Genomic DNA, 72,089 nt, shown 5'->3' on the forward strand with positions numbered 1-72,089 from the left:
TGTTGGCTAGGCTTACTTAGGCCCTTGGGCCAATAGCCTAGTACCTACCTATGAACCTATATATCATTTGAAATAATGGCAATATTATGACCTGATTTCTGAGGCCTCATGTGATATATCACGAAAACCTGGCATGTTAACAGGTGTATGTACAATTACTATATCCACTGTAAGCTTGGGAAGTTGTTTAAGTAACCAGCTTTGTTTTAAAATACATGTACTGCAGGTTACGCAGTCTGCACATCCAATTAGGACATTACTTAGTGGCACCTTTCCACAGGCCAACCCAGTAATGTATCAGACAAACACAGGAGTTATGAGGAACAGACCAAACATATGAGCCACACATGTTGACATTCAGCAAAACCCTGTAAAGTTGAGGGGTAAATACTGTAGGAGTTGTCACAGTATTACACAGGTGAACAGCAATAATTTATATGGGTGCAGTGTGTGCTAGGTGAAGGGCCATCACCTACTAACACCACTCACATATCCCAGAGGTGTATATTAGTAGTAACGGTGATTAGAAAGTGCTGCACTGCATGATGCTGAGGGTCTGTCCAGAGTGTGTATGTTATTGTCTGACTGTGTGTCATGAATGCCCCCAGTCGGCTAATGTGAGGTCTGTGTAATGCCTTTGAGGCAGTGTGTGTGTGTGTGTGTGTGTGTGTGTGTGTGTGTGTGTGTGTGTGTGTGTGTGTGTGTGTGTGTGTGTGTCTGCACACCAGCAAACCTTATGGTGCCTCTAGTGATTTACATATGTTGTTTTTCCCTCACAGGTGGACATGGTGGCTGCAGTCCCTCCTGCTCTGATACTGATGTCAGTGTCTCTTCAGAATCTGACTATGATGATACTCATATTGAGGCACAGGTGGGGTTGTCAGGGGCAGATACTGTGCCATCGGTTGGCATTCCACTATAGTCAACCCCATCCTTGCACACAGTCACAATGCCAACACATACCCTGTCACCAGTGGCCACAGATAATGGACAGTTGATGGGTGGTGGCATGGAACAGGCTACTGTGGTGACTATGGCAAGTGAGGGTGCAGGCACTAGCTATAGTCAGAGTGCTGGCAAGGTCCCACACAGGCAGATGGGCAGGGGTGCTTGGAGGAGGATTGCAGCCTGTCATGACCCTGTTGCAAGTGCCATGGCAGCAGTCACCAGACACATGTTTCAGGCTGTCATGGTGTCACAGGCACGTAATGACCATAATACCAGACATATATGCAGGGTCATGGATGAGCATGTCCCTGGTGTCCATGGCAATATGAACTCACTGCAGCCATCTGTGAGCATACTGGGGTCATGGATAGATGATGGGGGCAGGCGGTGGCAATCCTCGACCATGGAATATCTGTGTTTGAGCATTTGGCGGACACTGACCAGCATGCATGTGGCTGCAGGGCAGCACCACGATCAGCTGAGGGTCTATGTGTCCATGCACCATCACATTCCCATGCTGTCAGTACCACCAGCACTACTGAAGGGGGTGTGCTGTGATCCTGGCCGGCCCCAACAGGGACATGGATTTAGCAGGCAGCAGTCACCAGTGGCGCATAGTACTGCATCTGAACTCGGCCCTGGTGGTGCCAGTGATACCCTCGGCAGGCCCAGTTCCCATGTCCATGGCCAGTGATGGTGAACTGTACACTCTGCCATGTACTGCCTACAGCTGTCCAAAATACCCCATTGTAGGGCACCCAGATGGAGTGACTGTGTGCATACAAACACACACATCACCATCAGAAAAATCACCTCCACACACACACCACCTCCTCACTGCTTATTTAATGAACACCCCCCACCCAAACACACACACATGATGTAAACTGTGTGGGCCAGCCTAGGCTTCTAGCAAACCCACACAACATCCTGTGAATATGATGATACCTGTGCCACATCCATGCCATCCATACCATTGATGCAGGGACATGTTTATATGGGTCTGATGCACAGGGTGACTTTAGTAGAGTATAGCTATTTCATGCTGTGTAAGGTGCTGTCATGTGGCACTTGTAATGGGTACACATCAGGGTGTATGTGTACCTTTTCAGCCATGATGCATTATTGGTGTTAGTAACACTAAACAAATGTGTTCTCACATGCTGTACTCTGTTTGTGTTCCAGGTGTCTGTGTGTCAGCAGGATGTGGCCCTGCAGACATCACCAACAAGAGGTATGGCAGTGTAGTAACACACTGACCATGTCATTGTCAGGGTACAGCTGTATCTGCACACATTTCCCAGGTCTGTGTAACAGTTCTTGCATGTGCCTCACAGCTTATAGGGCTGAGGGTTGTATCTTAGTCAATGGTGGTTGACATCAGCTCTAGTATAGTGGACAATGGTAAGTGTGGTGGGTGGAACACACCTCAGATTGCTAATGCCCTCAACCCCGGAGGATATTGTAGTGACCAAACACACAGAAATACTGTTCACACGCACACATGCACACACACACACACACACACACACACACACACACACACACACACACACACACACACACACACACACACACACACACACACACACACACACATACACACACATGCACGCACAGGATCACAGTTACCAGTGTTGTGTTTGAAACCCCTACCCTTCAAATTGTAGTACCACACTATTATGCGGTTAATGCAAATGCAGGTGGCACAGGGCTACTAGTGTGATGAGTGTTACAAGGTACTTGTAAGGTGAATAACATCATGTGGCCTTGTGGGATAGGGCAGTGGTGGCTGTACTGTGTGTGAGAGTACTCATAATAGTGTCGCATACAAGTCTGCACACTCACAACTACTGCTATACTCTTCTCTCACACACATTTGCCAGGACTGGGAGTAGAACCCCTACCTATCTATTTATTGTCACTACATTGTTACTCATTTATTGCACACGCCACAGGGGTTATGGGGTGACACTTGTCCAAAGGTACTTCTAAGGTGAGGGACATCACGAGGCCTTGCAAATTATGACAATGGGTGATGTACTGGGTGAGAGAGGCCACAAAATACTGTAACCTACACATATACACACTTGCACACAATAATACACACACACACACACACACACACACACACACACACACACACACACACACACACACACACACACACAAACACACACATATTTGCCAGGACTCATATTAGAAATCCTAGCTATGTGGTTATTGGTATTATAGTGTTATGCAGTTACCGCACACACCACTGAGCTTAGAGGTTGTGGAGTGTCCCAAGGTACCTATATAGTAAATGACATCTACAGCACTTGTAAGTTATGGAAATGGTAGTTGTACTGGGTGAGATGGGCCACCAACTACTCTCACACACATGTTTACACACTTACAAACACTTTCAGACACTCTAATGCACAGACACACACATTTTACAGTACTGAGATCCATGGGTTCAAAGAATCATAGGTGTGTATATGGCAAATGGCCATGGAGGCTTTACAAGGCTAGTCCATGGGAATACACTGGTGTCATGCCACCTGATGATACTCCCCAGTGTGTCTACAGAGTACAGTCACTGGAGTGATCCCCAGGGTGGGTATTCTATTCCCCATCCACTCCTCCTCATTTCTCTTGAAGAGGGCCAATGATGTGCTCAGCTTGACATGTATGTGGTATCTATTCCATAGTGTGGCCAGTCTCTAGGTTGTGAACCTGTCCCTCCAGCATGTCCTGTTGATTGTGGGGATGGGGTTGAGGTATCTGGGCATGTTGTGTGGACAGATTGATTTCCTCGGATGTAGCATTCCTGAAAGGGTTGGGTCAGACATGGCTGTGTATGTCAGGCAGAGATCACACCTAAGTAGCCAATATGAGGCAGATATTCATTGCAGTTGTTGGAGTCTGTCCATATGGGGCAAGTGTGTAGTACCTAAGATCCTCCTTGTGAGGTACATTTGCAGCCTTTACTGTTGTTGCTGGTGTCCAGTGGGGTACATGACAAATGGTCCATAGTGCACATTGATTGGCCTACTGTGGGGAGTGTACAGGGAAATACTGTAAACTTCCTGGATTCAACACCCTGCGTCAGGAGAAGTGACACATGGAAGGACTTTTGGAAGACAGTGGCACTGTGGTGGTCACCTTCAGGTGCACTGTCAACCTGTGTTCCCAGTTCTGTTATGCCAACATCAGTGTTCAGTGAACTACCATCAATGTATTACTTTATAGAAGCCATGTCGTACCCAAAGGGGATGGCGGCACATCATCTGGCATTGAGCTTATGTCCAGGGTTCTGACAATGGTCATAGGTCTTAGAGAGGCCTTTGTGAAGGATGTCACCCTCACATGGGTGAGGGGGTAATAATTTGACCTGCCTTGTAGTCATCTGCAAATTTTGTCAGGCAGTGCACCTTTGTATTGGGCTTGTCCTCAGAGGTGTGGATCCCAAACATGAGGGAACCTAGGTCCACAACCTGTGGGACTCCACTCATGACTGTTCTGCACTCTGACATGGAGTCCACTGCTTTTACATTGTGGGTTCTATCTGTGAGCCAGTTTGCAGGCCACCTACTGATGTAGGTGTGGCTGCCTGTCTGAGTGTGTTTGCGTATAATTCCTGAATGGGGAGTGATATCCAGAGATTAGATAGGCAGCCTATCTTGTTATCTATTCCATACTGTCACATAGTTATTGCACATGGCACAATGCTGATAGGACTGCAGAGTGTCTACAGGTCCCTCTACATGGATGACAACTGTGGGCCTTGTAATATGGACACTGGGACATGTACTGTGTGGGCAACAGCAAAAAGTAGCAAAACCCACTGCCCAATGGATATGGTTAACACAAACACAACAACCTACCCACAGACAAGATACTGTTTACACACACTTGCCCGGACTGAGATTAGAATCCCTACCTATCTATTTATTGCTACTACAGTGTTACAGATTTAGTGCATGTGCCATGGACTTTATAAGATAAAGGTTGTCCAAAGGTATGTCTAAGGTGAGGAACATCACCAGCCCTTGTAAAGTATGGCAATGGGTAATGTATTGGGTGAGAGAGGCCACAAAATACTTTACACTACACATATACACACACACATATTTGCCAGAACTGGGATTAGAACTTAAACCTAACTAGTCATTTGTACTATAGTGTTACACAGTTATCGCATGCACCACAGAGATTATGGGGATGAGAAAATAATAACAAAAAAACAAAAGATGAAGCAAAAAATGTAGGCTCATAAATTTTTTACTTAATGATTTTCTGGTACCTCGGCAATTTGCCTTCAATTGATACAAAACTTCAATATATATATATATTTGAATGTATATATGTATATATGTATATATATATATATATATTTGAATGTATATATGTATATATGTATATATAAAGGTGGATTTGTTAGTTTGGATGGCTTTAATGTCATGATTTGAATGTTATTATTTGTATAAGATGGAATGTAATTAGTCTGATGTAATTAGTTTATTGGAAGGGGCTCTTGAATGTATTTAATGTGGCTGTTTTTGAAGTTTTGTATCCACTGAAGGCGAATGGTCAAGGTACCAGAAAGTTATTAAGTAAAACATTTCTGAGCCTGAATTTTTTGCATTATCTTTTGTTTTGGTTTTTCTTATGGGGCTGAGGCCTGACAAAAGGGACTTCTAAGGTGACTGATATCTGCAGGACTGCTAAAGTAGGGAGAGGGGAAATGTAGTGGGTTTGAATGGACCCAAAATCTTTAACTTGTAAACATATACACACACACACACACACACACACACACACACACACACACACACACACACACACACACACACACACACACACACACACACACACACACTTTGACATTGGCCAGGACTGAGATTAAAACTCCTACCTAACTAGTTATTTGTACTATAGTGTTACACACTTATCACATGCACCACAGAGCTCATGGGGCTGAGACCTGACAAAAGGGACTTCTAAGTTGACTGATATCTGCAGGCTGCTAAAGTAGGAAAGGGGAAGTGTACTGGGTTTGAATGGATCCAGAAGTATTAACTTCTAAACACACACACATACACACACACACACACACACACACACACACACACACACACACACACACACACACACACACACACACACACACACACGGGCACTTTTACATTTGCCAGGACTGAGATTAGAACTCCTACCTAATTCGTTATTCGTATTATAGTATTACACATTATCATACATGCCACAGAGCTTATAGGGCTGATGTCTGATGAAAGGGACTTCTATGGTAACAGACATATTTGGGGCTGCTAAAGTATGGCAATGGGAAGTGCACTGGGTGGGGAAGGCCTGTTCATTCCTAGATCCTACTGACATTTGTCTAAGTGTATGAGCATGCCCAGTGTGACCTTCTATGATACATGTGGGACTCCATTCCAAGGATTGTTGTACTCCAGTCCAATCTGTTTTGTGTTACAACCATACATCTCAACCTGTTGGTGCAGCATATTTGGAGATAGGCTATCAAAATCAGGGGACAATGGGCCATACGGTGATTGTGACTACTTCTCTCAGTAATGTATGGGTTTCTAGGGTTACAGGGCTTGTTTTAGCAGACATCTGACATATATGTCATTTGACACTGTCATGTATTGTTTTAGTACCTCGTGACATACCTCCTCAGATCATCACAGTGATTTACCAGGAGAATATAGGGTGGATGACGCACACACCAAAATTATGGGGCAAATGCTATGCATTCTTGCACAATCTAGCCTGTTGAGAGGTGTACCTATGAGCAACTGACTGCTGGCACTGTGGAAACGGTCCAGCACCTTGGTGATATATTACAATAATGGAATCTCTGTGCATTTCTGTTCTGGTGTGGTCTGATTTCCAGTGGACGGTTGGGTAATATACATCGGACAGGATCAGGGTGACAGACAGACTCCGGATAGATTTGTATGGGATAGCATATGGGGGATGTCCTGGGTCAGATATGTTTGCCTATAGCTACCAGTGCTTTTCATAGGGGTCTGCTCAAAGGTTGACTGCACTTGAAGGGTCTTGTGTGTGTCAGACTGTTTGACCAGCCTGGAGGTGTGTGTTTGTCTGACATGTAGATATATATATATATATATATATATATATATATATATATATAGATATATATAGATATATATAGATATATATATATATATATATATATATATATAGATATATATAGATATATATAGATATATATATATATATATATGGCCCACCTCATTTTGCTTGGCTGGCCACATTTTGGGATCAGGATGTTGCATAGGATGAGTGATCAGGGAAGGGGGTGTGTTACTCCCCATGGCTGTGGGCCAGAGTTCTGTGGGTGCAGACATGTCACCATCTTCCAGGGTTAGGACTGACTGCAATGAGTGCATTCCCATGTTTAGACTCCTAGCCCTGCCTGTCGACTGTACAGAGTATCACAGAATGTCCACATTCATGACTCATTTATCTTGGTTATGCAAACGAGTGTGGTTTTCAAGGAAAAGTGTTTTTCAAGTCACCAGGGTTGAAGTCAGATACTACTGACAGTTGACATTGCAGTTTCTGACTTCGTACCCATCAGACATTCCATGCTACTACAATCATTCCATCAACTTTATTGCATTATTAGAGCAGTATTTCAAAGGTGTCCTTCTCTTTGGACCTTTTTCACCCCATTATTCATGGCTTTGGCCAGATTTCTGGCTGACACTGGCAGGTTTTCTCCTAGCAGTTAGCAGCACGGCCTTTCTTTGTATTTTGTAGACTGTATTATGTTGGTGTTGAGGCATGGGCATTTGCCACAGGCCTGTAGGCCAGGTGTGACAGATGCAGGCCATCTGTAGCAAGGCACTGCATTCTGATGATCATATGTTCCCAGGCTGCTGGCAGTGGACAACCCTGGGATGGCACCAGTAAGTTGTCTGTGGGTGTTACTGACAATTGCTTTCTGTTTGTGTTCAGCCATCACTCTAGTTGATGGTTGGATGCTGCTTAAGGCTAGGGAAATGTTACTGCATTTCTATGGGACTATGGGGGGGGTGACAGATCTGTACACAATACACATTTGCAGGGACTGTGCTGATATTTGCTTAACATTTTGGTCCCATTTAGCATAGTGATGTGTCCTATCTTTCAGACTACATACATAACAGTATTGACCACAGGTCAGATTGTGCTGGCATAGACATTTGTAATTTCAGATGACTTACCTTTCAAAACTATACTGCCACTGCCAGACCTGCTGTGATATCACTGTGTAAAAGTCTGTAGGTGGGGATTTCATGGATGTCACCATGTGGGGACCTTTGCCAGGCATTTCTGTATGGTTTTCTACAGCTGATCTGCTGGATGAGGCTGGGGTGGGTATGGGACCCCCACTTTGACATCCATGCATTTTACCTATGACCCCACCAGTTATTTGGCTCACCACATATACTGCAGTGGTATTTGTCAACTAGGGTGGTACTGCATGGTGTGGATAGGCCAATACTGGGAATACACTTCCTGCTGTCCCACATAGCTGTCAGTTGTTCATAGGTTCATAGGTTAGTACTAGGTTATCAGCCCTAGGACCTATACAAGCCTAGCCATAACAATTCCCTGGCTATTTCTTCCCACACTGTTTACTTCCCTGGACCCCTGCCAAGCAGGGTGACTGACGTGATCCCCAGGGTGAATTTCCTTTCTCCCATCCAATCATCAAGGCTCATTTTGAAGAGGGCCAAAGATGCACTCTGCTTGACATGTATGGGCAGTCTACTCCAATGTCTGGGAAGTCTCTGGGTCAGGAACCTATCCCTCCAACATATTTTGTTTATTGTGATGACAAGGTTTAGATCCCTGGAGCATGTGGCTCTGAGGGACTGGGATTTCTTTAAGTGTAGCATGTCCAACAGCTCTGGGTTTGACATGGCCTTGTATGTTAAGCAGAGATCACCTCTGAGTAGATGATATGCGACAGTATAGCTGGAGTTTTTTTTAAGGTGGTCAGCATAGGGCATCTGCTTTAGGCCTGTGAGTCTTTTAGTGAGGTATTTCTGTGGCCTTTCCAGTTGTTGCAGATGTCTTGAGAGGTATATACCAAATGGGGAACTGTATTCTATAATGGGTCTAATGAGGGATGAGTACAGTGGGACAATGACCTCCTTTTTTCTGGATGAAAAGCCCTTAGTGATGAGGTGTGCCACATAGAAGGATTTCCTAACTGTTGTGGCGATGTGGTTATTGAAGGTGAGATGACTGTCCACCTGTGTCCCTAAGTCTCTTATCACACTTTCGGTGTTTAGTGTACTGCCACCTATGTGGTAATTCATGGGTACATGTTTTTCCCAAAGGGGGTAACTATACATTTCTTGGCATTGAGCTTGAGCCCATGGCTCTGGCACCAAACATCTGTTTCTGTAAGGTCCTTTTGTGGAGTATCCACATCATTTGGGGATTCAATAATGGCTCCCAGTTTGCAGTCATCTGCGAACTTTGTTAGCCAGAGTCCCTTAGTGTTGGCCTGTACTTCAGAGAAGTAGATGCCAAACAAGAGCGGTCCCAGGACTGAACCCTGAGGTACTCCACTTGTCACTTGTCTAGAGCTGGATTTGGAGTCAGCTACCTTTACAGTGTGGGTTCTGTCAGTAAGCCAGTTGGCAACCCATCGAGTGATGTAGGGATTAATGCCCAACTTAGTAAGTTTATCTATGATTCCAGAGTGGGGGATGGTGTCAAAGGCCTTGGCAAGGTCCAGATAGGCTGTGTCTGTTGCTATCCCAGTAAGCCACCCCATTCCCTTGCATGCTTGAATCAATATCATAGATATGCTATCAGAACACTCCACTCCATTCATTAATTTTGTTAAGGAGACTGACTTACTTCATGCCTGAGGCTGTTGTGAGGATGGTGCTTGAGGGCTGACTATGTCGAATGCTCACAGTACACTGCCTGTACATGGTAGGGTATAGGTGGTGTGATGTTTGGCATCCATTTTACTGTGTGTGTGAGTCAGAGAGAGAGATCAGTCCCTTGGGTCCTATAATGTCAGCATATGTGTTATGTGTTGTCTCTTTGCCAAGGACAGGGTATACTGGGCATGACTCCATCTGCCTACAGGGGCAGGCTCAGGATGTTCTTCCTCCAATTCCCTCTGTGTCTGTGAAGACCTTGGTAATGATGGGGGTCTGTGTGGACCTTCCCTGTTTTGTTCCTGCTGCAGCTGTTTCCACAGGATCATATTGTGTAGCATGGCGCATACTATGAACATGTGTGCATATGTGGCTGGAGAGTAATGCAAGGCTCCACCGGATATGTCAATGCAGCAGGACTGTGATTTGAGCATCGCAAACACACGCCCTATAATGATCCTGGTTTGTGCATGTGCCTCATTATGGCTTTCTTGTGTGGGTGTGTGTGCATTTCTGATGGGTGTCATCAGCCACGGCTCCAGTGCGTAGCCAGCATCCCCCACCAGATGGCCATATGGGATGTCCCCACTGGCAAATGCCTGGTACAGCTGTGATGAATGCTAGATGTGGGAGTCGTGATCAAAAAACAGGAGCAACCTGAATCCAGTAGAATTAGAATGGTTGAAAGCTTTACAAAATTTTAAAGTCCGCATAATGAAACCGGACAAAGGCGGGGGCCTAGTTTTTATGGACCAGTGTGACTATGTTTGTAAAATAGAAGATATGCTACAAACTGATGCCTATGTACATGTCTCGTTAAATGAATATAACCAAGCCATTAAAAGGGTAAAGGGATATATTAATGACCTCTTTATAGAAGGGAGAATAACCTTAGACCAACTTAATTACCTAATCCTAACATCACCGGTCGCACCCATTCTTTTTGGAATACCTAAGATTCATAAGAATGTGGAAAACCCACCCTTTAGACCAATAGTTAGTGGAACAAATAGCATTACTTATGCGTGTGCAAAAATGGTAGATGGCCTGTTGAAAAAATATGTTCAACTGGAGCCTACCATTTGTAAAGACTCTTGGTCATTTTTAGCCAAGATTAATGAAGTATCCTTTAACCCAAATTATAATCTACTTACTATAGACGTTAAAGATCTTTATACGTCAATTCCACAAGATTTGGGTATAGAATGGATATCATTAAACTTGAAAAATATGAATGCAACAAATGCGGAGATATGGCTGATTGAGGAACTACTTACAATAGTTTTGGCACACAACATTATAACATTCAATGGAAAATTTTACCATCAAAAGAAAGGGGTAGCCATGGCTCCCTTGTGGCTCAAGTTTTGCTAATTTGGTCATGAGCTTTTGGGAAAAGAACATGTGCTAATTCAAAGAGATACTACCTCAAAAATAAGGTTTTATACGAGATATTTGGATGATATTTTCATCCTATTAGAAGGTTCAGCACATGAAGCAGCTTAACCTAGTTGATTACTTCAATTCGACTACCGATTTTCTTGAATTTACATTTAATTTTAATACCAAAGAAATAGCTTACCTGGATGTGCTTCTAACTAAGAATGACATGGTAGGTAGTTTTGAATCTAGAATTCATAGGAAGGTATCTTACTCTAATACCTTTCTACATTTCACTAGTGCCCACCCTATTCACCAAAAGAAATCGGTAGTCAAAAGCCAGGCTGTGAGAGCAGCCAGAATGGTTAGTAAACTAGAAGAATTTGTGGGCGAATGTGATAACCTAAAAACTATGTTTCTTAATAGAGCTTACCCTAGTAGCTTTATAGACAACATCATGGATGAAATAATAAGAAAAAGAAATAATGGGTTTTACAAACCTATTCTATGGAAAACAGAAATCTGCCAACATTCTCCAACTAGCCCAGACCAGTGGAATAATTCTAACACTATACCAAATCAGAATCAGTTACCCTTTGAATACAGTTTAACATTAACATACTGTTCCGATTTCTCATTACTAAAGAATATCTTTTATAAAAATTGGAATATTTTGAAGGAGAATAAAGAATTAATAAATAAATTAGGGGACAGACCAAAAATTACTATAAGGCATGATAGGAATTTTAAACAAATATTGGATGCAATTAATAATAATACCAATATAACATCAAACTTTAAAAATATGTCGAAATGTGGTAACTGTCCCTATTGTAAGTATATACAAATAGGGCACACAGTAAAAATTAATGGATTCACTCTAAAAAGTAAATCCAAAAACAACTGCAATTCAAAGATGGTCATATATTTGGCAATATGCCAGTTATGCCATTGCTTCTATGTTGGTAAAACCATTAGAAGACTTCGAGATAGAATATATGAGCATGTGTATAACATTAGAAAATGTAATAATGAGAATGCTCTTGCAAGGCATATTAGTGAATATCCAGATCACAATTTTAAATTCTGGATTTTGGACCAACTTATACCTAACGTTAGAGGGGGACCAATAGAATTACAACTAGAACGTCTAGAACTTATTTGGCAAATTAGATTATTTTCATACTGCCTACCAGGATTAAATGACATCTGTTCCATTATGCCTATTTTAAAACTTCGTAGCCTTACAAGGTAATCTATTATTATTGCCTTTTTCTACTTTTTCTTTGCCCTGTGATATGAAATAATTATAAATATCTAAAATATAGATGTATTTAGGTGAATGGTAGATCTTACTAATAGAAATATCATTAGACTAGTAAGCTGCTTATGTTTTTCTATTTATTTATTTATTTATTTATTTTTTGAAATTTTGGAAGCTTTTCCGAAAGCTTATTATCTGTAATATTATATCATCATATTTTAAAATATGTTTTAAAAGGTTTTTGCAAACTAAATTGATGCTGGTTGTATAACTTTTTCAATAATTTTTAAACATCTAAATTGTTTAGTGGTTTTTTAAGTAATTGAAAATTTAAAATGATTAATTACGGCATATCAGCTGACTTACAGGAAGTTACTTAAAGGATGTGGTGAATTTTAGAAAATGTTTTATCCTCTGATGAAGTTCAGACACTGTGCGTCAAAAGCTTTTGTAGTGCTTAAGGTAATAAAGAGAAGGTTTTTCTACAGCTCGCAGTTGCCTTTGTTTTTCGAGTAAGAGCGGTCCCAGGACTGAACCCTGAGGTACTCCACTTGTCACTTGTCTAGAGCTGGATTTGGAGTCAGCTACCTTTACAGTGTGGGTTCTGTCAGTAAGCCAGTTGGCAACCCATCGAGTGATGTAGGGATTAATGCCCAACTTAGTAAGTTTATCTATGATTCCAGAGTGGGGGATGGTGTCAAAGGCCTTGGCAAGGTCCAGATAGGCTGTGTCTGCTGCTATCCCAGTAAGCCACCCCATTCCCTTGCATGCTTGAATCAATACCATAGATATGCTATCAGAACACTCCACTCAATTCATTAATTTTGTTAAGGAGACTGACTTACTTCATGCCTGAGGCTGTTGTGAGGATGGTGCTTGAGGGCTGACTATGTCGAATGCTCACAGTACACTGCCTATACATGGTAGGGTATAGGTGGTGTGATGTTTGGCATCCATTTTACTGTGTGTGTGAGTCAGAGAGAGAGATCAGTCCCTTGGGTCCTATAATGTCAGCATATGTGTTATGTGTTGTCTCTTTGCCAAGGACAGGGTATACTGGGCATGACTCCATCTGCCTACAGGGGCAGGCTCAGGATGTTCTTCCTCCAATTCCCTCTGTGTCTGTGAAGACCTTGGTAATGATGGGGGTCTGTGTGGACCTTCCCTGTTTTGTTCCTGCTGCAGCTGTTTCCACAGGATCATATTGTGTAGCATGGCGCATACTATGAACATGTGTGCATATGTGGCTGGAGAGTAATGCAAGGCTCCACCGGATATGTCAATGCAGCAGGACTGTGATTTGAGCATCGCAAACACAAGCCCTATAATGATCCTGGTTTGTGCATGTGCCTCATTATGGCTTTCTTGTGTGGGTGTGTGTGCATTTCTGATGGGTGTCATCAGCCACGGCTCCAGTGCGTAGCCAGCATCCCCCACCAGATGGCCATATGGGATGTCCCCACTGGCAAATGCCTGGTACAGCTGTGATGAATGCTAGATGTGGGAGTCGTGATAGCTTCCAAGGCTGCCAGCACTCACATTCATGATAATGCCCTGGGATCACACATGACCTGGGAGCCAGCATCCCCCACAAGATGGCCATATGGGATGTCCCCACTGGACAACGCCCGGTACAGCTGTGACAAATGCCAGATGCGGAAGTTGTGATAGCTTCTAAGACTGCCAGCACTCACATTCATGACAATGCCCTGGGCATCACACATGACCTGGGAGTGAGTGGAACCCCTTGTGGTTTAGGTAGACCCTATCCTGGTGACTAGGTGGTGCATTGATGTGGATGTGCATGCAGTCTATGGCACCCAGCACCTCCGGGTATTCTGCTACATGGTGGAAGAGATGCATATTGCTGGTTCTCTCCTCACAAGTGCTGGGGAAGTAAATGTGGTCAGCGGCATGCGGTCACATGGCATCCAGGAACTGATGGAGTATCCTGGATGCAGATGCCTGTGAGACCCCCATGATATCCTCAATTGGTCTTTGGAAAGTACCTATAGCTAGTATTCTTAAGGCTACACATACCTTGGTGTCCACTGGGATGGGTTCCCCTCTGTTGGTTCTGGGTCTGAGGCGAAGCCGGCACAGCTCAACAAGTTGCTGAAGTATGTCCCTATCCTCCTGTAGTGCTCTAGTATCTCCAGATCATATAGCCCCTGGTAGGTTACCTTGGGTCTGAACATTCTTCTCCTCCTCCTTGGTCTGAGTTGGTTGTCAGCCTTATCCTACTCACCACCCTCAGTCTCTAGCACATACTGATAAATCAAAACAACAGCAGCTCCTAACATGTTTTGTTAGTTTTGGCAGTTTAAAATTCCCCTGAATGTGTACACCAGTGGTGTAGTGTTTGTGGGAAAAACCAGACTGAAAGGTGTTTGCATAGTTTATAGTAGTGTGCTGGTCTGCTGCCTGTGTAATTGGCTGATTCTGATACATTCCACCTGCCAGCTCTGGTAGTTCTACTTGATTGCCTTCCTTCTGCTGTTTCCCCTTCCCATGTCCTTCCCGTCTAAGCCCTGATGCCTGCCGAGCATTCCCAGTGCTCAAATGTAAACAGTTCTGCTACTACCTGTGCTTTTTTTTTTGTTTTTGTTTTAGGCCTGGTGTATGTCCTGCACACCTGTTTAAAAAAATAAACACTTTTAAACAGAACTGGCCCTCCCTGGATGCGAACATGCTCTGCATTTCATGGAATAAGACAATACAGCCTCAGACACACCCCCTTCCTTAGCTGTGCTTAACTAAGGGCAAACATGGCCCACTGAACTCCAATGTGCTTACAGCAAGCATGGCACCCCCTTTTCATGTAAGATGCTCTTCCTGTCTACATGGTGGTCTTAGAGCACCTGCATAATTAGGTGCAGTCTGACACTTAGAAAAAATGTGTGATTCAGTATAAATCCCCTCATTTGCATACACCACTACCTTTCTCCATAGTTACCACACTTAGGCTAGGCCTTTCCCCTTAGCAACCACTATTCCCTGGTATTGTTTTCATTCTGGATGCCACTGACTATAATTTTTGGAACGATCCCATTTGTGCGCCACTGCCCTATGATTAAATGGCCAAGATCGGCCAAAAAAGAAAAGTTTTATTTTAAAAAATTAAAACTATTTTTTATGCCAATGGCCATGTATTTGGCCATTGACATGCCTACTAAATATAATACATGTTCTTTTGAGCTGTCATGCCTCTGTTTTCTCATTTGCAGAAATGTATTCAGCTAGTAACTGAATACATTTCTGCAGGTTACACTATTCCTGCACGAACACCTGCCTGCTTGCTGGATCGCTAATTCACCTCATTTGCATTGTTTTCACTAGCAAATTAGGTAATTAGCATAAGGCAGTGGTGTTCATGCAGGAATAGTGTAGGAGTGCTCATGCACGTCCCGGGAGCTCTGTACTGGATCGCTCGGGGGACATATTGCTTGCAGTAGCTCCTGCACTATTCCTGCATGTCGTACAGGGCTTACTGAACCCCGGGGTATGTTTAAAATTTTTTTGTGCTGAAATGCTAAGTGGTTTACGAGTCCTGCAGTCTACTGGCTCTTAAACTGCATTTCTTTACATCGGGGAAACATTCGAAACATGGACTCACTAACATGACATCCACCTTACAAACAGCAGGATAATATGCGATTGTACCTACCAATTATTCCTGATTTTGGATTTTCTGTTAAATTGTTGAGGATTTCAACAACCCATTATATCTTATTCTTCAAAATGCATACTGGCACAAAATCTGTAAGTAAATTGGAATAATAAATGCCTGAATCTGAATCTTTATACCCCTCCTCTGGCATTATCTACACGTGGGTCATGAAATCAATGACATTGGCAATTGTTCGTGTAGTCAGTAAGGAGTAGCAGATGATCCTCCTTAAAGGAGAAGACGCCACCATCATGGGGTGTTTTTTTTTTCTTTAATTGAAGCATCTTAAAAGTGGGATGGTTCTGGCGCCCTTGTCTGCATGCCAAAATTGGGATTTAATGGGGCCAATTAGGAATTTGTGGCACCCTATTATTTTGAGCCCAAAACCAGGAAATGCTAAGGAATTTGATACAGTTGAGAGTTATGTTATGAATGCTATGTGCTATGAGTTGGACCAACATTATGTTGTAATTTTTTATCCAAACTGCCCTTTCAAAGTCTCTATTACCTCCTAACATCTGATTACTATTCATACTATCCAGTGCCCCGGGAAGTTTTCTATGGCTCTTTAGGGGGCAATATCTCCCACGTTGAGAACCATTGATTTAAGCAAAAGTAACTCAAAAGTAATTCACATTTAAGTTACTAGTTCCTAAAAAAAATAATATATTACTATTACTTTATTACTATTTTGAAAAAAGTAACTACTTATATTACTAGTTACTAGAAATTGTAGTATATGACAGTAATATATTACTCAAAGCGTGACAGCATGCTAAATCATAACTACCAGCAGTGAGTGTAGCCTGTAGTATTTATAGTTATGTTAATGCTGCAGCTACCCTATAGATTGTTCCATGGCTCTCCTCCTGTAACTGCAGTATTTCTGGAATGTGAGCATGCAGTCATGGCATATATACTTCTCTGAAATTTTCCAACATATTGTTTACCCTCATTTGCATCTGCAGAGTCCCTCATTTTAATAATTCTTCTCATTAATAAGTCATCACACTACCATTAGCCTAAAATGCTGGCCACATACTTCTCAGCCAACACACTGCTTGAGTTCAGTGTGTCTCTGAATCACATAAATGCAGACACACACACACACACACACACACACACACACACACACACACACACATATATATATATATGGGTCTATATATATATATATTAAAATATATATATATATATGTATATATATATATATATATATATATAACCACAACCCTGACCCAAACCTTACCACCCTGTCCGCCGCCACGTGACACTCTCACTCCGCCCACCTCACTAAACCTAACCTCCACCCACCTACCCCACCCCCTACAAAACAACACCAACATATTTACCACCTCTACCTCTCCACCTAACCCTAACTCCACTCACTCTTCACCCCTACCCAACACAAAAACTCCTTACTCCCTACAAAACACCACCATTGCACACTTCTACCTTACTCGTGACTAAACCCTAACTTCCACCCCCTAACTCCACTTATCCCACCCAAACACCTACAAGACACTTACCCATTCCATTAATTTAATCCGGTATATATATATATATATATATATATGATAGACCCATATATATATATATATATATATATATATATATATATACATACATCTATATCTATATTTAATATATATAATGTTATATGTGTGTGGTGTGTGTGTTTACTTCACAACATCAAAATGCCACATCATTGAAGACCAGTTCATCGAGAAGACATTGCCAAAGCCTCTGAACATCGAACACCCAGAACAGCAAAACCTAAACTCGGGAACTAAACTACTTGGCCACCAGGACAAAAAGAAAAACAGAGCAGCAAGTAAAACCCACCAAAGTGGGGGCTTCACCCCCCAACTAAATATTCCTACCCTGAGATTGCACTACAGTATTGAAAGGGCAAGGTTCACTATGGTAGCCAAGTAGTTCACTTCCTGGGGTTAGTTTTTTTTGGTTCTGGATGTTCTATGTTTAGAGGATTCAGCAATGTCATCTCGATGAACTGGCGGGGATATGCAGATGATAGTGCAACACTGCAACTTCATCGTCGGGCAACCAATCAGAAGCCTGAAATGATTTCACATAGCTCAACACAGAACTATACAAGGATGTTTAGGTTCACCAAAGCAACAAGCAATCAGGAGCTCACTTTGCAGGACAGCAGCCTACACTGAACAGTTGTTAATAAACTAGAACAGGCAACCACACTAATGTAGTTAGTTGCACTGATGCAGATACAGCTACACTGAACAAACCTATGAGTAAGAATGTAGTGGATTATAATAGTGCTCAGTATGCCCTAAGGTCACATCCCTGTGCATGGTCCAACAAAGAGACACATTGCCACAACTCCACAGCTGCCACCAATGACACACACACACACACACACACACACACACACACACACACACACACACACACACACACACACACACACACACACACACACACACACACACACACACACACAGGTTTACCGTGTGACCTGTCAAATTAAAAATAAAGAATCAGGAAAACACCATTTACATTTATTAAATGCAGTATTGTACAAAGCAACTATGATAAATACTTGCTATACTATTTGGGCTGTGTATGTCTTAACTCTGTTTTCCACAGATGAAGATGTCCTGGTCAATGGCAACACAGATTGCACTGTTTATTGGTATGGGGGATGCTGGTCAGCCTATTATAGCAGAACTGCCAAATCATATCAGGGATCCCCCTTCCTGAAAGAACCTGTGTAGGGCTCCAGCCATCATTCCCTGAGCTTGATGTGCAGGGAATAGTGCATAGTTTTGCTCTCCTTTGCTTTCTCCATGTGGCACTAGCACTGACTGCCAACTCCATAAGTATAGCAAGGCAAAATGGCAGCATGGGAAACATGCGCTAGCTGGGACCCTGAATCATAGGTAGTGCACACTAATGCCTCACATATGTGTAACATGCATATGGGGCAGCTTGGACGAATGAGCAAACACAGACAGCATGCTGGTGATGTGCAGTTGAATGAATGTATGCATGTCTCACATCTCCAGTTCACTTCTGTGAGATGGTGATTCACAGACAAAGGCATAATCTACATTCATCATACTAAATAATGTGCAAATTAGAACTTATTGGTATTATTTATGAGTGATTCACCATTTTGCTTACCAAAACAGAGAACCTGCCAATCTCTTAGGTTCATAATAAATGTTAGGCAACTGGATTGCAAACTATTTCAAGCTTAGCCAAAAAACCCTATTCAAAATGTCCCTCTAGCCTCAAAGAAGGCAAGACAAGATAGACCTGGAGAGAATTTGAGGCTGCCCATCCAAATATCTAGGTTTACTTTGAAGGTGGCTAGGGGGCTACTCTGCTTGACATATATTGGAATTTTGTTCCAGAGGTGAGGGAAATGTTGGGATATGACTTTATCATGGTGATGTGTCTTACTTGTCTGCTGATGAAGGTTTAGTTCCTTTAAAAGTTCCTTTAAAAGAGTATTTATGCATTATTATATCTGCAAAGGAATAGGAGATCAAATAGGGTTGGATCTTTCATGGCATGAAAAGGATAGACACCACATTGCAATCTGTAAGAGACCAGGTATAGAGAAAGGGCTACCAGTCTCTCCTGACAGATAAGATTTTTGAGGCCATTAATCTTGTTTAATTACGAATCTCTGAGGTCTCTCAAGTTATGTGATATGTTTAGATAATTACACACTAAAAGGTATGTTATATTCAATAATGAGTCTGATAAGATATTAGTAAAGGGGAATTAAAACCTTTTTGGATCAAGTGGAGATGCCTTTGGAAATTAGATGGGCCAAATGAAAGGCTTTCTGAACTACTGTTGAGACATTATGGCAAAATGATAAGAAATTATCAACAGGAGTACTCATATCCCTTACAACAGTGTCTTATTGGAGGGGTACATCTCCTATATGGTAAATGAAACTGTTTTGCTTACCAAAATCAGCTATGGTACATTTTATTACATTTAATTCAAGACCATTTTCCTTGAACCAGTTGTTAACGTATTTATCATGGTCTAAGCCATATTACATCAATTGTGAGTTAGTTGAATACTGAATAACAGCACCCATTTTGTAGTTGTCTGCTAACTTAGTTAACCATAGGCCAGAAATGCTGTCCTGAAGGTCTGAGAAATATATGCCAAACAGGAGATGGCCAAAATTGAGCCCTGTGGTACACCACTGCTGGTTTGCTTTCAGAAGTGGCACCTGTTACTCTAACCCCATTGGCTCTATCAGTCAGCCAGTTAGCCATCCATTGCACATTTTAAAGATTTGTATTCAGATTTACAAGTCTGTCAATAATGCTTGCATGGAGAATAGTGTTGAAAGCCTTGGCCAGGTCTAGTTATGCCTTATGCAGTGTATAACCACTATCCACCTCTTCAGTTACATTTTTAGATAAATTAATGAGGTTAAGAAGGCAGGAAATTCCTTTGATAAAGCGAAATTGATGAAGGTCCTGGGCTGAGAGATTTTTAATGTCCAGATTAATGAAGTCTGAGATAATGGGCTACATAGCTTTACATATGAGGCTAGCTAGACTATTGGATTTACAGTTACTAGGGTCAGTGGTTGGGGCACCCTTGTGTAATCACATTACAATAGCTGTTTTCCAGGTTTCAGGAATGTAACCAATGGATGGGGCTTAAATTAAAGAGGTTAAGTAAGGGTTCAGAAAGGCCAAATTTGGCACTGATAATCAGGCAACCTGGTATGTTGTCAGAGCCCATGGATGAAGTATTCTTATTTTTTGAAAAGCCTGCAAGAACTTGTTCCATAGTAATTAAATGGGGTGCCCAGGGTTGTATAACATATGGGATACCTGCAACTGTGCATGGAGTAAAAGTTGCACTTAATTTGTTAGCTAGGGTATTAACTATTTCCTTTGGGTCAGATAGTGTAGCATTATTGTGGACTAGCTCCAAACACTGTTGGGTGTTAGTTCTTAACTTCCTGACATACTTAAAGATTTGCAGTTATGTTTGGTTTTAGTGGCTATTTTTAAGTTCATACTCAGCTTTGAGCTTCCTAATGGTTACCTTAAGCACTTTGTTAGATTGCTTAAGTGTGTTCTTAAGGCTGATAGAATCAATAAACATTAGTCAGTTTCTTTATCTTATTATAAAATTTATTTATATACCACAGGGGTTTGTTTTTAAACTTCTCATTATATTTGTTGCAGATAGGGAATGCTTTATCAATACAACTGTTTAAGAGGGAGTAGAAGTTAGAGACATAAGTAGCAGCTTTAGCAATACAATCTCTCAGAGAAGGATTACAGCAGAATTTATTTGCTATCAAGTAACTGAAGAATGGTTGCTTTTGAGAAGTCACTATACACAGAGCTATTTACAGGGAAAGTGCCACTACTTTTACAGGAAAAGTTCGCTAAATTGCAGCCTGATTTAACACTACCCTCCAGATTTACTAATCTTCCATGCAGGACTAGCTTAGTTCTGCACGGAAGCGGCTGTTTAGGAGCAGGATGGCAGCTTGTCATGCATATTAATGAGGCACACTGCCTGAGCTCCTAATCTTACACAGAGCATGTAAGAGTGCAGGGGGTGTGTCTGAGAGCAGAGATCTCAGAATATACATGCCCTCGCAATGAAGAACAGCAGAAAGGCCTAAGAAATGAGCGAGTCCACTCATAGGTGTCTGCATATCCCCACCAACATACCCCCTCATGTACAACAGCAAGTTAATACAAATAAAATGAACAAACCCTTTTTATATATTAAAATCTGATTAAAGCTAACCATAGGTGCGCCGGTGTGCCCATCGCTTAGCTATGGTTAATGCAGCTTAAATGGCTGAAGAGGATAACAAGGAAGATATATGCAAGTGAAGCAGCATAGCAATAGTGTAGTGGGCAGAGCATTCGCTGTACAAGCAGGCATTCCTGGTTCGAGTCCCACTGCAGCACATTCAATTTTCCATGACAAAGCACATTATGACCAATATTTTTGTTGCATAACCCACTAAATAACATATATTTGTGAAGTGGAGTACTGCATTAAATGCACATGTGAGGTGTCAGTGTCATAATAAATAAAGCACTAGTAAGCAAGTTTAAGCACCAATAAGCAGTAGTAAGCATATGTAAGCACTATTAAGCGGATTTAAGCCCATTTGCACAGGGGTAAGCAATGCGCGCACAGGTTAAGCAATTTAGAAGCTAATTCTCTGTAAGCATCATTAACAGGAGGTTAGCAGTGCTTACCCTCATGCAAACTCATGCAAACCTGCTTACAACTGCTCAAAAGTGCCTTAATCACTCTGTATCCAACGGCCCTTGTTCTGCCCAGAAACAAAATAAACAGCCTTCCCGGTCTTGAACCCAGGACCCTATACACTATAGACACAGTAGGTAACCATCAAGCCATCACAGCAGTACAGAAGAATGAGGTATCAGCAAACAAGTCCTCACTATTGTAAAATCAAACTGAACCTGTGAAAGGAATCAGTATATAGTCATATGTTCCATAACTCACTACATAACATGTATATGTGAACTGAAGTACAGCAGTAAGCCCAGAAGCCTAGTGTTGAAGTCCCCAATAAAATACAAGGATCCCATACAGTGTATGTACACATGAATCATGGATACCAGGCATACATATAAGATGTAATGAGTAATAAATCAATGCAAAAAGAAAATATAATGTAAAGTCTAATGTAAGAAATGCTAAGTATTGCACAGGCCAGCTTAGGAGGTGTAAGCAATGTGTAGATCAGCTAACTCAATGTGCCCAGTGTTATATCCCTTTAAACAATGCCAAGCTTAGGTAACCAGGTTTAGCCATAGCTTACCCTTTTCAAAACCAGCCAATTATGAAAAAGTGTGAGAAATCGGCCCTACTTAAAACCAACAGATGGGAATACATCTCATAACTGGTTGTAGCTTCCCTTGCAGGCACCATGTCAGGAAAGGGAGAGGGTGTGCGCTTTCGGGCACAGCACTGCTGCATCCAGGAGTCCAGAGTCATGGCAAGACTCCTTGTCAAAGACCATGAGCAGAGACTTCTGCAGGGGCAGTAACAGGGTTCCCTATATAAGGCAGAAGCCTGGGACCATCTCGCCCGTGACCTCACCAGTGCCACTGGCATACCCCAAACTGGTGAGCAGGTCAGGCATCACTATGCTGACCTGAAGTGGTGTAAGGGGGACCTCTTGGAGCAGTGGATCCAAGAGGCTAGAATGACAGGGGATGTCCCAGATGTGTGTAAGTATCACCCCACTATGCATGTAATAATTGCCAGCTCATGTATATCATGGATAGGTATGGCTAAATATTCCTCTTATGTCCTCCACAGCTGCAATCAAGCGGGCCGTGAACTAAGAGGCCCACATCAGTCGCCTGGAGTGGTTGCAATGCGAGGCAGGTCAGTAATACTCTTGCATGTACTGTCATAGGAAATAAATCTAAAACTATTAGTAAATTAATTGCTTGTATAAAACCTGTATTGATTAAGGAAAGTACTGCATACACCGTAGAATATGGCAGGATGAGACTCATATAGTATGTATGTAAATAAAGGTGTAATAGCCTGACAATAAAGGTCTAACTGCTGGACTGCATGTGTATACTCTGGTATCATATGGTAATGTAGATTTGCATTCATGTAATAGTACTGTTGTGTTAAGCACTGTTACCCACACCATGCACCATAAATAGAATATGTAGGAATGCCTGTATATGACTGATGTAATCCCCAGAGGCCATTTAGTACAACTGAGGGACACATAGACAGAAAACAGGGAAAAGGCAGACAACATAACCTGAATAGCACATGCAACTGAGATGTGAACTGTTGTATTTTTAGCACACACAGCCATGATTTGACACCTGCCAGTGGTAGTAGTCTGCATACAGAATCATACCCCACAACATTACAGATATGTCCAGAATGTCCAGTAAAGTGGCCCATATTTGTTGCCTGTCAACCTGTCCCCCTGGGAAATTAATGGGATGATCCCAGATGTATAAGCAGCAAACAGGAAATACAACTGATTGACACACATCTATGAGAACAAAGCTGGCACACTAGGAACTCCCCAAAACCTTATGAGACTAAGAAGCCATATATGTCCCATTTACACCCCCATCTTGTCAAGCTGTGGCCAGAGTGTGTACAGTAACAGAGTGAAATGTATGTGCATAATAGTAATGTGGAATCTGGTACTGTGTGTGGCAACATTCAGGTAGTGAAGCAAATAGGGAATACAAGTGATTGTCAAACATCTGTGAGAACAAACCTGTCACTGTAGCAACTCCCAAAACTGTTAGGAGAGTAATAAGCCAAGTATGTCCTATCTACACCCCCATGTTGTCAAGCTGTGACCAGAGTGTGTACAGTAACAGAGTGAGATATATGTGCATAATACTAATGTGTAATCTGGATATTTGTGTGGCAACATTCAGGTAGTGCTAACAAACATTGCTCCCACAGGTACATTGGATATGAACACTGTGCTGAGAAATAAAAACCAATAAACCCTGTACTGATACTGTTTACTCTGGTATTGTAGAGAATTGTGACTGTTGCCTCTGAATAATAAAGTATCACTGATCACTGTCACCCACACTGTGCTACATAATATAACTGTGTAGGAAAGCATGTATATGTGTGTGTCAAGTCACTAAAGGTTGAAGAGGGCAATAGTCTAGATATGTTCCAGTACACCTGCATGTGGTCAACACATGGCCAGAGTCTGTACAGAAAGAGTTGGATAGCTATGTGCACAACATCAACCTGGAATCTGGGAGTATGTGTAGAAACAGTTAGTTAGTGTTAACAAACATTCCCTCCACAGGTATACCAGGTAAGAGGTGTATACTGCAGATAAAACCAGTTCATGTATAATGATGACGACAGCCATATCACTGTCCAAACTAAGGCTATAGGGTAGTGTAGTAAGACTGTTAGGTACAGATAACAGCACTGACTAGGAAAGAACTGTGGACTACAGGAATATACTAGTTGTTAATTGACATCTTTCTCTCCCCCACCACCATATCTCCAGCAATAAACAACATACCCACCCCAACAGGTATGTAATGACTCCAATGTTCTGATAATGTCTTACTGTTTGATAAATATTTTAATTGTTCCCATGCATGTGCTATCTTGAATTATTCCAACATTGGTGGTATGGTGCCATCAATGTACCTGCATACTGTTCATATTACCACTGTGGTCCCATATATGCATGTGTTCTGTTTGTGATGCAACTGTTCCATATCTGGTGTCTGGGCTAATGAGAATATCTATGCATGCTGTTATACCTAACCCTGGAATCTACTGACTATTACTAAACCACATATGATGATAAAATCTAAACACTATAACACATTTGGGAAGGCCGGTCCCAGCGGACCCACCTGTTCCACCACAGCTGGCCATGACACTGGGCACCAGCATGTCTGGGGCCCAACCCGGAACCTCCCTGTTCATTGGTCCTCCACCACCTTTGGGTGGAACCACCTCAAGGGATGGGGCTCACCCCCCCTTGGGAGATCAGGCACGGACAGGAACCTGTCACCCGCCGCCAGGTCCAGGTCGTGGTGCATAGCAAGCTCAACCAGCAATTTGGTGACCTGCTATGCCAGCTCAAGGGCTGCATGTCATGAATAGAGGGTCAGTGTGGCTCTGTGACTCAGCCCCCAGCACAGCCACCTTCGGGGCTGTGAAGGTGGAGTGGTGACTGCCCATGGGTGGGGACCTCAGTCCCACTGTTTCCACTAGGGGGCTCATGGGCTTCCGATTTCCCAACATCTCTCCCCATCAAGGTGTTTATCCCCCACATGTGTCACATACCACCACTGTATGTGTTTTGTTTGTCTTGTCTGTTAACCTACCCAACCTACCTCACCAAGTATACCTTCAACCCCCCCACATCCCACTCTCACCTGAAAAAAAAAAAAATAAAAAAAGGCAATCTGTTCCCAGAAAACAATCTCTCTCCATACATAGCTGTCCATTTCGCACACGTGTCCACTGGACACATGTAATCTGGTCTAAATGGTATCACAATTTATTGTTGTCCTCACCCCTCTCCCAGGGGTTTGAGTGTCCAAATCTACCTCCAAATTCAGTGTATATGCACAGCTGTTGCTGTAGAAGAACCCTTCCTGCACAGCCATAATTATTTTCTCTACTGCCTTTCCCTCTGTGTCCCTTTTTCACCACTTTCCTATCAACCCTTTTTTCTTTTCTTTTAAAGAAATTAGCACAGGGGTAAGCAGGAGTAAGCACTTTTAAGTGGCAGTAAGAGTACCTTTCATAATTAGAATGGGAAGGTGTGGAAGTCTTAAGTGAAGCTAATCCATAGAATGGTCATCTCCTTTACTATGGTCATTTTGTTGACAACATATTTATTCTGTGGAAGGGCAGTGTCGATGAATTGACCTCTTTTGTTAATTATATTAATCAAAATACTGACTTCCTAGAGTTTAAAATAAAATTTTCAGCTGCAGAGATTGACTTTCTAGATGTTAAGATTCACTTACATCCAATGCAAGGAATAAGTACTAATATCTTTATGAAGTCAACTTGGAACAATCACTATCTACACAGACAAAGTATGCATCCAAAACATATTTTCAGCAACATTTATGAGAATCAAGTATTACGTGCCTCTAGACTGTGCACTGAGGAAGAAGATTTTGAGGCAGAGTGGACAAATCTCTTTAATAATCTGAAAGCCAGAGGTTATAAAGATGGCAATCTAATTATGAAAGGTAACTCTAAAGAGTTTAGGAAAAGAAAAGGCAGACCCTACTTTTCACCTCAAGAGGTACCTCCTCAAATGGCTGATTCTGATAATAGAAATAATGAGCCGCAAATCAAATGTACATTAACATATAGTAATGATAATTTACAAGTCTGTGATGTTATTAGGAGATTTTGGCCTGTTCTAACCACCGATGATAAAGTTAGAAGAGCCATAGGTGACACTCCTCGTTTTCTTTTTAAAAACAAGAAAAATATTAAGAGACTCCTATGCAACAAAGATGGTTTTCTCCATAGTGCACGGTCTGAGAGAAAAGGTACTTTTAAGTGCTTTAGATGCAAGGCTTGTGCATACATAGACAGTGCCAATAATTTTATACATCCGACTACCAAAAAGACATGCACATTCAATTTTTATGCGGATTGCAATACGCAACACTTAGTCTACTTAGCGGTATGCTGCCAATGCGATGCTTTCTTTACTGGCAAAATGGACCAAAGATTTAAAGATCGGAGTCTGAGACATCTTAGGGACACGTGCCATAAGGAAGTAAACAATGCACTGGTGGCACATATTATTGACAATCCTTCACATAATTTTAAGTTTAAAGCCGCAGAAGTGGTGGCTCCAACTAATAGAGCAGGAGATGTAAACAATCACATGGAATTATATGAAATCAACTGGATAGTTAACATGCAAGCACATTATTGACCTGGCTTAAATAGTGTTGTCCCACTGAAACCCATACTGAAAGCCAGAAGGAATATAATTGGACATAAATAAGAGGCTTGCCTGCATCCTGATTATATGGTTGGTAGATGGTATATATTTCTTCCAAAGGAGAGCTAACTTGTTTTACGATTGCCATTGGTTTGGATAAAAAGAGGTGTGTGGAAAAGAAAAGAAGTGATTGGGGTGAATCCTGACTATTTGTTTGGCTGTTAGTTCTATGTCTTCTATGGAGAACCAGTATTATCACCATAGCCATTGGTTGTGAATCCAAGGGGGATGCTAGAGGCAGGGAAATGATTGGTTGGTGTATCCTTTAAAAACATTACCAGCGGAACTATGTTTTACGATCTGAAGAAGGCTGAATAGCCAAAAGCACTTATCAGATTTTATTACTTTTAGTTTATGTTTTGTTTTGTTTTATTAAATTGTTTACTTGAAATCAAATCATTTACTTGAATTTTGAGGAGTTTGGATTGCCATAGTGGTGCATCGAAATTCTTTCTCTTAATCATTGATTTTTATTTGTCTTCGATACCTTCAGCGGTGGGTGGAAGTATTTGCTTTTTTGTCTACTGTGAAGACAATTATTGTTTTACCAATATAGCTGTCAATACACATACTAAGTAGTATTGAACAATTGCCTTTAGTTCCTAAATTGTGTAGTCCTTGATATTAATATGACATATGTTGTTTTTATCATAATGTACAAATAGCAGATACATACGGTGAGATACATCTGGGAGGGGATACACAACCGTGAGGTTTACTCATGACAGGAATATGGCTGTATACATATAGTATATCTATATTATATGGTATATAGAGGTCTATAAAGATCTATATATGTCTACATGTGCATACACATGTATACCCATACATATGTCTGTATACACATCTGTATAGTACAACATATATATGGCCATGTGTACATCTCTTCATATGTACACACACACACACATATATATATATATATATATATATATATATATATATATACACATATATGTATATATAGATATATGTATATATAGATGTACGTATATGTATATATATATATATATATATATATATATATATATATATATATATATATATATATATATATATATATATATATATACAGAGAGCTATATATGTATGCATATCCTATGTGTACAGATATGCCTAGTTATGTTGGTATATATGTAGATATCTATAACTATATGTGCATACATACCTATTCTGATATACCTACTACTGTCAATATATATGTAGGAATCCATACGTATATGTGCATATGTATTCCTATCTGTATATGTGTAGACATATATTGCTCTGTATATGTATATATCTGAGTGTTTATATGTATATCTATGTACATATACATATCCATCTATGTATGCCGATATGTATATATATATCTATATAGATATCTGGAGAATTATATGTACATATATGCTCACCATATGTCCTGAACATGGAGTGGAGTCCTACCTCAGCCCCTATAGTCCCAACTTCATAGTGCAAGGGGATATCAGGTATGTATTGCATGTATATTTGTAGACTATTGCTACTGTAATAGGGATTGTCTTCACAGACATGGTGTGTGTGGGAGGTCATATCTGCTTTTAACATGTGCGCTACTGGCTACTGACAGACATCCTAAGGACATCATAGTACAGTATCACTGCTAGCACAGTAATGCTCCTGTGAACTACAGCAAAGATATTTGCCCAATATATGTGGACAGTCTGGCACACTTTGGACAGTCCAGAGGTATACACAGGACCCCTTAGTGCAAGACATGTGGACCAAGCCTGACAATGTGGATGTTAACAGCCATGTAGATGGGTATAACACATACCTACTGGTATACATTTGCTCCCATAGGTTATGCATTCACACAACCCTGTCTGTCCTGACACATAATAACCACTGGTACAGAGGTGCCATGGCCACATACTAACCACTTGTTATTGACGTGCATCTGTACTGCATCCCACTGCTTTGTTTGACATACATGACTGTTATGGTGGCCCAGCAGCAGTACATCTGGCAAGTATCTGGACATGAGATTTCACTGGGTAAGTACACTAAGCTGCTAGGCATGTAACAAAGCACTGTGCAGGCTACAGGCATACTCGCTCAACACTGGCCAACATTTCCTATGGGGGAATACACATGTACCTGCATATATAGCAGGCTCTACAGGCATCTCATAGCACTGAGTAACAGACACCTGTGTGAAAGTGCATTACCACAACCAATGTGAACACAGCATCAGCCACAACAGTAAAATCCCATGATTGGAGGAACTCCCTGGTCAGCCTCAGTAAGAAGCTGAGATCCCTCATAAAATCCTCCAAAGCTAGTTATGAAAACAAAATTGCCACTGATTCTAAAGACAACCACAAAGCATTCTATAGCTATGTTAAAAATCTCAATGGCAACACTCAGATCTGCTCTGAGTTACAGCACAATGACACTAAATATACAGAACCAACTGATATTGCCAACATCCTGGCAGATAGGTTCAGTGCTAACTTTACCCCCCCTCTCACCCCTAAAGGGCCCATCTTTATACCGGAAGAATGCAAAGTTCCTGTAATCACGGCTGCACAGGTAAAAACTTCACTCTCCAAAGCCAAGAACACAGCATCCATGGGACCTGACAACATCCCAGGCTGCCTTCTACATGAACTACAGAATGAACTGGCACCCCACCTAAGTACCATGTTCAATCATAGCCTCACCTCAGGCTTTGTGCCCATTGAATGGCGAACCGTGACAGTTATCCCACTCCACAAAGGGGGGGCCACAACACCACACCATTAGCCTGATGAGCTTCATCTGCAAGGCCATGGAATGTATCATCATGGAACTCATAAACAAAGACATTGGAGATCTCCAAACCCTGGACCCCACACAGTTTGGGTTTGTAAAAGGCAGATCATGTCTCCTAAACCTGATAGACTTCTTTGAAGTAGTCACCAAGGCCATGGATGAGGGTAAGGTGGTTCACACAGCCTATCTAGATCTCGCCAAGGCATTCAACACCATCCCCCACTCTGGAATTTTAGATAAACTCACTAAACTAGGTATAAATCCCTATGTCACAAGATGGGTTGCCAACTGGCTTACTGAAAGAACCCACACTGTGAAAGTAGCAGACTCCAAATCAGACTTCAGACCAGTGACAAGTGGAGTACCACAGGGTTCAGTCCTGGGTCCTCTCCTGTTTGGTATCTACTTCTCTGAAGTAAAGGCTAACACAGAAGGTCTTTGGCTAACTAAATTTGCAGGAGCCATAATTGAAACTCCTAATGATGTGGACATCCTACAAAAGGACCTCACTGAGACAGATACCTGGTGTCAAAGACATGGTCTCAAACTCAATGCCAAAAAGTGCATTGTCATCCCCTTTGGTAAAAATTCTCTACCCATGAACTACCACATAGGCGGTAGTCTACTTAACACTGAAAGTGTGATAAGAGACCTTGGGACACAGGTGGACAGTAGTCTCTCCTTTGATAATCACATCGCCAAAGTGGTCAGGAAATCCTTCTACGTGGCACACCTCATCACAAAAGGTTTTTCATCCAGAAAAAAAGAGGTCATTGTTTCCCTCTACTCATCACTCATTAGACCCATTATAGAGTACAACGCCCCTTTTGGTATGTACCTCACAAGACATCTACAACAACTGGAAAGGCCGCAAAATTACCTCACAAAGAGGATTACTGGCCTCAAACAGATGCCTTACGCAGACCGTCTCAAAAAACTCCAGCTTTACTCCGTCGCATATCGGCGATCTCTGCCTAACATATAAAGCTATGTCAAACCCAGAGCTGTTGGACATGCTCCATTTAAAGAAATCCCAGTCCCTCTGAGCTACATGCTCTAGGGACCTAAACCTTGTCACCACAATAAACAGAACATGCTGGAGGGATAGATTCCTGTTCCAGAGACTTCCCATACTCTGGAACAGACTACCTGTCTATGTCAAACAGAGCTCTTCATTAGCACTCTTCAAGAAAAATCTTGATGATTGGATGGGTAATAGGAAATTCACCCCGGGGATCACTTCTATGGTTCTGCTTGACAGGGGCACAGGAAAATAATTTTCTTGGGTGGCAAAAGCCAGGGTACATTTTTGGCTAGGCTTGTATAGGCCCTAGGGCCAATAGCCTAGTACCTACCTATGAACCTATGAACATATAGTAAGCTACTGTATTATTACAGTATATTGACTATCTGTTCAACACCATCCTCATATGTGCCACTCACACACTTACCCTACATATACTGGCCTGCTACACAGTGTGCTCCGATGCCTGTCTGTGGTATGGCACATGTGTGTGTTTGGCCCTACAAACATGTAAGCCAATAGGGTAACATACAGTGGAGCAGCATGCAACATCAGATAGACCAGGACCAAGAACAATGACATCTACCACAGTCTGTACACAGGTCAAGGTACATATTAACAATACACACACTGTCGACAATTACCATAAGTAAACAGACCTCAGTACTGTACACACAACCACAGAATGTCCAGGTTATGCCATTAATTATCACCCCTACTATACATAATGTGTAGCAGTCTGATATCTCACTGGCTTGTTATCAGATATGATGTCGCTAAATATGGTCTACAGCAAATATGCACCTCTTACTGCATGACATATGTACAGAGGGTGACGGAGTTGTTGCTGGAGGCACAAAGACAGGGCCAATATTGACATGTTGCTGTGATAATCTCATACATTTACTGATGTAACAGGGTTTGTTGCAACATATGTCTTATGAGAGATATGAAGTCAGTAACTCTCACGGCTGTCACCATCTACAGACTGCAATCCTTACACTAAATTCTGCAGTTCACAGATAGGTGCTCTGTGGGTAACACATGTAACAAAGGGCAACACACACTGCCCAGTCTGCAGATGACCCTACAAATAGGGGTTTCCTAATAAACGTAGCACTGACATGACAGGTATTAAAACATGTAGGGCAGCCATATCCACACACACCCTTTTAAACCAAAATGATGCCAAATGCAGTATAGCAGCACTTACAGTCTGTAGTCAGGTCAGGCACATCCCCCTCCTGTGTGTTGGCCTGTTTCCACAGTGTATGTTGCTAGAGGTAAATCCCCAATCCATCTGTGATGCTGTTTGCCAAACAACAGATCGAGTTCCTGCTCACAGTGAATAAAAAGACCCAACACCAACATGATGTTCCTAGATATTGGAGTGTGTTACCATGCAATTGGCTATGGGAATGTTACCACAGCTGTTCCACATGCAATCAGCTAGAAGAGGGCTGCAATTCATGCAGAGGTCATCAGCTGATCATGAGCATCACTTAAAATACACATGTTACTGCTTAAGCAAAGCAGGTGTAAGTCTCCACATCCACCAGAGAGGGAGTGAGAGAGGCAGACAGAGGCAAAGATAAGTCAGGGAGTGGTGGGAGAGTAAAACATAAGCATGGTTGTGTCACACACCTACCAGTACAGGGTATCAAACCCCTGATGACTATGTAGTGCTATCACATGTCTATGTAGTTATTAGATGCGCCACATAGGTTATATGATGAGGAGCCCTCCAAACTTATATGTGATGGTGAGTGACATCTGCAACAGTGATATCGTAGTTATACGGTAGGTGTAGTACATGTTGCTGTGCCCATGAACAGGTGTCAGTGTCGACACAGCTACACTCTCACAGAGACGCACACACATTCATACACTTGGCAGGGCCAGGAATACAACTCATCACTAGTGAGATTCCCACAACACAGTACTGTTCAGGTATCACATGCACCACAGGGGTCATACGGAGGTTATATGGGCAAAGAGTATGTGGAGGTTTCTGACATCAGACAGCATGCTTCAGTATGCCAGTGGGGGTTGTAGTGAGTGTGAATGTGGTCATAGGCATCATACAACACACACACAGACACAGGATGCCAGTACTGACATGCATGGGTGCATTGCTTCACGGGTGTGTAGTGGTTGATTGTGCCAGATGGCTATACAAGGCTAGGTGATGGGTATACCTTGGCATCAGGCCACATGACAATGGTCTGCAGTGTGGCTCAGGGGTGTAGTGTCTGGATTTGCCCACACAAGTGGGTATTTTATTCACCATCCAGTCATCTGGGTAAGTATTGCGTGTGGCCAATGCTGTGCATTGCTTGCCATGTATGTGTTCCTTAGTCCATGACATGGATGGTGTCTAGGATGTGCACAACTCCCACATGCATGTACAGTGACATGTGGAACTATAGCTGGAGTGTCTGGCCCATGTTATGTACATAGATTGTTATTATCAGATGTGCCAGTCCTGGCCTCATGTGGTGGGAGCTGTTAATGGACAGCAGGTTGACCCTGCACCTACATTGATAGCATGATACCAGTATTCCCTAGTGGCAGTGGGATCTGTCCATACAGGGCATGTTTACCAGGCATGGTATGTCCTTTGTGGGTCACATTTGATGGTACTACTGGTGTTGCAGGTGTCCAGGGGGGAACATAGGGAAGGTGCACTGTCAGCATGTAAGTGCCTATTGGACAGAGTGCCATGCCCTCTGTAGCCCACTGCAATCACACCATGGTTACTATCAGTGGGCAATATGTAGGGTACTACCAACATAGCAGCTGTTGCCTAGGCAAGTGTGTGTGTGTGTGTGTGTGTGTGTGTGTGTGTGTGTGTGTGTGTGTGTGTGTGTGTGTGTGTATGAGAAATGCGTTGAGAGTGTTCTCTGGTTAATAGTAGGGTTGCTAACTTTGTTGTCCTGGCCTTGATGTCACATGTAGGGGTATGGATTTGCACGTCAGCCTCTTGGCTATTTCACATCTGTTATCCCTGTATGGTGGACATTGTGATATATACTAGGGCCACCATATAAGAAGTTTGCAAACCCGCTCCACATTGAGTCCAGTTGTTACACACTCACAGCCACCTCCACACAGGATACGAATTACAAACACAGATGCACACATGTCTGGGATTAGAACTCCTACCTAACTAGTTTATTACACTACAAAGTTATAGGATGCACCATGGAGATTACTGGAGTACTTCTTCCCCAAAGGTGTACTTCACAATGAATGACATCAGCAGGATTGCCAAAGTAGGGCATTTGAATGGTAGTGAATGTGGCTAGCCTAAAATGAATTGCTCCCTACACAGACATAGAAACACACACAAAACATCCACAACTGCCATGTGTGGGAATAGAACCCTACTAGAGTTCTATATCACACTACAGCATGAGGTTGTGATAGGACACACCATGGGGATCACTGGAGTACTCCTTTCCCAAAGGTGTATTTCACAATGAATGACATCATCAGGATTTCCAAAGTAGGGCATTTGAATGGTAGTGAGTGTGGCTAGCCTGAAATGCATTGCTCTCTACACAGACATTGAAACACACACAAAACATCCACAACCACCATGTGTGGGAATAGAACCCCTACCAGCGTTCTATATCACACTACAGCATGAAGCTGTTATAGGGGGACACACCAGGGGGATTACCAGAGTACTCCTTCCCTAAAGGTGTATTTCACAGTGAATGACATCAGCAGGATTGCCAAAGCAGGGCATTTGAATCATAGTGTGTGTAACTGGCATAAAATACATTGCTCCCTACACACACAGAGACACACACACACACACACACACACACACACACACACACACACACACACACACACACACACACACACACAGTTGCCATGTCTGGGCTTAGAACTCCTACTTAACTAGTTTGTCACACTACAGCAGTGCACATTTATAGGACACACCACAGAGATTCCTGGACTGCAACTTTCCGAAAGGTGTATTCCACAGTGTATGACATCAGCAGCCTTGCCAAAGTAGGGGATTTGATTTGTAGTGAGTGTGACTAGCCTAAAAAAGCATTGCTCTCCACACAGACAGAGACACACACACACAGTTGCCATGTCTGGGTTAGAACTCTGACCTAACTAGTTTATCACACTACAGCAGTATGCAGTTATAGAAAGCACCATAGAGATTACATGCCTACACCTTTCACAATGGCGTATTTCAAAGTGGCTGACCTCAGCAAGCTTGTCATAGTAGGGCTATGGGGAAGGCAGTGTGTGTGCATGGGCCATAACCCATTCATCTAGAGGTTGACATACCACATGCGGGCACACGCAGGGTTATATTCCACAGGTACATATATACAGCTGCTAGATGACTACTTCCTTGTACAGTCATGTTGCACAGCTAGCACTTGCACCACATAGTCCGTAATGCTGACAAATACCAGTGGCTAAGGTCTACAGTGAGTGACAGCTGAACCTTGTGTGGTTGTAGCCATTTGGCTGTGTGCTTGGTGGGACAGGCCTCATAATGGATGGCCCCTTTTGAAAGTCACTCTCTTCCCCACATCTATGTACGTCTACTTTGGACTTATTACAGTGTGTTGTCCTTGGATATATGCCTGTATTCCTATCCAATGTGTGTCCAAAGCACGAGTGGTGCATACTGAGGAGTGTCTGCACTAACATCTGCAACTGCCAGATATGTCTGGTCCACTGTTCTTTGCAGACCTGGCCTACATTTGTTTAAGTGTGTGAGCATGCCCAGTATGACCTTTCAGTATGTTGTTGACTGACATTGGCTTCATTTCTCCAAGTGTCTGAGCATGCCCAGTATGCCCTTCTGTATTGAATGTGTGGATCGATTCCAGGTAGTTTGTACTGCAGTGCAGACCTTTGGGTTGTACACCTATAGGTAGCATACTGTTTCTGCTGGGTATCCATCGATCATTTGGCAATATGGGGACAAACTATGAAGGGGATAGTGTGTACTGTAGGTGATTGCATCTATGCTGCTTCAGCTGCATGGTACTGCTATTAGCAGAGATATTCAGGCATGTGTACTGTTATACACAGTAATGTTTTCTGTCATCATGTACTGTCAGGTGGACATTCTTGCTAGCAGTGATGTCTTGGGGGACAAGGGTGACTACAGCTGTGTCTGGTATTGTGGGCAGACACCTATGCATCCATGGTAAGTTATGCCATTCTGGAGGGGGAGCTGCAGACACTTGGTGCTGGGTCTGTGTATCTAGTTCAGCACCTTGGTACAGTGCTGGCAGAGGATCCCATACTTGTACACCCATCAACATGACAGTGTGGGCTTATCTTGCTGTGGCAATGCCTCACAGCTGTACAGATTCACACAGGTTAGCCAGAGGCAGGGGCCTTGGGTCAGGACATTTACCCTATTGTAGTGTACTGTCAGGTGTGTAGCCACCCATTTATGTGTTTGCAGCCAGGGATAGTGTGTGCACACAGCTTGGTGTTGGATCCTGCACATTCCATGCTGCCCATGCTCCCACCCCCTTCTGTTATTCTAACTTTTTCCGATGCATACATTCTCTGATACTTTTCCTAAGGGTATCACCCCATCACAGGTGTGTGTTAGTGCTGGTCCACAGTTCACGCAGTGGAACATGGTGGACATGTTACTGTGGTTTGTCCACATGGCCTTGCATATGACTTACGTAGAGTGTGTTATGTTGTTATTTGGGTGTCCATGACATAACATGCATTGGCAGTACGTGTGAGACACAGGTCTTTGGCAGAAGCCTGTGGGGTATTAGGTGTTGCTGCAGGCCAGATGTGGCAGGCCATTGCATTCTGTCAGTCCTACAGTCCCAGACCACCATACAGTATATTCCCATGGGGTGACAGGGTAGGTGTGATAGGTGTTCATGCCAATACCTTCTATCAGTCTTGATCAGGTGGTGTGGATGCTGGCAGGGTGCTGCCTACAGCTAGGGATGCACCTGCATAGGACACCTGTACTGCATGCTGCATTTTTTCGCTATTGCCATATATAGGTGGGGTCATATTGTACCCATTCCCCACAGCAAGGATATGACCAGAGAGGTACCTGTGGGTGGTGTTTGAGTGAGCTGAGTGCATGTGTGCTATGGAAACTACTTGCATCTGACACACAGATATGCATGGGGCAATCCAGTTATGCTGGCATGTGCAGGTACATCGGCTGTTTCCCAATACATCAGTCCTACCTCCATTGTGATCTGCAAGTGTTCGGGCAAACATTGCCGGTATCCCCTACTACAGGTCCAGTTACTGTGATACATACCTGTGTGTACAATTCCAAGGATGTCTCCATTTCACAGTGACACAATATATATTGTATGTCTGGGGAACTTTCCACTGTGTACTGCTTGTATATCTAGCCCAACAGCCATGCCATATCAGTCTTTCAGATGGTGACACATATTACCACCATACATTTACAATGGCTTACTGCTAGTATGTGTTATATTGGTGGGGATTGTCTTTGGCACTGCAGTTGTGAGGGCTTGTCCCTGTCATCAGCAGTAGTGGGCAATGGCCACCAGGTCTTACCTCAACATGCATACATACTGACCACTCTTACACATTATAAAATACACAACATCCTAACACACACAGACCTGCATATTGTGCAAATGCTGCAACTTATCCTACTACCTTCGCCACCTCTGGGCATCTGTGCTCCACTCATATTATACCTACTCATACATGTTACTACATTTCTACACAGGATTGGGGAGAGACACACCTGACTGTTACTACATTTCTATATAGGGTTGTGGGGGACACACCTGACTGTTTTTACATTTCTACACAGGACTGAGGGGGGCACACCTGACTGTCACTACATTTCTACACTGGATTGGGGGAAGGGGGGGGACACACCTGACTGTTTTTATATTTCTACACAGGACTGAGGGGGGCACACCTGACTGTCACTACATTTCTACACTGGATTGGGGGAAGGGGCAGACCTGTCTGTTTCCACATGTCTACATAGCAGTGGGGGGAGCACAGCTGACTGTTGCTACATTTCTACATAGGATTGTGGGGGAACACACCTGACTGTTTCTACATTTTTACACATGATTGGGGGAGGCACTCCCTACTGTTTTCACATGTCTACATAGGATGGGGGTCACACCTGGCACTTGTACACAATTGCTATGACTGTACTGGTATGTCAGGTACTCCATTTTATTCTGTATTCTAACCTATCATGCTGACTAGAGGCATATCAGTGTACTACAGGTCTTAGCTTTGGTTGCCCTACATATTAGTGTCTTACTTCCTACCCTTCAGAACTAACATCCCACTGCCTGACCTGCTGTAGTATGTCTGTGTAGGCCTGGGGGGGAGGTTACCCATAGGCATCATTCAGAGGCCATAGCACAGGCTCTGTTTGTGTTTGTCTACACCTGTCCTGCTGGTGAAGACTGTTGTTGGGTATGTGAACCTCATGACTGACATGTGTGAGTCATATGGACACACATGTCACCCAGCACATTTCTTGCAGTGGGTTTTGTCACCCTGTGTAGTACTGGCTACTATGGTGACTCCAGTATTTGTTACAGATGTCATAGTGCCACTATGGGTGTCTACTATCTGCTGCCATACCATTCAGCCACCTGATTCCCTTGCATGCTCACATCCATACCATAGATACAGGTAATGACACATTCTACTCCATTCGGCAATTGGTAGGTTGATTGACTTACCTTGTGGGTGTGCCAGTATTAAGGACGGTGCTCGAGGGCTGCCTATGTTGGATGCATATAGTACACTCCCTATACATGGTTGAGCACAGGTAGTGTCATGTTTGGCATCCCTTTTACTGTATGTGCAAGTCAGAGAGAGGTGTCATTCCCTGGGTCCCTACTGTGTCAGTGTATGTGCTATTCGTTGTCTCTTTGCAAAGGCCAGGGCATACTGGGCATGCCTCCATCTGCCTACTGGTCACTATGTGCCTGCGCAGGCCTTGGCATTGGTGGGGGGCTGTGTGGCCCTGCCTCGTGCTGTTCCTGCTGCAGCTGTTTCCGCAGGATAATATTGTGTAGCGTGGCGCATACCATAACAATTTGAGTACATGTAGCTGGTGAGTACTGCAAGGCTCCACTGGATGTGTCCAGGCACAGGAACAGTGACTTGAGCATCCCAAATACATGCTCTATTATAAGTCTGGTCTGTGCATGTGCCTCATGGCATTCTTTTTCGGGTGTGTGTGCATTTTTGATGGGTATCATCAGCCACTGCTCTAGTGTGTGTAACCAGCATCCCACACTAGGTGACCATAGGGGATGTTCCCATTGGCAAATCTCTGGTACAGCTGCGTCAGATGCCAGATGTGGGAATCGTGATAGCTTCCAGGGCAGCCAGCACACACATTAATTATAATGTCCTGGGCATCACACATGACCTGGCAGTTGATGGAGGGGAGGTCCTTGCGGTTGATGTAGAACCTACCCTGATCATCGGGTGGTGCTTTGATGCATGTGCGTGCAGTCTATAGCACCCACTACCTCAGGGTATTCTGCTATTTGGTGGAAGAGACGCATATTGCTGGCCAACACCTCATGGGTGTTGAGGAAATATACGTGCTCACTGGCATGTGCTGCCATGTCATCCAGGAACTGGTGGAATACTCTGGATGCTGATGCCTATGAGATCCCCATGATATCCCAAGTTGAGCTTTGGGAGGTACCTGTGACTAGTATTCCTAGGCCTACACATACCTTGGTATCCACTGGGATGGGTTCCCCTCTGTCAGTTCACTGTGTCAGGCATGCCGGCACAGCTCAACAATTTGCTGTAAGAGGTCCCTGTCCACCCTATAGCGCTCCACTTTCTCCAGCTCATGTAGCACCTAGTAGGTTATCCTGGGTCTGTACACTCTTCTCCCTCTCCTCACGGTGGGTTGGTCGGCAGCATTCACATCCTCACCACCCTAAGCCTCTTGCACATGTTGTTGTATGATGCCTGCTGCAGCCTCTATCATTTTGTAGCCTTGTTTGTTAAAAGTTCCCCACTTGTATACACCGGTGGTGTAGAGTATGGGAAAAACCAGAGGTGAAGGTGTTTGCATAGTTTATAGCAGTGTTCTGAGATGGGCTGCTCTGCTGCCTGTGTAATTGGCTGATTCTGATACATTTCACCTGCCAGCTATGCTAGTTTTCCTTGATTAACTTCCTACTACTGTTTTTCCCTTCCCATTGCCTTCCTGTTTAAGCCCAGGGGCGCACCACACAAACACAGTGCTCAAATGTGCACAGAGCTGCTATTTCCTGGTTTACCTTTTTTTTTCTTTAAAACCTGGTGGGTGGCTCGCACACCCGCATAGGCAATGTAAAGAGTGCTAGGCAGACTCAAACACACCCCCCTTGCTTAACTGTGCTTAGTTAGGAGCAAACCTGAGCCACAGGGCTCCAATCTGCTTACAGTATGCCTGACACACACCCCTATGATGTCAGCTAACTCCTAGGCTTGCACCATGCTATTCCTGCTCTTACACGGTTGGGAGCTGACTAGCATGCTGGGGAAATCTGGAATTCACTATCATTCCCCTAATTTGCATAGGATTGCCTGCTAATGCATAGTTACATGTCTCACACTGAGCCTCCCCCCTTAGCAACCACTACTCGCTGGCCATGTTGTCTTCTGGCTTCCATTGACTATAATAGCAGAATAGTGATTTTGGTTAGAATGCTTATTTTGGGGGTTTTGTTTTATTTTTTTGCCCAATCTCGTTTGTGCACTGCTGCCCTATGCTTAAACAGCCAAGATTGGCTAAAAAAAATAGAAGTAGATTTTTTTTATTTTTAAAACTATTTTCAATGCCAATGGCCTTATACTTGGCCATTTGCATGCTTCCTAGATGATATGCCCCCTTTATTTGGAGCTGTCATGGCTCCATTTTGGAATTTGCAGAAATGTACTCAGTTACTGGTGGAGTACATTTCTGCAGATTACACTAGTCCTGCACGGTGGTTTCCAGCTTCATGGATTGCAAATTCACCTCATTTGCATGGATTTCTCCTGCAAATGGGATAATTTGCATACAGGGGCTGAGTCCGTGCAGGACTACTGCAGGAGCGCTCGTGCATGCCCCTACAGGTGATTCCTTGATCGCACGGCAGACATATTGCCTGCTTGAACTCTTGCACTAATCCTGCACGCCGTGCAAGGCTTGCAGAAGCTGGGGGTACATGCTGATAGAACAAGAATTTTGGACAAAGTCAAAAATAATGTGTGTGTGTGTGTGTGTGTGTGTGTGTGTGTGTGTGTGTGTGTGTGTGTGTGTGTGTATTTGTGATCGCACAGGCATGCTGGGGAGAGGGAGGGGGCAGAGAACCAAAATCAGATGTTAGGTTTTGCATTAGTATGCATTTCCTGACAGATATAATGTCTAAAACTCAATTATCTGTCATTATTCCATTATTCGGTGACTTCAATTCTCAGTGATTTGCCTGAAAACCACAACTTTTATGAGGGACAGACTAATGCGGACATTCTGAGAAAATCTGGACTGTTGAGAGGTATGCAAACCAGGCATCAATGATAAACAAGCAGAAGACTAATTTCAGTAGCTTTTTACATGTTCTTCCAGCACAGAATCAGCAAGTTCATATGAGACAGCCAATAAGAGGTGCAAAGAAGTCTACACTATTGCAGTAAGAGATACTTGTGCAGTGTCACCCACAAATGCATGTTTCCCTTTTGTGTGCCCCTTGAACTAAATTGTCATTAGGTTAAAATTACTGGGCCTTGTCATTTCCCAGTCTTAAGCCTTGTATCTCTTTTAAAGAAGAGTCAGGACAGTCATACCAGGGGTGAATTTATGAAAACCTATCCAGCTGACCAGATCCTTCTTCAAGATGCATAGTGTGCCACACTGCTTAACCTGGAGAGGAAATTTGTTCCAGAAAAGGGGACGTCATTATACCTGTTTCTGTGTATAACCTGTGCCCCACCAGTTGGTCTGTAAGCCAGTAGGAGGAACACTCCTTAGAAAAAACAAATTGGCATAATGGTTAAGGTATTCCCCTTATAGCCACAAGGTACAGGGTTTGATCCTGACAGGGGATTATTAGTTAAGTGTAAAATGGCCCTTCAGGACAATTAGTCTAGCATGAACTTATAAAAACATGGTAGAGGGTAGTAGTTAAGAGGTAGAAATTCTAAATCAATGCTTTTACTTAGTTTTCCAGGGCTCTGTGCTGGGTCTACTCCTGTTTGGCATCTACTTCTTGGAAGTCAAGGCTAATGATCAAAGGCCTCTGGCTCACCGAGTTCACAGATGACTGTAAATTGGTAGCTATTACTGATTACTCCCAAGACACCAACATCTTGTGGAGGGTTCAATACGGACAAAAGACTGGTGTCAAAGCCATGGCCTAAAGCTCAATACCAAAAAATATATTATAATGCTCTTTGGGGAACTGTAAACCCAAGTAAATAACTCCATTAATAAAACAACCCTAAGAGTTGACTTGGTAGTAAGGGATCTGAGAACATATGTGGATAGCAAAATCTCCTTTAACCAACATGTATCTAAGATATCATTCTATGTCATTCAACGTATAGGAAAGGGTAAGGCATCCAAGTCCAAGAAAGTTATAGTACCACTCTACTCAGCCCTATCATTGAATACAATGCCCCTTTGGAATGTACCTAACCAGACATTTGCACCAGTTGAGACACCCACAGAAGTTTCTCTCCAGGAGAATTCATGGCTTGAATACCATGTCCTATACTGATTGCCTAAAGGCTCTGTCTCTGTATTCAATCTCCTACAGGCTGCTGACAGGGGATCTTTGCCTTGTGTACAAGGCTTCCTCACACCCGGCTATGATAAATTTGTTGCACATGTGCAAAACAAGCATCACCAGAAACACTAGGCCAGGGTTCTGAATTTTGCTTGTGACATAAACATATTGTGCCGGAGAGACAGAGATGTGTCCCAAAGGATCCCCATACTATCATATAGGCTCCCCATCCATGTAACCACGACCAGGTTGCACAAACCAAGAACCTGTAAAACAGAGTTCATCCCTAACCCTATTCAAATGAAACTTTCTCAGTTGGATGGGAGATCGTAAATTTAGCCCCAGTCTGGCCCCCATGTCCCTTATGGACAGAGGCCATCAATAAAACAATGTATTATCCTAACTAACACCCATGCCTACAAATCCCTAGTTACCTTCCTACTAACATGACTCCCCCCATATAGATGTCTATGATATTTGGGACCCAAATGCTTTGGGGTGCATGCCTAGGGTGGGAGGTTGGCATAATGGTTAAGTTGTCTACCTTACAAACACAAGGTGCAGGGTTTGATTCTCACATGGGGTAATTGGCTAGGCTTAAATGACCCATAAGGGCAGTTAGCCTAGTAACAACCTCTGAACCTATGAACAGTACCATTGTTTGTTTTGTAAGTGGCTGTATCATGCATCCAGAAGGCTGCTGCTTGAGATTAGCAAACACTGATTTACATAACTTGCTGCTGCTACTACCAACATATCTGCTTGCAAGGCTACAATTTTTGTTGGTGTACTATTTTACTTTATACTCAGAAGCAAGCACCTGTACCATTTCATGTTTGGCAACTTTGAATCATGACTTACTTTCCCATATCCTCATTTACATGTAATTATGCACTCGTTAGACTGTGCTTCCTCATTGCATGGTTTTAAACAACAAATGATATACATATTTGCTATGTTTTTTGATCCATTCCCTATAGCAATAGATGGTTATATGAATTGTTACCTAGATACATGTCCTGTTTTTTGCAAAAGAACACACTGCAAACATTACTAAACATCTATGGATCTGCTCCCACTCTGCACAGTGTCAAAAGCATCTCAGGCATGGCAAGGGAAAGATGGTTTCAGCAATCAGGTGAATAAGTTTTCTCAACCTCATGTCCCAGTATAAATCAGATATTGCATGACAGGCTACTCCTTATCTGAGGCATAAACATTGTTCACCCTTAAGTAGGAGAGAACCCCTGAATGGTGAATGCATATGTGTGTATATCGATAGATGAATAGATATATGTGTGTGTGTGTGTGTGTGTGTGTGTGTGTGTGTGTGTGTGTGTGTGTGTGTGTGTGTGTGTGTGTGTGTGTGTGTGTGTGTGTGTGTGTATGTGTATATACAGTGTATATCTATATATAGAGAGAAGAGAGGGTGAGAGGGTGCAGTTCTCATACCAAGAAGCTGTGTGTCACAAGTAACCAGGGACTAGTTTTTTTAACAGTCACAGTGGCTTCTATGTAAACCTGTCCATCTGATCTGACTGATAGAGACTCAAAGTCCAGAAAGAGAAAAACTGATGATGCTGGCCCTTCCTCAGGTCCAAAGACAGATACTGCAGCTGACCCCTTCACTTCCTGCAACTTACCAGCCTCATCCTCATGCTTCACTGGCTATGGTGCCAATAATAATAATTCATGGAAAGTCTCTCAGGCCTTCAGTTAGTGGGCATTCATCCAAAAGGGAAGTGCCTCAATTTATTTCCAAGCCTCCTTCTACTTCTTCCCTTCAGTCTATCAGATCATTCAAAAACACCAGTGATGCATATTGATAATTCATGATGAGATCCTTTTTGAAAATACAGTTTGAAATGGATGTCACCCCCCTTGTATCTAGGGTGGATCAGTTGAACCCCTCTTCTCCCTTATTTGCTCCTTCTCTGGTCCATGTTTCAGCATTGGTGGTTTTGGTGTTAAGGCATCTTCCAGAGCCTGTGCATCTGAAGCTGACTAATAGTCTTACCTCGACATTGGATCTCATCCATTTGATACACTTGATGCAAAGACATTCAGATTTGACTGAGCCTCAGGACTGAATGCTTGATACTAGGTCTTTGGATTAATCTTTGATGACAACCTATTTGATGCTGCTTTTTGCTTTTAGTGTGCCTGCACCAATCTCCTCCTCAAAGCTTTGCGAGTCATCCGAATTGGTGATTTCTTCCTTTGTAATACTTATGTCCACTTCTCTGGGGACAGATGTGGTTCCAGGTTGGACTACTCCAGTGCCAGCAGACTCAGAGATGGCATTTCAGGTCATGAAGAGAATGATTGTTTCTCCTTTGAGGAATCTACACAGCCTCCATTGGTGCTAGCTCCAGCACCAGACACCCTGCATGTGTGTCTCAGCTCATTCATCAAACTTTACAATGTCAGAGCAGAACTGTTGTCCTCAAGCTACTTGCATAGGTTCACTCTGAGTTCTTTGAAATGTCAGACTGTCCCCCAATGTTCCATGAAAGGGGATATGCAAGAAGAGTCACGTACATTCTCTAAGTGAGTCTCTGACATCTAGATGATAAAGAAGGATCTCCTCAGTCCCATCCTGAAGATGCCGCATTTGGCAAGATCCTCAAATTGATGAGACAAGAGGTTATCTTGGCTCACAGACCCACCCTCACAGAATGAGGAGGTGTTATTTTAGGCATATCATTATGCACTGTCTACCTCCTGAGTGGCCCTACCAACTGTCTGACAAATTTTACCATCAGGAGGGCATAATAGGAACCTGATTTCTCCTGATAAGATTTTCTGTACCCCTAACAATAGGCAGCTTTAGTCCAAGGGACCTCTGGTGGACTCCTTGATCGTAGCAGCAACCCCCAAGTGAGAGTAGCCTGATGATGCAGCTGCTGTCCATCTCCTCACAATGAGTCTATGTGAATGGATAGATGGGGGAAGCATGCATAAACCTCAAGCAGCTTTGTCCTCCATGCACTGACACAAACATCTTCCAAAGAGATTCAGCAGAACAAGCTTTAGTGTATTTGTGAAAGCCACCCATACCACAGTCTAGGAAATGACAAGAGACTACAATGGGAATGATGATGAACATCACCAACCTCTTCATTTAGCTTCTACAAAAAGCAGACAATTGAGAGGCTAGGGCAGCAGGCAAATGTATTACTATGAAATGCTTTGTCTGGCTTCATCATGTGACTTTATGGACCATTTTAAAACTTCTTTCACAAATGCCAATGTGATGGTACCTCTTTATTTGGTCCTGCCGGCAAACAGAAACTACTGAGTTGCTATCAGGAAGTCAAGACTCTGTCTGCCATAGGAGTCAAATTTGAGATCCCCAAAGATTTTATAAAAGGAATCAGAAAGCATCTATATCCCTATGATTCAGGAGATCCCAGCATCATCTCTTTTACTCTGCCTCATATAAGGGTAACCATGGCAAAGGTAGCTCCTTCAAAAGATGTGTGTGATGACCCACCACTGGACCAGTAATCAAGGAGCCTCAATCCTCACCACTGGCAACAGTGGGGATGTATACTGGGAGGGTAACAGGTACACACACAGCATTTCCAGATGCAGCTGTCTACATCAAGTGCAATTTCCCTTAAGAGCACACAGAGACCACAGTCTGCCCACGGCTGGTTTCTCCCTCTTTCTCCAGAGCCGCAATAAGACTCTCCACTGGCACAGCTATAGAGCTGAGATTTCAGTTGAGTGGCCAAGCCAAGACTTCCAGCACCCTCTCTGTCCAGTGCATTGTGCCCCTGCCCAAGTAGCTGACACACACACTCTTTGAGGTTTGATTTACACACACACACACACACACACACACACACACACACACACACACACACACACACACACACACACACACCTGGGAAAGGCTGGCACAGGTTTACTAGCTATGCCCCCTTTTGCCCAGACTATAAGGTAGTTATCACTGCCACCAGCCAACTCCTTATCAGCTTACTGTGTAATATGAATATTAATACAAATGATAGTTTGACCAAGAGCAAGGCTTTTATGAGTGGACTACACAGTGTCACCAAATAAATATGCAAGTACTCTCAAAACTAGCTACAAGCATAGCTGAGTGGGTGTGCGAGTTACCAAGCTGTGTGCAGCATAGCTTAAACATCAGAAGGAGCTAAATAGAAATATACAGCCAAAGTACTTAAAGTAAGATAGCATAGTGGTTAGAGCTGCCGGCTTGCTTGCAGCCATTCACAGGTTGAGCTCCAATATAGTCCATTCATCTTTATATGTGAAAACAGCACTAAAAATCCTTTTTTATAAATATTTAATAAATAATGTATATTTGTTAACTAGAGTTGTGTAGTAGGTCCAAATGTGAGGTGTCAGTGTAGTAAAGATTTGAAACTCCCATATAAACACAAGTGTCCCATACAGTATAGTCACACAAGAATATAATGTAAGGAAAGCACATAGGGGGCTGTTATGGAAGGTAAACATACATACCATAATATGTCATTAATGAGGAATCAACCCAACAATCCTGATAGTCCATAAAATGAAAGCTGAACAATGCTAAATTGTGCTCAGCTATGCTTAGCCAGTGTAAGCATTGCTTAAATTTAAATGCTTAGCAATAATTAGAGTAGCTAGGTGGATTTGTGCACTAGTAAGTAGTGCTTAGCATCTACCCCTCTAAGCAATGCGTATCTTTGCTAAGCGGGTTTGCACATCACTTAGCTCAGCTCAGCATATTCAAAATCATCCAATCACAGAAAAGAGTGAAAAATCAGCCCTAGTTAAACCTTGCAGGTGGGAATACAGCCCATAACCAGTTGTAGCTCATCACTGCAGGCACTATGGCTGGCATTGATGAGGGTGTGCGCTTTCAGTTGTAGTGCTGGGGCATTCAGGAGTCCAGGGTCATGATTGGACTCCTAGTAAAAGACCATGAAGGGTGACTGCTGCAGGAACTGTACCAGGTCTCCCAATACAAAGTGGAGGCCTGGGACTGTCTCACACATGATCTTACCAGTGCCACTGGCATCCCTCGAACTGGTGATCAAGTCTGGCACCATTTTTCTGACTTAGCATAGGAAGAGGGAGCTCTTGGACCAATGGGTCCAAGATGCATGGGCAGGAAATGTCCCAGACGTGTTTAAGTATCAGTGTCAATTAATGTTTGCCAAAGTCCAGCCTGTGTATGTGATGGATAGGTATGCATAAATATTTCTCTATCTCCTGTACAGCTGCAGAAGACAGGGCCACAAACTTGGATGCCCATGCCAGCAGGCTTCTAAGGCTGCATCGCGAGGCTGGTGAGTACAAATCTAGCTTGTAGTATTCAAGGCAAACAAATAAAAAGGAGTAGAATGTCACCTGTCAGTATTTAAAAATCGGTATTGTTTGTACTGAATAAATGAGACATTAACAGGTAATAGTAACGTACAGGGTATATATCAATAAAAGTGTCAGTACCTGTCAATAAACCTCAAAACCCTAGACTGGTTGTGTTTACTTTGGTATGCATTGGTATGAATCTAAATGTGTGCAGGCTCTGCACAGCAACTATAGCTCTGAAGGCATTAAATAATCGAGGCTCATCTAACAAAGATTGTGGAGTTGTAAAACAGGAGATTAACTATATGAAATGTTCCATGCACCGAGATCTGATACCTGAATAGTAACATTGTGTTAACCAGTGTTTCCCAGAATGTGCTATGTCAAAGTATGAATACACAGTATAAGAACTATCTGTCATGCATGAATGTCAGAATTACAAGGTCAGATTATACAACCAAGAGAGTATCAAGCAGAAAACAGTCAAACAAGCGACTGCAGTTCCTCAATAGCTCATTCTGATGAAACACAAACTCATTGTATTTTTTTGAATAAACAGGGATGGTTCGAATCCCAGGAGTGGTAGTAAGCTGTAGGTATAATTCCACCCAGGAATATGTGAATATGTGTAAAAACAGTCAGGTAGTGTTAACAGAAATTTCCTCCACAGGTCCTGCAGGTAAGAAAATGAATAAATGAGCAGTAAGAAGGCTGTAATTATACACTGTGTACAACACCCACTGTCCAACCCCAAGGCTGCAAATGAAAGCAAGGTAAGTACATGCACCTAGTAGTCTCCTCCAACAAATGCCCCTCAAGTGTCATGCTGTCACAGCTAGTGGTCACTGCTGCCAACACCCAGGGTGACAGATAGAAATCAAGGCGGAGTATGGCAGTAGCACAGCAACCATTCCCTAACCTTCCTACTAAGACATTGCATAAACAGTATTAACCCCATCTCCCATAGAAAAATCAGAAGCAAAGCTAATTTTAACCCCCATTCCTTTACCTCCTCTCTCCAAAATATTAATTGGTCACCACTAAAATACCTCAACCTTGAAGAAGCCGTCCGCTTCTTTAACAGCACCTTCCTCAACATCCTGAACACCCATGCCCCCTAAGATATTCCAAAGTCAGAACAAAAAGCTCCCCCTGGCTACAGACCACCAGGGAACTAATGAAGACCAGGGATAAAGCTTGAGAACACTGGCGTCTAACAAAAAACACCTCAGATAGACAATTTTTCCATGAACTATGTAATAAGGTCAAAAAACAAATAAAAATAGACAAGGCACACTGCTATCAAACTTCACTAAACTATTCTAACCACAAACCAAAGCTATTCTGGTCTGCAATTAACTCTATCCTCATCCCAAGCAAAGTAACCCACCCACCATCTATCCCTTCCAGCTCCACCAACATAGCTGAATCATTCAATAAACATTTCACAGAAACCATACTATATCTTACCAAGCAACAATTCCTTACCTCAACTCTCCCCTCACCATACACCAATCCACCTTGCCCTGCTTTCTCCTTCTCAACAATTCCCAACTCCTACATAAAAAAACTTATGATACAACTCAAACCCACCAAAGTGCTGCTCTCAACCTCCCTGCCGAATATCTAAAACTAGCTGATGAAGTCCTAGCATATCTTATCTCCATATTAATTAACCACTCCATATCGGAATCCCAGGTACCATTACTATGAAAAATATCCCACATAATACCCCTTCATAAAGGTGGTCCTTCCACTGACCTCTCCAATTATCGCCCCATCGCCATCCTCTCCCCTCTCTCCAATACTAGAAAAATGTATCAGTTCCCAAGTTTCTAACTACCTTCTAACCAATAATCTCTTCTCTCATACCCAACATAATTTCAGGCCACATCACAACACAACCACTGCTCTGATTTCCTTCACTAACGCTATCCTTCAGCACAAAAACAATGGCCTCCTCTCCTCTATCGTATTTCTTGATCTGTCTAAGGCTTTTGGCATTGTATCTCATGAATGTCGACTCTCTGCTCTCTCCAACCTCTCTTTCTCCAAACCAGCCACAAAATGGTTTCACAACTACCTCCATTGCTGCCAGCAATCAGTTGTCTGGGAAAACACCCTCTCCCCTCATCTTCCAGTAACCTTGGTGTCACCCAGGGTTCCATCCTCGGCCCTCTACTATTCTCTCTTTCCCCCAACAACCTGCACACTGCCTCCAAACAAGCCTCACTTATACAGTACGCTGACAATTCCACCCTCATTTGCTCTGCCCCCACCTTACCTGAACTCCAACAGATCACACAAGAATCTTTCTCATCTGTAGAAATCTGGCTATCCAACTCCAGCTCCTACTTAACACCATTAAGACCAAACTCCTCATCTTTCAACCATCCAAATCTACCCCAAACCCCCTTAAATTCAGTATACTTGCCAAAGACAATACCTCCATCTTTCCATCAGCTCACACCAAACTACTTGGAGTAGAGATTGAAAATTCAAATTTGACACCCACATATCCCTTACTATTAAAACAGTTCACAAAACAACTGGTGCCCTAAATAGAAACAACCAATACTTCACCAAAACTGCTAGAATCGCTATTGCAAACTCCCAACTAATCTCCACCTTACTCTATTCACCTCCCATACTTACTAATCTTAGACAATCAGACTTAAACAAAGTAGAGGCATGCTACAGCAAAACCGCTAAATTCACCACTGGTGCTCCCTACCACAGCCACCACTGTGTCTCTCTCAGAGAACTAGACTGGCTCCAGCTCCCACAACTCCTTCACCTGAATCAACTCTCCTTTGCCCACAAACTCGTAAACCACCCTCTCAAAATCCCATCACTGCAATCCCTTCTCCAGCCCTACCACTCCTCCAGACCCCTACACTCCAGCAACAAAAATCTCCTCCAGATCACCAAAGCCAAAAACATTGCAGGAGAATCTCTATTTTCCTGTGCCATATCCAAATTTTGGAATAACCTGCCCCCCACCATCACTACCCTAACTTCCTCCAGTCATTTCAAGACTGCACTGAAACTACCTAAAAACTCAATGGCTCTGTCCTTGCCCAAACCCCAACTAAATACTCCCACCCACTTCTGCTCACTCTGCTCACATACCCCACTCTGGCAGATCTAATCTTTGTTGCCATAAAAACAACTTAATAAATATACACTAATTTCCTTGCTTAGCGTACATGAAAACTTATTAATACCATATACTATGTACATTAAGCTGTTTAGATTGCTTAAACTGTACATTAAGCTGTTTATATTGTTTAAACTGTATGTCTGTGTTACGGTTTGTACTTTATTGTTTATATTTTTATGACTATAATATGTACCTAAGGGATCTCTAAAATATGTCAACAACTTTGATACTGTATTGTCATTTTACAATATGTGGAGCTTTTCTTCCTGGGCCTGCACTGAAAAAGGTCCTGTGACCAGTCAGAATTTCCCAGTAAACAAATGTAAATAAATAAATAAATGTTGTAAAACCTCAACACCATAGCACATCTGGGAAGGCCAATCTCAGCAGATCCGCCGGTCCCACCTCAACTGGCCATGGCACCGGGCCCCAGCAAGTCTGGGACACAACCACGGATGTCCTCATCTACTGGTCCTGCACCACCTTCGGGTAGAACTGCCTCAGGGGATGGGGCCTGCCCCCCGGGAACGGGCATGGACATGACACCGTAATCCATAGTCAGGTCCAGGTATTGGTGCGTAGCCCACTTCAAAAGGAATTTGGAGATCAGCTACGCCTGCTTAAGGGCTGTGTGGTGCATATTGAGGATCAGCCTCCCCCACCAGCAAAGCCCCCAGCATAGCCCCCTTTGGGGCTTTGAAGGTGCAGTGGTAACTGCCCATGAGTGGGGACCTCAGTCCCACTCTATCCATTTGGGGGCTCATGAGCATCCAACTCCCAACCACCCTCCGCGTTCAACGTGTTTACCCCCCACATGTGTCATATTCCACCCCTGTCTGCTGTCTTGTCTGTCTTGTCTGTCTTCCTAGCCAACTTACCTCCCCAAATATACCTACGATCCTTCCCTAACATCCCACTCTCACCTTATAAAAAAAAACAAAAAAAACGGCAATCTGTTCCCTCCAAAAATGTCGCCCATACATAGCTTTCCATTTTGCACACGTGCCCACTGGACACATGTAATCTGGTCTAATTGGCTTAACAACACATTACTGTTATTTTCACCCCTCTCAGGGATTTGAGTGTCCAAATTCACCTCCAAATTCTGTGCAAATGCACAGCTGTTGCTGTATCAGAAATGGACATCTATGAACCTTCCCTACACCTGTCCTGCACATCCTTAGCTATCTTTCATATTGTTTTTCCCTCTGTGTGTCCCCTTTTTCACCACTGCCTTATCACCCTTTTTCTTTTCTTTTAAAGACATTAGCACAGGGGTAAGGAGGAGTAAGCAGCAGTAAACAGCAGTAAGTGAGTTTGCACAATGCTAAGCGATGCCTACACAGATTAAGCAGTTTCCCATTTAACCATGGGTTAGCATCACTTACCATTGCACAAACCCACTTACAACTGCTTAAAACTGCCTTAATCACCCTGTCTCCATCAGCCACTGTTCTACCCAGCAACAAAATAATCAGCCCTGCCAAGTCTTGAACCCCGCACACCACAGTCGCAGCAATGTACCACTATATCATCTGAGCTGTAATGATAAATTATGCTTTTTCAAATATATCATTCAGTACAGTTATAGAATAGTAGGGAACAAACACTGTGGAATCAGTCATGTTTAGTATATATAAATATACACATACAGATGTGTATGGTGATAGATAAATATAAAAAAGTATATACATCAGATATATAGAGCTATACATATAACACAAATACGTATAGAATATATGCATATATATTGTTATATAAATATATGCATAGATACCAAAAAAGGAATATATATATATATATATATATATATATATATACATATACATATATATATATATATATATATGTGTGTGTGTGTGTGTGTGTGTGTGTGTGTGTATGTGTATATATATCTATATCTATCTATCTATCTATCTATATATATATATATATATATATATATACATATATAAGATTTTTATATTTCCTATTTATGTATATATATATATATATATATATATATATATATATATATATATATATAAGATTTTTATGTATAATTGTCTCATATGTTTTATCTGACTTGACCTTTAATTTTACTTTAGCTGTTTAATCTGTTTTCTTTACTACTTTCTATTCCCTCTCCCTTTGTGTATTCAGCTAGTCAACCTACCTGTCCCGAATTAGGGCTTGAGAACCTGCCATACATGAAGACCTCAAAACAGTAGTTTAAAATAAAACTCCTGCTGTCTCTTCCTAAGAAAGGAATAGAAGCTAACTTGTCCCTGAATGCTTTCCCTCAAGGATACAAGAAAGTATGTTATTTAATGTATTCTAATCTATCTGTTGTACATAATAGGTGTATATGTACCGTTCCCTGCCAGGATAACCAGCAGCCTACTCCTCTCTAATATTTTACCTCCATCCCTTCCCTCTTGAAGCCTCTGTACTTGACTGCACTATTTTCCTCCCTTACTCTTTGTCCTCATATCTCCCTCCAGGAGCTACCGTAGCAGTATAGTTTTTATCTACTAGATGGTACCCTTCTCTGGTTACTTTCCTTGTACATCTACCTACTGCTTCATATTAGAAATTCTCAGTGAATTAGTGTTTCCTTACTTTCTTTTTTGTAGCCCCACTGTACCCCTTCTAACTCACCACCACAATACACTTAGCTACCTTCCTCCTCACACTTCCACATAAGTCTACTCCCACCTTTACTCTCCTCTATCTTCACTTACCCTCAGTAGTCAGCATTTCACTGATTGTTTTCACTGAATTCTCTTTTTTAATCCTTCACCTGGTTCTTCCCGCTCCGTTCGTCCTGTGGGCTCACTCCACTCCCCTACCCTACCACCAAATTCCACCCATCCCCAGTGCACCTAGCCTTATACCTTCCTCTTCCTAATTAACTTCATACTCTTGCCTACTTCCTCTTCACCCTTTACTTCTTCAGCACTATGCCTACTTATCCTATATCAACTCACCTTAAACCCCTACCACTACTCTTACTTCTGCCTTTCCTTTTCCTTCCTTATATCCTAACTGCCTACGAACATCTTAGCTTCACTAACTTCCAGCTGTACACAAAAGATACTAACCCATTATCCTCGTCGCCTACTCTTAAACACATCAACATTACTTCTGTAACTAATTACCTCATCCCAAAGTATCATAGAGTCATCCACATTAGTTATAAACTACACCAAGTCAGAAAAGCGCATAACATATTGAATCTTACTCTAATTCACAAACCAAGACTACACCTTCACCTCCTAATTGATGGTGACATTCATCCCAATCCTGGCCCATCCTCTTTTAGACCAGCTAACCCAAAGGAACCCTCTCCCTCTCCCTTTCATACCCCTACTAGGCCTCCTAACTCCCTCTTCATATCTCATTTAAACATACAAAGTGTCAATAACAAAGTGACTCACCTTCATGCCCTACTGGATGTATATAACTTTGACATTCTCTGCCTATCCGAAACATGGTTAAAACCAACAACCCAAGATTATGAAATCACCCCTCCTGGGTATAGCATTACAAGAATGGATCGCCCTAACAAAAAAAGGTGGAGGAGTAGCCGTATTATACAAAGCAGGCCTTCAAGTTACACCACTTGATTCACACCCACCTTTTGATAGCAATGCTGAAGTTCTTATTACTAAGCTTCAGCTTAATATTAGTAAGGCCATCTACATTATATGCTCATACCTTCCTCCAGGTAATAACATCACCTCCCTTGAATATATCCTTAGCTGGCTATCCACTAACTACCCACAAGAAACCATTCTCCTAGGTGACTTTAATATAGACTGGAATACCTGTAATTCCAATAACCCATCTAAACCACATAAACCTTTATGGCTTCGCCCAAACTATCACTTCACCTACTCGTATCCATAAACCTAATAACAAAGAATCCACCCTAGATTGGATTCTTATAAATACTCTATCCACATCATATATGACAGGTATCCTACCAGCAGACATTAGTGATCACTCACTAACTTACATAATTCGAAATAAGACCAATATTAACAGTCCCTAAACTTTTAAAACATCTCGTTGCAATAAACATTTTAACCCAGAACACTTTCAGAATGAACTGAGTGTATGCAACTGGTCATCTTTAAAACACCTGCAACTAGATGAAGCAGTGGCATACTTCAACTCTAAGCTCCTTGAAATCTTGGATTTCCATGCCCCTTTTCGTACTCGAAGGAGCACTACCAAAACTGCACCTTGGCTTACAAAGGAAACTAAGCAAAAGATTCTACTAAGAAACAAATTTTGGGCCAAATGGCATTCCTCTAAAACCCCATCAGATCAGCTAAAATTTAAACAACTTAGAAACTCAACTAAAACATCTATACTACTGGACAAAAAAAACTTCTTCTTTCAACTCCAACACTCCAACCAACAAAGTCCACAAAAATTCTGGTCAGGAATCAATAGGCTACTACATCCCGACAACTCTAAAACACCAACCCCCTCTGGAATCAGCACCAATACTCCCAAACTAATTGCTGATTCCTTCAATGCCTTCTTCACTGAAGCTATCCAGTCACTTGCTAACTCTCTACCTCCTGTATCCTCTAATCTTTCTTCATCCTTAAAGAACCCACCACCCACTTTCCAACTCCAACCTGTGCCTACATCCCTTATCTGTACTCTCCTTCAAAAACTTAAACCCTCAACCCCCTCTGCCGACCTCTTACCTGCTAAGTATCTTCAAATAGCAGCAAAATGTATTGCTTACCCTATCTCTATCCTGATTAATAGAGCCATCACTGAAGGCACCATTCCATCCATCTGGAAAATCTCACATATAATTCCCCTACACAAAGGTGGTAACTCAACAGAACTTTCTAACTACCGTCCAATTGCCCTACTCTCTCCCATAGCTAAAATCTTGGAAAAGTGCATCCATCATCAACTGCTAGACCATCTCCTCCAAAATAACCTTTTAGCTAACTCGCAACATGGCTTTCGACCTTACCACAGCACCACTACAGCCCTCTTATCATTCTCTGACCATATTAACAAGAACCGTAACCATAACACCCTGTCCTCTGCTATCTTCATAGATCTTTCAAAAGCATTTGATATGGTTAACCATCACCTTCTACTGAATATACTTAAGTCCCTTTCACTTGATAGTCAAGCTCTACAGTGGTTCAAGTCCTACTTACACAACAGGCAACAGGCAGTACTCTGGAACAACACTCTATCTTCCCACCTTCCTGTCTCTCTTGGTGTACCCCAAGGTTCTATTCTGGGCCCTCTTCTATTCTCTATCTTTATAAATGATCTGTCTGCTAGCATCTCACCTGCTGTATCCATTCAATACGCAGATAACTCTATCTTAATTTCCTCAGCTACTGAACCATATGAACTACAGTCACTCACCCAAAATGGCTTTGAACTTGTCGAGGATTGTTTTTTACAGTGTTGCCTCCTCCTTAACCCTAAAACTGTAAAAAGTACGGACAACACACGATAAGAGAACTAAAAAGCACAGGTTTATTCCACAATTCCAACCAAATGAACGTAAGCGCTTTCGGCAGGTTCAAATAACCCGCCTTCTTCAGACAACCACGAATTTACAAAAGATTCATTTTATACATTCATGTTAAAAATCTTTAACCTATCAAGGTAAAGTGCATTCTGCAATTAAATAAAACCATGACAACCTTAAAAAACTAGAAACTAATGGACCAAATGCCTTTTTGATACGTTTCTAACCTTGAAAAATCCAAACAAATTCTTAAAAACATTCAAAGAATTATAACATAGAACCTTGTCCATATTTTGAATACAACCATTGTTATATTCGCGAATGCTTCATGTTTACATACTGTTGATGTTATTATGAACCACATTAAAGTGTTTCTACTACTGAAGCCATATAACAGGAGGGAACTCAAGGCTAATATTATGCATAGATTTTTTTAGAAACCATATCTAAAACTGCCCTTGATGCTCCTATTTGCAGATAAGTCTTATAACTGCAAGCATGTCATATATTAGCAACATTAAGCAGAAAGGTTTGTTTTACGATATTATTAAATTTAAACATTGGAGACCATTTAATGCCAATGTTTACTAAAATAAATTACTCCACTCTAATAATGTTATTAAATAAAGCAGGGAAGCTGTTATGCCAAATGTGATACACACTTAAAAATAAAAAACAATAAACAAATATGCATCATGAATATGCCTTAATATAATTTAAGAAATGACTATTTACAACTCATTAATTCTAGGTGCGTTATTTTCATCCTATTATTGTAAATGACCATATTGGGCTTTTTAGCCCTATACGGGGATTACATATTAGTTGATGAAAATAAATATGAATATAATTATAGTTTTTTACCTATTAAGAGATAGCCATTTTAATACACATTTGATAGACTTTCATTAATGCCAGGGAAAACATGAGCCCTAGTCCTAATCTGCCAAAGCAGTTCATCGATTTCCAAAATGAACTGAAGAAATTCAATGAAGCGCGGGTAAACGGCGGGAGTAACTATGACTCTCTTAAGGTAGCCAAATGTAGTCCAAAATTTGAAGAGCATTTTTCAAAGAAATACAGCTCGTAGGTCTAATAGACAGTGGGGTATGTTTAGATGTGGCGTATGTCCACAATGTAAATACATTAGAGTAACAACAGCATGCACAATAAATGACAAAGAATATAAGTGTAATGGGCATTATAATTGCGATTCTAAAGCCATCATATATGCAGCTATTTGTGATTCTTGTAAAGCCTTCTACATCGGTAAAACCGAGAGAAGGCTAAAAAATAGAATTTATGAACATCAATATGCAGTTAAAAAACGGGACCTTAACAATGCTCTTGCAAGGCATTGCCTTGAGTTCCCAGACCATGGTTTCCATTTCTTTGTATTACAACAGCGTGAGATAGATCCAAGAGGAGGGCCATGGCAGATTTTGTTGGAAATCGATGAACTGCTTTGGCAGATTAGGACTAGGGCTCATGTTTTCCCTGGCATTAATGAAAGTCTATCTATCAAATGTGTATTAAAATGGCTATCTCTTAATAGGTAAAAAACTATAATTATATTCATATTTATTTTCATCAACTAATATGTAATCCCCGTATAGGGCTAAAAAGCCCAATATGGTCATTTACAATAATAGGATGAAAATAACGCACCTAGAATTAATGAGTTGTAAATAGTCATTTCTTAAATTATATTAAGGCATATTCATGATGCATATTTGTTTATTGTTTTTTATTTTTAAGTGTGTATCACATTTGGCATAACAGCTTCCCTGCTTTATTTAATAACATTATTAGAGTGGAGTAATTTATTTTAGTAAACATTGGCATTAAATGGTCTCCAATGTTTAAATTTAATAATATCGTAAAACAAACCTTTCTGCTTAATGTTGCTAATATGACATGCTTGCAGTTATAAGACTTATCTGCAAATAGGAGCATCAAGGGCAGTTTTAGATATGGTTTCTAAAAAAATCTATGCATAATATTAGCCTTGAGTTCCTCCTGTTATATGGCTTCAGTAGTAGAAACACTTTAATGTGGTTCATAATAACATCAACAGTATGTAAACATGAAGCATTCGCGAATATAACAATGGTTGTATTCAAAATATGGACAAGGTTCTATGTTATAATTCTTTGAATGTTTTTAAGAATTTGTTTGGATTTTTCAAGGTTAGAACGTATCAAAAGGCATTTGGTCCATTAGTTTCTAGTTTTTTAAGGTTGTCATGGTTTTATTTAATTGCAGAATGCACTTTACTTTGATAGGTTAAAGATTTTTAACATGAATGTATAAAATGAATCTTTTGTAAATTCGTGGTTGTCTGAAGAAGGCGGGTTATTTGAACCTGCCGAAAGCGCTTACGTTCATTTGGTTGGAATTGTGGAATAAACCTGTGCTTTTTAGTTCTCTTATCGTGTGTTGTCCGTACTTTTTACAGTTTTAGTTTGGTTTTGGTGTGTGGATATCCTCCTTAACCCTAAAAAGACTAAACTTCTACTGTTTACTCCCACACTCAAGTCCCCCCCCCACTTTACTTCACTATTAAATCTAAAAATAGTACAGTTATATCCCCTGACACTACCACTAAACTCTTGGGAGTGACAATTAACCACAGCCTTAACTTTGATACTCATATTAACACCACAATAAAATCAGTTAACCGAAAACTAGGCTCCCTCTGTAGAATTAAACCTTTCCTTACTCCCATAGCAAGAACGTCTATTTCCCACACCCACTCTTTTATGCATCACCTATATATACTTAGCTATCAAAAAGCAACCTCAACAAGCTGTCAATCGCCTACAACAACATTGTCAGATTTGCTACAGGCTCCCCTGTTAGATCCCACCACTGCCAAAATCTGAAACAACTGGGTTGGCTGGAACTACAGAACCATATTCTACTTCACCAACTAACTATTACCCATAAAACCCTGTATCATCCAAGTAACACACCAATTCTCAAAAGTCTAATCCGCCCATATAAAAATCTTACAAACCTACGCTCTGCAAACAAACTACTCATCTCTACTCAAAAATCTAACAATAAAGCAGGAGAATCCCTCTTCACTAACACTGTAGGCAAAAGCTGGCACCTACTTCCTTGTGAACTTACATCTCTTTCTTCAACTTCACTATTTAAAAAGAAACTTAAATCATACCTTACAACTCACTGGCTATGTCCCTGTACTAACCCTGACTAAAGTATCTCTCACTGTTAGTCTTGCCCAACATCATTTTTTTATTACATCTCTCTTTCTGCAACTTCAAGTCCACAACTATTTAGGCTGACTTTCTGTAACTAGGAACAACTGAATTGGCCATCTTACTGTCTTATGAACAACTTACTACCCTACATCTAATTCTTCCAATCCCATTTTTAACTACTTTGTTCTCTTATTCCTGCTCATCACTTTGTTTGGGTGTCTACCACATACTTCTAAATCCTGCTTCCTCTTCTCATAGTAAAAAAAAAAAAAAAAAAAAATTATATGTTTTTGTTACCTTGGAACACATGTTATCATCTCACAAGATTCTTGTAATTAATGTTTAATGTACTGTTTGTGTAAGTCTTCTATGTGGAGCTTTTCTCCCCGGGCCTCTACTGAAACTGGACATATATCCAGCTAGACTAGCCCAGTCATTTTACTATCATAATTTCGAATGACAATCAGTCGACCGCACTATGTTCGACAATGGAAAGTCAAACATGGCAATGTCGAACTTCAAAAGCAAGCCTAGGAACGAGTTTTAACATAGGTCGAGATAGGGGTTCACTGCTATTGCCGAACTACAGACCTCGCCCCTATCTCGACCCATGTTAAAAACTCATTCCTAGGCTTGCTTTTGAAGTTCGACATTGCCGTGTTCGACTTTCCATTGTCGAACATAACGAGGTCGACCGAGTATCATTCGAAATTATGATAGTAAACCATATATGTGTGTATATATATATATATATATATATGCTCATAACATGTAGTGGAGTCATACCTCTTAGTGCAAGAATTCTGGACAAAGGCTGTCAAAATGGGGGACAATGGGTCAAGACCAGGGACATAATGTATGTACTGCAATTATAAATGTAGAATGTTGCTACAGTAACAGGGTTTGTGTCAGCATACATGTTCGGAAGGATGTGATTTCTGAAACTGAAATGTATGTCATCATTTACTGACAGAAATCCTCACATCATCACAATGATTTACCACAGAAATGAAAATAATGATTCTTTGGAACAGACCAGAAATATGAGCAATAAACCTGGACAGTCTGAAACAACCTGCCCAGTCGAGAGGTATGCTCAGAACCCCTTCATGCAACAAATCTGGACCAAGCATGATAATGGGGGGGGGGTAAAGCCATGAAACTGGGAGCATATCCCAAATACTGGAGTAAATAAGGTGAAACAGTTGATGCAATAACACCCTCCTGTCTGTTATAACATATATTGACTGGAATAGCCCAAGTCTAAAACCAAATTACTCCCCAGTAGTTATTGACTTACATCTTCACATTATCCCACTGTGTCAGACATACACAACATGTGTGGGGGCCAGGCAGCAGTACATCTGACAAATATCTGGACATAACATCACAGGAGGGAAACTACACCGAGCTGCTAGGCATGTCACCAAGTACTGTTTAAACTAGAGGCAGACTGACACAACACTAACCCAATTTTGCTATGGGGGGAATACACATGTAATTGCACATATATCAGGCACTACAGGGATTTATTTTATTTATTTTTATATTTGTTAACTGGGAAAGTCCGACTTGGAACAAAGCCAATTTTCATTGGATGCCCAGGGAGAAAGGCTCCAAATGCATGTCTTTGTAATGTGGGAGGAAACCGGAGCACCTGGAGAAAACCCACACAAATGCAGGGAGGACGTGCAGACTCTGCACAGAAGGAACCCCAGCCAAGAATCAAACCAGAGAACCCCTTGCTGTGAGGTGACAACTCTACTGCTGCACCACTGCGCCGCCCATGAATGTAACAGCACTGACAGACACCAGTGTAAAAGTGCATACCCGTAACCAATCTCACCACATTCAAAGTGACATACTGGTAAGCCACATGAACAGTAGAGTATATGGACTGTGTGAACAAAATCATCAGCATGTTTGCCACTCACACCCTTCCCCCCTACATATACTGGCCCAATTCACAGTGTAGTCAGATGCCTGACTGTGGTATGGGACATGTATCAGTCTGCACCTACAAACATATACAGTTGATAGAGCACCATTAACTGGAGCAGCATGCAAATTCAGATAGAAAAGGACCCATAACACTTACATCTACCCGCTCCCTATACAGGCCAAATAACACATTCACAATACACTGCTACACAATTCTGACAGTATGTCAACAATTGCCAGAAGTACACAGTCCTCTCAACTGTATAGTGTCCCACAGAACGTCTAGGCTTTGTCCTCATATATAAGGCCTCCTACACATAACATGTCTGGCAGTCTGGTACATCACTGGGATGATATCAGGAATGAAGTCATTATATAATGATATACTATACCTATGTCAACCACACAACACTATCAGACTTAAAGTCATGCAGAGCAGCCATATCCACCCAAACCCTGTCAAATTAGAATTAGTTCAACTGTATAACAGCAATACTTACATTCTGTCCCTATGACTGGAACATTCTTCCCCAGTTTGTTGGGCTGTCTCCACAGTGTTTGTTGTAAGAAGTATTTCCAACAACCCTCTGTGATGCTGTTTGTCACACACCTCCATAAAGTCCTCCTCACAGGCAAGGAAAAGGGGCAATGCCCACATGAAGTGCTCAGTTATAAGAATGTGTTTCCATTCTATTGGCTATGGGAATGATACCACAGCTGTTCTACATGCAATTAGCAAGTAGGGGACTCCAACTGGTGCACAGGCCATCAGCTGCTCATAAGCATTACCTACAAAAGTCAAGCTGGCTGCTTATACAAAACAGAAGTATATCTTACATCTGTCTCAGAGAGAGAGAGAGAGAGTAAGAGTGAGAGAGAGTGAGAGTGAGAATGAGAGAGAGTGAAAGAGACAGAGAGAAAGAGAGTGAGAGAGAGAGAGAGACAAATAAAGAAACACACACACACACACACACACACACACACACACACACACACACACACACACACACACACACACACACACACACACACACACACACACACACACACACACACACACACACACACACACACACACACACATACACACACACACACATATACACACACACACACACACACACACACACACACACACACACTGAAACTGATGGATTATACCAACTGAACCAAAAAAAACACACAGGTATGTCAAAACAATTAAGCATGTAATGGAATGTAGTAGGGGGTATGTTCATGTGGAGAATAGGAAGTTCAAACAATATTATCTCTCAACAACACATGCTGTAGTGATATATTGCTGAGCAGAACCTATGGCCATAGCATCTGTGTCTGTCTGCAGTGACATACGACATAGCTTAGGTCCCCGAGTCAACTCAGGAAAGGATGGCTCACATATGACAACTACTGGAGAATGTGTTGCACAATACTGACCGTGACTCTGCTAAGCAAGCTACTGGGATGTCGCAGATATCCATATGTTAATTGTCAATACAGACATACAAATATGATATACATGTTTGTCTCAGACATGTGATGGACCTATACAGGGTATTTGCATACTGAAATAATGTGGCAGCTGTGTGTGTTGAACTGCATGTGATATACTGAGCTCATACCATTCAACTGTCCAGTGATATGCACACTGATCATATGTGTACCTCATATTTGTAGTTATGTCATCAAGAGTTGTGTTATGTCTGGCAAATAATTGTAAACCTGTGAACACTGACATTACAGCATCACCTTCTCTTTCTCTTGACTGTAACCATTAGCAGTCACCACAGCAGGTCATCTGTCTCCATGTCTTCCAGTCCTCTGCATCTTGCTCTGTCACACCAACCACCTGCATGTCCGCTATCACCACATACATACACCTTATCTCAGGCCTTCCTCTTTTCTTCTTACCTGGCAGCCTCATCCTTTCCCAGATATACTCAGCATACCTCCTCATCACATGTCCAAACCAACATAATCCTGTCACTCTCTGGCTTTGTCCACAAGATGTCCAACCTGGGCTGACCCCTTAACATACATGTTATTAATCCTGTCCACCCTCATCACACCCAGTGCAAATCTTAACATCATTAACTCAGCTATGTCCAGCCATGACTTGTGCCTCTTTTTTCACTGCCATTGTCTCAAACCCATATAAAATAGCTGGTCTCATTACCCTCATGTAGACCTTCCCTATCACTCTTAATGGTACTCATCTGTCACAAATCACTCCTGACACTCTTCTCCACCACCCACATCCTGCCTGTACTCTCATCTTCACCTCTTCCCCACACTCACCATTACTCTGTATTTACACCTATCCACCTTTACAAACTGTACTCCCTGCATCCTCACCATTCCTCTATCCTCCCTCCTATTCACACATATATTCTGTCTTAGTCCTGCTGACCATCATTCCTCCCCCTCTAGACCATACCTCCACCTCTCCAGGGTCTCCTCAACCTGTTCCCTACTCTCACTACAGACCACAATATCATCTGCAAACAGCACAGTCTACAGGGACTCCTGTCTGATCCTGTCTGTCAACCTGTCCATCACCACTGCAAATAAGAAAGGGCTCATAGCTGATCCCTGCTGTACTCCCACATCAACATTAAATGCACCTGTCACTCCCAATGCAGAACTCACCACTGTCACACTAGCCTTGTACATATGTGTAGCATTCTTACAGATTTCTCCGCCACTCCTGACCTCCTCATACAATACCACAACTCGTCTCTAGGCATCCTATCATATGCTATCCCTAAGTCCACAAAGACACAATGCAGCTACTTCTGACCTTCTCTGTATGTCCCCATCAAGACTCTCAGAGCAAAAATTGCATCTGTACTGCTCTTTCCTGGCATGAAACCATACTGCTGATCAGTAATCCTCACCTACTTTCTTAACCTAGCTATCGCCACCCTTTGCCTTTACATCATGCTGTGACTAATCAATGTTATCCCTCTGTAGTTACTACAGCTCTGCACACCACCCTTATTCTCATAATCAGTACCGAAACACATTTTATCCACTCCTCACTCATCCTCTCACTTTCTAAGATTACAGTAATTAATCCAGTTAAAAAACCACTGCCATTTCTCCTAAACACCTCCATGCTTCCACAGGTATGTCATCAGGACCAATAGCCTTTCCATTCTTAAACCTCTTCATAGCTATCCTTACTTCCCCCTTGATAATCTGTTGCACGTCCTGATTCACCATACCCACATCATCCAACCTTCTCTCTCTCATTCTCTTCATTCAACATCCCATCAAAGTACTGTTTCCACCTGCTTGACAGACTCTTCTTGCTTGTGAGTACACGTCCACCATTATCCTTTATCAGCCTTATTTGCTGCACATCGTTCCTAGCTATGTACCTCTGTCTAGCCAATTGGTATATGGTGGTGTATTTGGCTATGTGTCAACAATGTCCTGCATTCTACGTAGGGAAGACCGAACGTAGATTGCAGGACAGAATATATGAACATCTGTATGCTATAAAGAAAGGGAAACTTGAGAATGCCCTGGCGAAACATGTGTCACTTTATAAGGAACACAACTTTAGATTTTTAGTTATTGACCAAATTGTAAACATTGGGCAAAGTGTTCCTTGTAACTTAATGTTAGATGAAAAGGAATTAAAGTGGCAGATAAGATTGCATTCTTATTCTTTCCCAGGACTTAACGATTTGTGTTCAATTAATTGTCTTTTAAAACTTAGGAACCTGAGACGATGAAATGGTTTAAATACATAGCACCACACAAAATGAAGTGAAAATCTTAAAACTAGTATTGTTTTTAGGAATCTTATTTATACTGTATTAGCTTTTTGCAAAAGAGGGTTTGTTATGTTTGTTAAGGCATGAGAAAAGTTAAGCATTGATTAATTTTAACTGTATAATTATTATTTTTGTGTTTATTTTATGGTTATTATTATGATGTACTGATTTCTTTGTATCTGTAATTGGTTAATTACTTAGAGACCTATTTGTTTTTAATCAGTATCAGCTGTTATTTTAGAAGGAATTTAAGGAGTGTTACAACTCTTTTATAACATTCTGAGGAAGTCTACTAACATTAGTAGACGAAAAGCGCTTCATACATTAAAGTGTTCTTGCCAACGTTTATTTAACAGTGGACTTTTTTCTTTTGGTGCTTACTACATTTGTGACATAGTGTGCTTCTTCATTTTTTACCAATTGGTATATGTCCTATTCTCCATCCTTGGTGTCCAGTCTTACATACAACCCTTCAGATGTCCCATCCTCAGCATTTGCTACCACTCTCTTTGCCATGCACCCCATCTCGCTATACACCTATCTACTTTCTTCATCTGTCTGGCAATCCTACTTCTCCTTGGCCAACCTCCTCCTCTGTATACTCCCCTGTACTTCCTCATGCTACCACCAGGTCTGCTTGTCCTCCTTCCTCTGTGCAGATGTCACACCAACCCCATTCTACTCATCTCCCTTACTAGATTGGATGTAGTTACCCAGATATTTGCTGAGTCTTCACTGCCACCAATTGCCTGTCTTAACTCTTCCATGAACTCAACCTCACAATCACCCTTACTCAGTATCCACCATTTGATCTGTGGTGCTGCCCTCATACTCCTCACCCTCTTCTTGATTGCCATCATCATCCCACAGACCAACATTCCATGCTGCCTAACTACACTTTCCCCTGTCACCACTTTACAGTTACCAATCCCCTTCAGACAGGCCCATCTGCATAGGAGATAATCCACCTGTGTGCATCTTCCTCCACTCTTGTATGTCACCCTACACTCCTCAGTCTTGTAAAACTATGCATTCACCACAGCCATGTCCAACCTCTGTTGCAAACCCCACCATCTCACATTCTGCATATCTACCCATCACTTCTGCATCCCTTCTGTCCCCTTCACCAACATGCCCATTGAAATCTGCTCCAATCACCACTCTATCACCCTTGGGTACACCCATCACCACTTCATTCAACCACACCAAAGTATGTCTGCCTCAGCCAATTAGCAGAACATATGGAGTAACAACTGCCATCATTACACCATCAATTCCCAGCCTCCTAAACCTCACTCTACCCGACACTCATCACCCCCACAAACACTCTTGGCATAATGTTCAATCAGGTTAACCCCTACATCAGTTCCCCTCCCATGCACACCATGATAGAACTATTTGTACCCAACTCCGGTACACACATCTGTACACCCCTTCCATCTGGTCTCTGGCACACACAACATATCCACCTTTCCTCTGTCCAGCATATCAGCTAGCTCTGTCCCCATACCAGTCAAACTCACAACATTAACAGTTTCTGCCCTCACTACCACACACCTAGCCTTTCTCCTCTCTGCCTGCCATATGAGCATTAGACATCCTCCAGGGTAATGAACGCAAAGGCTACTGCACTATCAAATGACATACATGTGTCACAGCAATATGAATTAAGTGTCAGATTTTGACCCATAGCCCACCATGTATATGCGGTGTCCTCCAGATGTCCTGCTTTAACAGGTTGACATGACTGACTGAGCAGCAAGACTTTAATTACAGTGTGCCATACTGACATAGAACAGAAATGTATAGCAGGTATTACCTGTGCATATGTATGTATGAGTAGGTGTACCTGGCTGCCTCATAACAACTGACATGGGATGCAAACTATTATGTAAATAAGCTGTACATGTTGTACACATGTGTAACCTTAGTTTCTGTGCATCCAACTGAGTTACACCTCTGCAAGTACTGGTGTGGTCATTGCCATGACACAGACATGGGTTGTATAATAAGCATGAGTATCACGTTGAAATTGTAGAGGTGGCCAACTGTGTTCTGACCTTGAGTCCATGCCTACTAAAAACAGATATATGACCACCCACATAGCTGTATGGCCTCAGCAATACCATACTTGTAAAACCTGTCCCCACCAAAGTAGAGTAAACCCCTTTGCTGGACAGCAGCAATGCACCAAGCACATAATGTAATGCTATATTGGCTGTACAGGGCAAAGAAGGAGCAGGCACCAACTGGGCAGCATATCAGCCTTTGTCTGAACAAGCATATTAGTTCACAGGTGGATTACTGTAAGGCTAACTATGAGTACAAATTGGACACATCCACTAAGGGCAATCACAATGCCATCTTCTCATATGTCAGCAGTCTCAGAGGCAACAACCCAACCCACCCTGTAATGGCAGTCAATCACAGCACATACACACACACACACACCATAGCTACAGCCAACCTGCTGCAAACAGGTTTAGGGCAAACATAACCCCTTCTGGCTCACCATCAGTATTGGCGGATATGCACAGCACACACACACCTCCCCTCATCATCATGGATCAGGTGCAAACTGCCTAATCAAATTTAACAAAAGCAAGTTCCCTAGTGGCCTGATAACATCCCTGTCTGCATCCTACATGAACCCAGGCAAATGCTTTCAGCTCCACTACACATTGTATGCAAGCAAAGCCAAAGCACCATTGACATCCCATCTGGAAGGAATATGGCCACTGTCATCTCTTCACAAATGTGAATGCTGAATGGTGGTTTATGCAATGTACTGGCCCTCATTGGGGGAAACATGACACATCAGGACCAGGAGCACAATGCATGTTCATACAGTGCTGTCAGGTACAGGGGTATGATGTGTTTGTAAGTGGTGGCTAATGATAGTCCACATTCATGTGATGGCTCTGTAAAGAACTCTGGGCAATGTCTGAGGTCCTGTGATGTGTTTCTCTGTTTATGTCTTCCAGGTGCCATGCAGCGGCAGCCTCCTTACACCGATGCGGAGACAGCAGCCATCACAGAAGCTGTAATCTTAAACTATGCTATCTTTTCTGGCCATAGCCGGCAAAATCTGCAGGAGCGGACTGCCCTGAGGGATGAGATCATCCACAGAGTGAACATTTTGGGCCACCATGGATGCACATACGGTCAGGTCAGGCATAGAGTGTGAAGACTGGTAGAAATGGGTGAAGGCTGCCAGCTTAGTCAAATAGAATTTGATACATAATTCTGGCATTTGTAAATATAAATGTAAAATACAGGGTTGTTTCTTAAATGAAAGAAAATACTAAAATGTTGAACTTCAAGATTGTGGCAACATTGCCATCTGCTGTAAGGAAAACTAAGTCAAGCATTTCAAATCTTTATTTTGAAGTTAAAATTATTTCAGATCTATCCTTTGATCTGTACAGCTTGGAGTCAGCCTGTCAGAGCCAGCACATTCTTTCTATTGTTTTAACTTAAGGAATAATTACTAGAGTGTACATGTGAAATGTCTTTTATTGTTGTAGCTTTCTGAGCAGGTGTTAGCTTGCTAAATAATGTAGCCTGTTGGCCTGGAAACTCCAGGCTAAGTGTCAAAGAAATGATGTAATGGGAACTAAATGAGAATGATGTAATCTAGGAGGACCCAGCAGAAATGTTTGTTAGTGATTTTAAAAACTATAGCTCAGAGAGAGAATGTAAGCATTTTGATCTTGGACATTAAACTCATCAGCACTGCCTGTGTCTTAAGTAAGTGATTTTAGAAGTATGCATTCTTGTAGCAATAGCTGGAATTTAGAAAAGAGTAGACTAACCCTGGGATTCAAGAAGCTTGGCGCAAGGATGATTTTAGCCTTGCGCTGAGCGTCCTCACTACAGATGGCACAGCAGTGCCATATGAATATGTATGAGGGCGCGCCGCTGCACCCCCGACATGCACAGGAAACGTGTGCAAGTGCAGGGGGTGTACAAGTGCTCTACGGAGGCGTAAACATGCCCCGACACTTGCAAAACCCACAATGCCTACTAGTGGAGCCCGCCCTCTAATTGTAAGTCAGTAATTCAGTGTCTGTGGATACCAAAATGTATGCTAAGCATACAAGAGTGTCCACAAACAGTGAAATAAACTCAAAGTAGTAAACACACAAGCATGTAGTGGAATGTTGAGCCCTGTCCCTAGAACTTTCACAATTAGATTCCCTGCCCCTATGTCCCTATTATACATTCGAATTGCTGCAATATCAAAGGTGTAAGCAAAACGCAGCGTGTCTGCGTGTCGCTGCCCTCTGCCGAGCGTTGCTTACACATCATATTCATTCAAATAGAGAAAAGCATGCGGAATCAACGTATCAATAGTGTAGTGTTTAGAGCATCTGCCCAACAAACAGGCATTCACGGTTTGAGTCCAACAATAGCACATATCATTTTCCATGTGGAATGAATGTCGTTTTGCCATAAAACTGACATAAGAGCATCGCATGAGATATTTAACTTAAATATCATTCAAGCAAAGTGGCACTGACATAATGAATAAGGTACTAGTAAGCAGGTGTAAGCACAAATAAGCAGCAGTAAAGACATATAAGTACCAGTAAGCAAGTCTGAGTGCACATGCGCAGGTCTAAGCAGTGCCCAGCATAGGAAATGTATATAAGTATATACAGATATATAATACATATATATATATATATATATATATATATATATATATATAGATAGATATGAAGAAAGAACAACGTAATAATAAAGCATACAAAAGGAATGAGAAGGGAATCAACAGCAGCTGGGCAGGAGTGAGCAAAGCACTGCTACTCACACCGCAGGCAGGATATTACCAGGGGGAGTAACATTGTTGATTTGTTAAGTCTATTTCACACACAGAGGGTAGCCTCTGGTGAGACTACCCAAAAATTGATAGGATGATTGGCCATCTGACCATTACACAAGCAAGGGCAGGTATGTTCAAGGACTAAATGGTGGGAGAGCCTGAAAATACATGGTTTGGGACAACATACATGTAGGGCCCCTAATGCTCAGGAGAGGGCAATGTGTGGAGGTGTGTCATGGCTGCGATAACAGGTGGACAATGGATGGTATGTGTGTATTTTGAACACAGGTGGAGTGGAGGAACTATGGGTATGAAATTATGGAGCCAGGCATGCCAGGGTTGGATAGGCTGGTTCTAAATGGACCACCCCATGGAGGTCAGCGAGTTTTCTATAAGTATATATGCATACACACATGCAGAGGTGTCTCCTGAACCTGATTGACTTCTTCAAATCAGTCTCCAGAGCCGTGGATGAGGGTAAGGCAGTCCACACAGCCTATCTGGACCTCGCCAAGGCCTTTGATACCATCCCCCACTCTGGAATCATAGATAAACTTAGTAAGCTGGGCACTAATCCCTGCATCACTTGATGGGTTGCCAACTGGCTTACTGACAAAACCTACACTGTAAAAGCAGCTGACTCCAAATCCAGCTCCAGACAAGCGACAAGTGGAGTACCTCAGGGTCCAGTCCTGGGACCTCTCTTGTTTGGCATCTACTTCTCTGAAGTATAGGCCAACTCTAAGGGACTCTGGATAACAAAGTTCGCAGATGACTGCAAACTGGGAGCCATTATTGAATCCTCAAATGATGTGGATATTCTACAAAAGGGCCTTACAGAAACAGATTCTTGGTGCCAGAGCCATGGGCTCAAGCTCAATGCCAAGAAATGTATAGTTATCCCCTTTGGGAAAAAACATGAACCCATGAATTATCACATAGGTGGCAGTACACTAAACACCGAAAGTGTGATAAGAGACTTAGGGACACAG

The sequence above is a fragment of the Protopterus annectens genome, chromosome 8.part0 (genome assembly GCF_019279795.1).
Source record: "Protopterus annectens isolate FY-2018-M chromosome 8.part0, PAN1.0, whole genome shotgun sequence".
Lineage (NCBI taxonomy): Eukaryota > Metazoa > Chordata > Ceratodontiformes > Protopteridae > Protopterus > Protopterus annectens.